The 60,948-nt window shown below is 36.9% G+C and overlaps 1 protein-coding gene across 1 annotated transcript; it reads left to right on the forward strand.

Annotated features, from left to right (window-relative positions):
• The first annotated feature begins 31,992 nt into the window (after positions 1-31,992).
• On the forward strand, positions 31,993-57,711 carry LOC140806143 (uncharacterized). Its single transcript, XM_073162639.1, has 8 exons — positions 31,993-32,005; positions 32,099-32,298; positions 33,553-33,645; positions 33,779-33,886; positions 33,968-34,231; positions 57,173-57,289; positions 57,380-57,568; positions 57,673-57,711. The coding sequence occupies exons 1-8, from the start codon at positions 31,993-31,995 to the stop codon at positions 57,709-57,711; spliced, it is 1,023 nt and encodes a 340-aa protein (XP_073018740.1).
• Positions 57,712-60,948: the final 3,237 nt, after the last annotated feature.

Genomic DNA, 60,948 nt, shown 5'->3' on the forward strand with positions numbered 1-60,948 from the left:
TGTTCATGGGTGTGCTTGTTTGTACGAGTGTTCTTGAAATACGGGTGTGTTTTCGTATCTTGAATGCATTAATTTATTCAAATTTAAAGTATTTGGGATGTTGTGGTTTGGAGATGGGCCGTTTACGATATTAGTCTTTTTTAGAAAATCAAATGTTCGCGATTTTAATAGCACTGGTGGTGAGACGAAAAGGACTGTGTAGCGTCATTGATGGTTTTAATACCTTTTGGAGCTAGAGATATCATCGGGCTTCAAGATTGGGTAATTCTTTGTGGTGGAAGTTCCAAATATGATTACTTGTTCATCGGATACTCGGCAGTCAGTGTTTTGTGAATAATTTTTTTTTCGTTCTTGGAATAATTATTTGAAAAATCTCAATATTATTATGGAATCAGATTCACAGTTGGATAGTTTTGATGTTGTTTTGTTCCAGCTGGATTTATGTGATTTACCTTTCTTGAAAATTACAATTAACGATTATCGGGTGCTACATTGTCTTGACAGTCACAATCAACCGCTCATAAATTCTTGGAGGTTTTGGTTGTTGGTTCTTGTTTTTTACTTTGCATTTCAAAGATTTTGACTTGCTCAATTGGGAATTCAAAGCTGAGCACCTTGAAATTTGAAATTTCATCTTTTAACTTCTTGGTGCGGTAATTAGTCTGTCTTTGTACATGTTTATCTTTCGTTTGCCCTGTGAAGTTTGACGACGGGATTGTTAAGAGTTATTTTCCTTGTCTGTATATTGAAACTGAAAATCATTAATTTGAAACCACGATACGAATTGTCTCTTTTTAACTCGTATTATATTGAATTAAACTGTTTTATTCCTCAAGAATGACCGTGTATAGCTGTCGCTATGAATTTTCAGGACACAACTTGTAATGCACATGGGCTGTTCCCGATTGGGCTTGAGTCCCCTCACGGTTATCCCATTACCCATTACTCATTGAACTTTTCCAGCCCAGGCACTGGAGCTTTTGCCTTCCCAGGATTAGAACCCAAGACCTCCTGGACTTATATAGATCTTGACAGCAATCCTGGTACCAGTTGAGCTCCTAGATCAACTGGTACCAAGATTGCTGCCAAGATCTATATAAGTCCAGGAGGTCTTGGGTTCTAATCCTGGGAAGGCAAAAGCTCCAGTGCCTGGGCTGGAGAAGTTCAATGAGTAATGGTGTAGAGGCCCGTATTTCGTATTCATTTTCGGAATTATTAAAAATTTTCTAAATAAATATTTATCTTGTCTTATTTAATAAAATAAACATGTAAATAATTTTAAATTTAAAATAACAGCAGAAGCAAATATTGTTTTCAACCAACAATTTAAAAATAATCCAACGTAAACATTAACTTAAAAATAATCCAACGTATTAAAACTGAGTTTGAATAATAAAAGGTGCGTAAATTAAATCATAAGGTCCTCGGGTTTACTACTGCTGTCCCAAGATCGCTCACTGGTCTCCGTCCGTGGTCTCGACCTCGTCAATACCTACAACAATCAAGTCTAGTGAGTCTAAAGACTCAACATGTATATATCGTGAATAACAAGTAATATATATATCATAAAATCGCATGCAACGTAAAAATAAAGTCTCGAAAAGCGTACGATGAAAATCATATCATGAATAATTATACCTACGTGCATATCTGAAAATCATACGTAAAAGCTTTGCTCAATAGAGCTCCATAACCTATCATAATTTTCTGGTAGAGATAATGTTTCTAAACAAGTGGCCCATAACATAATCCAACGTATTAAAACTGAGTTTGAATAATAAAAGGTGCGTAAATTAAATCATAAGGTCATCGGGTTTACTACTGATGTCCCAAGATCGCTCACTGGTCTCCGCCCGCGGTCTCGACCTCGTCAATACCTACAACAATCAAGTCTAGTGAGTCTAAAGACTCAACATGTATATATCGTGAATAACAAGTAATATATATATATATCAGAAAATCGCATGCAACTTAAAAATAAAGTCTCGAAAAGCGTACGATAAAAATCATATCATGAATAATTATACCACGTGCATATCTGAAAATCATACGTAAAAGCTTTGCTCAATAGAGCTCCATAACCTATCATAATTTTCTGGTAGAGATAATGTTTCTAAGCAAGTGGCCCATAACATAGCGTAAGCGCCTGATCAGACTAAACCACAATATACTGGGCGGTAGAGATCAATCACAGCCCTTGGACTGGATGTCCGTACCCATACATAATCATAAACCGATCGTAGGTCACCGGGCGGAGAGGTCCTCAGTTGCGCCTACCGACTTCCAAACCCATAAGCATAAGGTGGCCACAAGACATATAGCATATCTCTCAAAAATAAACATTTTATATTTTTATGCACGTAATATAATTATAATCTTATTTTTACCGGATGAGTTGGATCGTTCCCAGGCTTGCTGCGACTTACTTCTAATATGTGACACATGCAATAAATCTTATCTTTGACAAAATTTTAACAATAGAACCAAAAACGAGACGATTCGGACCAACAACTTGATTTTTAACCATGGCTTCGTACCAACTCGAACCAACATTAAACCGACGTTTAACCATGATTAAAAATACCCCAAACATACTGAAAAATATGCATTATAACTGTAAAACACGAAAATAGGTGAAAGGAGTCCAAAAACATAAAACGCTCTTTCGAGATTCATTTTGGCACCTTTCACTGTAAATTCTCGTACGACCTCTAAACTCGACCAAATCACGAATGGCCAAAAACATGACTTTCCTAACTCATTAAGGTATTGTCCAGTCCAAGCCATGGGCTAAAAGCCAACCAAGAACTCAAACAAGTACCAAAACCGAAGGTCACAGCTGCTGGAAAAACGCAGCAGTAGCAGTTTACTTGTTTGTGGTAAAAATCCTGAAATAAATGACTATGGGCTTAAACGTCCGCCCAAGGACTCTTACCAACATCCTAAGGCATGGCTTGGACCATGGCTAAGGGCTAAAAGCCAACCACAAACCGAGCCAACACCTAGGACATCACAGCTCCAAAACCGAGAGAGCCAATTTCTGTATAGTGTGATGTATTGCATTGTTTTGTTGTCTTGTATCGTTCCAATGGCCATTTGAGCGACCATGACTCGATTTAGACATGATGGAGAGTTGTATGAACCATGGCCACAGGCTATGAGCCAACCACAATTCATCCATCACACAAAAACCGAAATCACCCTCACACAGAATCTGAAAAGGAAAAAAAAACCGAATGACTCTTGCATTGTTGATGTAAAAATCTGATGGCTCCTTGAACCAAGCTTGAAAATACCGATTTGGTCACCCCCTGGACATGTTAAGGGAGGGTTCTAACCATGGCTACTGTCCTTTGAACAGCCATAATTCGAATTCACTCCTTAATCAACTAAGAATAACAAAACGTGGTTCAATTCTGCATTTTTGGAAAAGTTGCTGTCATTTCATTATTTGTGGGTGTATGGATGTAAACCAATGGACCAATAAAACCCTAACACACTCTAAATTATGCCTAGAAGCAGCCTTGAGTGCCTGGAATCGAGCAACCTCCTGTAAGCAACAAAGATCAGCAAACCGTGAAGTGGAAAACAAGGGAGCCGAAAATTCTGTACAGCTTATTGCTTGGAATGTTGCTGTCCATTTCGGTTTTTGCTTGAAGCATGCATATATAATGATTTTAAAATATCTATAGGACTTGATTGAAGAGAAAAGAAACAACATATACATGCCTGTAATTTGTTTTGAAGAAAAACAAATCAAATCGACAATACGACGTGACGGGATCGGAGTTGAGGATTCTTTTCTTTCTTAATTTTTCTTGCTGCTGTACACGAATTTTATCAGCTGGTTTCCTCTGATATTTTCGAGCATATGGGTGTAAGTGATGTTAGGGATGAAGGTGTATGATATAGGAGGTGTTAAGAGCTCATAATATGCATTTAGTTAGGAGTTACAAGTGAGAATTTGATTGGTTTTGAATTGTTTCTCCTCCATCTTGTGGCCGTTGCTTTGTCCTTCTTTTTTTTTTTTTTGCTGTATAATTTTGTATTTGCTAGCCTGATGGATTAAAGAAGAATTAAGGTGTATTTTGTATTTGAATTTATTTATAATTAGTGCATTAAAATAGGGAGATGAACACACCATAGAATACAATTAAAATTGACTTGAATGGGGAGTTACCTATCACTTTAGAAATGGGTTAAGGCTTTTACCGAATATGCTACTCATTTGCATGATTATATTCTTATTTAATCTTTGCATTTTTATTGTTTAAGATATTAACCCTTCATTGTATATTTTAATGCATTAACAATTTAATTTAGTTTAAAGATCATGCTTAGAATTTTGTATGGCATGCTTGACTTAAAATTTAAGTATTTAAATGTTATGTTTAATTTCTTGAATATATTTTATTTAGATTAATTCATCCTCCATTGTTTACACATTTTAATTTAAGCTTTAATTAAATCTTGAACCTAAAAGAATTTATTTACCAACTTAGCTCTAATTAATTAAATAAATTCTAAAACATTTTATTTCTTTAAATTAATTTATTCCTTGCCTTAAATTAAATTTAGGAATATTTTCTTATAATTAATCTTATCTCAAATCTCCAAACTCCGGTCCAACTTCGCGTAATTATCCTAAATAGATAAAACTAAACATCTACTTTTAAAATAATTAAAACACTTCATATATATGGAAAATATTCATTTCTAATTTTAAATAATAGAAATTATGCATGGCTTATACGTAATCTGATTTTCGGGTTCTACAACTCTACCCCCCTTAAAAGAAATTTCGTCCCCGAAATTAAAACTTACCGAATAACTCAGGATAACGACTCCTCATCTCCGGCTCAGATTTCCACGTAGCTTCCTCCTCCGAATGATTGATCCATTTGAATTTCACTAGCTTGACCATTTTGTTTCGAAGCTTTTTCTCCTGTCTGTCTAAAATTTGCACTGGTCTTTCCTCAAAAGACAAGTTCGGAGTGAGCTGCAACGGCTCAAAATTCAAGACATGCGATGGATTCGCCATATACTTCCTCAACATGGAGACGTGAAACACGTTGTGTACTCCGGCCAGATTCGGCGGAAGAGCAACACGATAAGCTAATGTCCCAATTCTGTCGAGGACCTCAAATGGTCCAATGAATCTCGGGCTGAGCTTTCCTTTCTTCCCGAACTGCATGAGACCTTTCAGCGGTGCAATCTTCACGAAAACATGGTCACCAACAGCAAACTCCAGATCTCTCCTCCTCTGATCCGCATAACTTTTCTGTCTACTCTGAGCGGTCCTCATCCTGTCACGGATCTTGACTACTACATCATCAGCCTGCTGCATAATTTCCGGACCCAACTCTGATCTCTCCCCTACTTCATCCCAATGAATAGGAGATCTACACTTGCGACCGTACAGTGCTTCGTATGGAGCCATACCGATAGACGGCTGAAAACTGTTGTTATAGGTAAACTCCACCAACGGTAGCTTTGATTCCCAACTCCTAGAGAAATCAAGAACACATGCACGAAGAAGATCCTCCAAAATCTGGATAACTCTCTCGGACTGACCATCTATTTGTGGGTGAAAAGCTGTGCTAAACAACAACTTCGTACCCATAGCTGAATGTAGACTCTTCCAAAATGAGGAAGTGAATCTAGGATCTCGGTCAGACACTATAGAAACGGGAATACCATGAAGTCTGACGATCTCCCGGATATATAACTCTGCATATTGGATCGTGGAGAAAGTCGTCTTAATAGGCAAGAAATGAGCTGACTTCGTAAGACGATCAACAATCACCCATAGATCATTCGATCCTCTGACTGACTTCCTCAAACCGACAACGAAGTCCATGGTGACATTCTCCCACTTCCACTCGGGAATAGGCAGAGGCTTGAGCATACCCGCTGGTCTCTGATGTTTCCCTTTCACTAGCTGACATGTCAGACACTCGGATACAAATCGTCTGATATCCCTCTTCATCCCTGGCCACCAATATAATAACTGCAAGTCTTTGTACATCTTCGTACTCCCAGGATGAATAGAGTACGACGACATATGGGCTTCAGAGAAGATATCCTCTCGAATAGAATCGCTGCTCGGAACCCACATTCTGTCTCGATATCTGAAAATACCATCTCTAACTGTGTACAAGATACTGCCCTTGGCTTCATCTCTCTGTCTCCACTTAGCCAATTGCTCATCTGCTAACTGCCCACTGCATATACGGTCTAAGAGAGAAGAATGGATCGTCAAAGTAGACAGATGAGGAACTCTACCTCGAGGATATGTCTCTAAATCAAACCTCTGCATCTCAAACTGGAGAGGTCTCGAAACCACTAAATGAGCCATCCCTGCGACTTTCCAGCTCAACGCGTCTGCAACTACATTAGCTTTGCCAGGATGATAGCTAATGTCACAGTCGTAGTCCTTTACTAGCTCCAACCAACGCCTCTGCCGCATATTCAACTCTTTCTGTGTAAAGAGGTATTTGAAACTTTTGTGGTCGGTGAAAATCTGACACTTCTCTCCATACAAATAATGCCTCCAAATCTTCAATGCAAATACTACGGCTGCCAACTCTAGATCATGGGTAGGATAATTCTTCTCACGAGTCTTCAACTGACGAGAAGCATATGCTATCACCTTCCCATGCTGCATCAATACTGCGCCTAACCCGAGTTTCGAAGCATTGGTGTATAGAACAAAATCCCAGGTCCTGAAGGCATGGCCAATATCGATGCTGAAATAAGAGCTTGCTTCAATGTATCGAAGCTCTTCTGACATTCCTCGCTCCACACATACTTAACATTCTTCTTCGTCAATGATGTGAGTGTAACTGCGATGGAGGAGAATCCGCGAATAAACTTCCGATAGTATCCTGCTAGTCCAAGGAAACTACGGATCTCGGATGCATTTTGAGGCACAACCCAATCTCTGACTGCTGCAACTTTCGCCGGGTCTACCTCGATTCCACTGCTAGAAATGACGTGGCCTAAGAACGCCACTTTCTCTAACTAGAACTCGCATTTACTGAACTTCGCGAATAGTTTGTGCTTTTGTAAGGTCTGCAGTACTGTGGTCAGATGTCTGCTGTGATCCTCTTGATTCTTTGAGTAGATGAGAATATCATCTATGAATACTATCACGAACTGATCAAAATACGGCTGGAATACGCGATTCATGACATCCATGAAGATTGCTGGCGCATTCGTCAAACCGAACGGCATCACAAGAAACTCGAAGTGGCCATAACGAGTCCTGAAAGCAGTCTTGAGAACGTCGGCGTCTTTCACTCTCAGCTGATGATAACCAGAACGCAGATCAATCTTGGAGAATACCGAAGCTCCCTCCAATTGATCAAATAAATCCTCTATCCTCGGGAGTGGGTATTTGTTCTTCACTGTAACGTTGTTCAACTCCCGGTAATCAATGCAGAGCCTCATAGAATCATCCTTTTTCTTCACAAACAATATCGGTGTGCCCCATGGAGAAAAGCTCGGGCGAACTCCTTGTCAAGAAGTTCCTGAATCTGTTTCTTGAGTTCTGCCATCTCCGTCGGTGCTAATCTGTACAACGCTTTTGAGATCGGTGCCGTACCAGGCATGAGCTCAATAGAAAATTCCACCTCTCGCACCGGTGGTAATCCAGAGACGTCATCAGGAAAAACGTCTAGAAAATCCCGGACAATTGGAACATCGGATGCTAACTGTTTGGGCGTCTCGGGAACGGATACAAGAGTAGCTAAAAATGCTCGGCACCCTCTACGAATGAGCTTCCTAGCCTGGACACAAGATATCATACGCGGTAAATTAAAATACCTGTCAGGCTCGAATAAGAATTGTTCCATCTCAGGTGGTCGTACTAGAACAGATCTCTGCTGGAAGTCAATTAAAACTCGGTTCCTCAGTAGCCAGTCCATCCCTAGAATGATATCAAATTCTGGCATCGGCAGAACGATCAGATCCGCATACACAAGATTACCATGAAGTTCCAGGTCTATATCTCGGATCACATTAGTAGCTGTCATCTCCTCTCCAGAAGGCAATGCTACTGAATACGCTATGTCTAGCCCAATTGATTTGATCTTGAGAGAATTTGCAAAGGTTTCTGAAATGAACGAATGAGTAGCCCCTGAATCTATAAAGGCTTTCGTATCTGAACCGGCTATAAATATTCTCCCTGAAAGATTGGAATATTGTGCTAAACCCAATAGTTTTACAAGAACTATGCTTATTGACATGCAAAGGTCAAAGTTCTTCTAGCCTACGTTCCCGTAAATAACACTGATTAGAGCATGCAATCCTACCATAAATTCTAAGTTTAAAATATTAACCCAAAACATTAAACTTCAAATACAACTTAAGGATTTAGGATACCTGTCATGAGCATCGTCTCCAGGTTAGTCTCCGCAGCATGGAGAGCAAAAACTCTGCCCTGGGTAGGCAGATTCTTCTGTGGGCAATTCTTCAATATGTGGTCAGTACTACCACATTTGTAACACTTTCCCGAACCATACATACATGGCCCAGCATGACAACGTGAGCACCTGACACAGACTGGATACTCCACTGCCCTTGGGACTGCTCGTCCCTGCTGTTGCGGCCCTCTGTTCCTGGGTGGACCGTGGAAATGTCTCTTATTCTGATGATGTGACTGAGGAGGACGGTGTGGTGCCTGAAATGGTCGTTTCCCAAGGTGATCGCGCTCAATATCATTCTAGTCTTGCTCTGCCGCTAGAGCTCTGGAAACAGCCACATCATAAGTAGTAGGGCCAGCCACCCTAACATCACGGCGTAAGATCGGCCGTAGACCATTCAGAAAATGCCTCAATTTGGCGTCAACATCATTAGCAATCAGGGGTACAAAATGACATCCCCTCTCGAACTTACGGATTAACTCCGTAACTGTCAAGTCCCCCTGCCTCAGGGTCATGAACTCCGTAGTCAATCTAGAACGCACCTCTTCAGTAAAGTATTTGGAGTAGAATACCTCAGTGAAGCGTGCCCAAGTCAAAGTAGTCAAATCCAAAGCCACTGATGCCCATTCCCACCATAGGCGAGCGTCTCCTCCGAACAGATATGTCGCACATCGAACCCTATCTCCATCTTCCAGCCCCATAAACTCGAAAATAACTTCAAGGGACTTAATCCATCCCTCGGCAGCCATAGGATCGGACGTCCCTAAGAACTCCTTTGGTCGCATCTTCATAAACCGCTCATAGATAGCCTCCGGTCCCGGCTGTCTGGCTCCCACTGCATTGTTCCCCGCAAACTGTGCGAAGAACTGAGTCATCCCAGCTAGCATCTGGGCATTCATGTCTGGTGGAGGGGGTGGTGGCAAATCTCTCTCCTCGTTCTCCCCTTGTCTCTGATCCCCATCGCCCTCATGACGGCGCTCATCATCACCTCTCGGGCGTCCAACACGGCGTCTAGGAGGCATGTTGTTCCATAATTATAACCCATACGTAACCAACATCCATAATTCCACTATTTCTTTAAATTTAAATAAATAATGCATAACCGTAATCTTGACATAAAATCTTTCATGCAACCATGATGTAAAAATATTCTAAGCTTTAAAATAAATGCGTAATCGTAAAACTTACAGACCGAAGACTTGACTTCATGAGCTTCTCGAGAGCAGTAGTAGTACAACCCTTTACAAGATCATAGGCTCTGATACCAACTGTAGAGGCCCGTATTTCGTATTCATAAGTTTGCGGAATTATTAAAAATTTTCTAAATAAATATTTATCTTGTAATATTTAATAAAATAAACATGTAAATAATTTTAACTTTAAAATAACAGCGGAAGTAAATATTGTTTTCAACCAACAATTTAAAAATAATCCAACGTAAACATTAACTTAAAAATAATCCATCGTATTAAAACTGAGTTTGAATAATAAAAGGTGCGTAAATTAAATCATAAGGTCCTCGGGTTTACTACTGCTGTCCCAAGAACGCTCACTGGTCTCCGCCCGCGGTCTCGACCTCGTCAATACCTACAACAATCAAGTCTAGTGAGTCTAAAGACTCAACATGTATATATCGTGAATAACAAGTAATATATATATATCATAAAATCGCATGCAACGTAAAAATAAAGTCTCGAAAAGCGTACGATGAAAATCATATAATGAATAATTATACCTATGTGCATATCTGAAAATCATACGTAAAAGCTTTGCTCAATAGAGCTCCATAACCTATCATAATTTTTCTGGTAGAGATAATATTTTAAGCAAGTGGCCCATAACATAGCGTAAGCGCCTGATCAGACTAGACCACAGTATACTGGGCGGTAGAGATCAATCACAGCCCTTGGACTGGATGTCCGTACCCATACACAATCATAAACCGGTCGTAGGTCACCGGGCGGAGAGGTCCTCGGTTACGCCTACCGACTTCCAAACCCATAAGCATAAGGTGGCCACAAGACATATAGCATATATATCAAAAATAAACATTTTATATTTTTATGCAAGTAATATAATTATAATCTTATTTTTACCGGATGAGTTGGATCATTCCCAGGCTTGCTACGACTTACTTCTAATATGTGACACATGCAATAAATCTTATCTTTGACAAAATTTTAACAATAGAACCAAAAACGAGACGATTCGGACCAACAACTTGATTTTTAACCATGGCTTCGTACCATGGCTACTGTCCTTTGAACAGCCATAATTAAGGGAGGGTTCTAACCATGGCTACTGTCCTTTGAACAGCCATAATTCGAACTCACTCCTTAATCAACTAAGAATAACAAAACGTGGTTCAATTCTGCATTTTTGGAAAAGTTGCTGTCATTTCATTATTTGTGGGTGTATGGATGTAAACCAATGGACCAATAAAACCCTAACACACTCTAAATTATGCCTAGAAGCAGCCTTGAGTGCCTGGAATCGAGCAACCTCCTGTAAGCAACAAAGATCAGCAAACCGTGAAGTGGAAAACAAGGGAGCCAAAAATTCTGTACAGCTTATTGCTTGGAATGTTGCTGTCCATTTCAGTTTATTGCTTGAAGCATGCATATATAATGATTTTAAAATATCTATAGGACTTGATTGAAGAGAAAAGAAACAACATATACATGCCTGGAATTTGTTTTGAAGAAAAACAAATCAAATCGACAATACGACGCGACGGGATCGGAGTTGAGGATTCTTTTCTTTCTTAATTTTTCTTGCTGCTGTACACGAATTTTATCAGCTGGTTTCCTCTGATATTTTCGAGCATATGGGTGTAAGTGATGTTAGGGATGAAGGTGTATGATATAGGAGGTGTTAAGAGGTCATAATATGCATTTAGTTAGGAGTTACAAGTGAGAATTTGATTGGTTTTGAATTGTTTCTCCTCCATCTTGTGGCCGTTGCCTTGTCCTTCTTTTTTTTTTTTTGCTGTATAATTTTGTATTTGCTAGCCTGATGGATTAAAGAAGAATTAAGGTGTATTTTGTATTTGAATTTACTTATAATTAGAACATTAAAATATGGAAATGAACACACCATAGAATACAATTAAAATTGACTTGAATGTGGAGTTACCTATCACTTTAAAAATGGGTTAAGGCTTTTACCGAATATGCTACTCATTTGCATGATTATATTCTTATTTAATCTTTGCATTTTTATTGTTTAAGATATTAACCGTTCATTATATATTTTAATGCATTAACAATTTAATTTAGTTTAAAGATCATGCTTAGAATTTTGTATGACATGCTTGACTTAAAATTTAAGTATTTAAATGTTATGTTTAATTTCTTGAATATATTTTACTTTGATTAATTCATCCTCCATTGTTTACACATTTTAATTTAAGCTTTAATTAAATCTTGAACCTAAAGGAATTTATTTACCAACTTAGCTCTAATTAATTAAATAAATTCTAAAACATTTTATTTCTTTAAATTAATTTATTCCTTGCCTTAAATTAAATTTAGGAATATTTTTATAATTAATCTTATCTCAAATCTCCAAACTCCGGTCCGACTCGCGTAATTATCCTAAATAGAGAAAACTAAACATCAACTTTTAAAATAATTAAAACACTTCATATATATGTAAAATATTCATTTCTAATTTTAAATATTAGAAATTATGCATGGCTTATACGTAATCTGATTTTCGGGTTCTACAAATGGGTAATGGGATAACCGTGAGGGGACTCAAGCCCAATCGAGAACAGCCCATGTGCATTACAAAAAAAAAAGGCGCCTTTTTTTTTGTAATGCACATGGGCTGTTCCTGATTGGGCTTCAGTCCCCTCACGGATATTCCATTACCCATTACTCATAGAACTTCTTCAGCCCAGGCACTGGAGCTTTTTGCCTTCCTAGGATTAGAACCCAAGACCTCCTGGACTTATATAGATCTTGGCAGCAATCCTGGTACCAGTTGAGTAGTTCAATGAATAATAGGTAATGGGATAACCGTGAGGGGACTCAAGCCCAATCGGGAACAGCCCATGTGCATTACACAACTTGTATTATTTTTGTTGCTAAACAAATTTTTGTTGTTCCTCTGTATTTGATCAGCGAATTGAGTTGCATAAGTTTTAACTAATTTCTTGCAAATTCTTGGAATTTTATGTTGTTGCGTATCTCTATCTACTGTTCTATTTGGGATCTTGAGTTTTTGTCCATCTTTCCACTGAATTAGATTGTATTTCTGAATTTTTTTAGTCAGCATATTCAGGTTGACATGATTTGTGGGTGAACAAAGTTACAAGGATCCAAAAAATCGAGGGCTCTCAAGAAATGTGTAACACCACCCCAAATATTTAAGGTACTTATAAATAAATTAAGATTAGATTTTAAACGTGAGTTATAAGTATATAAATAGTTATTTAATATACTTGAGGAGAAAAGTAATTCTATAAAATTATTTTTTAATATAAATGACTTAAAAATGAATACAAAAAGCCAAAATAAATACTCAAGTATACTAAATCTCATACATGCAAAAATATACTAAATTAATAAATTGAATAAGCATTTGTGAAAATCATTGAAGTGTCTAACTATTATATTAATTAATGAAAAATGTTTATTATTAATTAATTTTAATAGCAAATAGGTGCCACCAAATTAACGGCGATTTTAATGAAAATTATTTGAATTCATATATTAATTTGAATGTTAAGGTTTGGGTCATTTACGAAATGGATAAAGAATGGATTTATTTGCCTTCAAGACTTGTATCCGATTATGAAGATGGGGATCAAAAATTTCTTGCACAAGCCAAGGACTACGCCAAAACACGTGACGTAATATTATGTCCTTGCATACGTTGTAAAAATAAGAAGTATATGACATTTGACAAAGTGCATGAGCACTTACGTATCAAGGGATTCGATCCTTCTTACACGATTTGGTTCTTCCATGGTGAAACTGATACCCCCACAATTTGAAGGTAAAGGTAGTTTAGCAGGAGTTCAAGAAGCGGAGGATGAAAGTAGAGAGGAATTTTACTTATATAGGGATGTATTTGTCTCAGATGAAGAGGTTGGACACACTACATCTGACGCAAGAGATTTTGAGTTAGCTGATTTATTAGAAGATACAGAAACTCCTCTCTTCCCTGGATGTACGACTTATACAAATTTTTCAGCATATGTCACATTATGCAATTACAAGTCTACCAATGGTCACACTGACAGTAGTTTCAATGAGCTCCTTAAGATTTTAGGTGACATGCTTCCAGAAAAAACCACACTTCCACAAACTGTTTACTCGATGAAAAAGTTGTTGAAACCATTTGATTTCGGATTTGAGAAGATTCATGCTTGCCCAAACGATTTTTTTCTATTTAGAAAGGAGCTTAAAGAATTACACTCATGTCCAAAGTGTGGTTCCTCAAGATGGAAGATGGACAAAGTTATCTTCAAAGTTCGTAAAGGAGTTCCTGAAAAGATGCTAAGGTATTTTCCTGTGATACCAAGATTTAAAAGGATGTTTAAATCAGAAGAAATGGTTGAAGATTTGATTTCGCACTCCAATCACAAAATTTAAGATCATATGATGCGTCATCCAGTTGATTCAGTAGCTTGGGATACAATAAATCACAAGTGGCCTGCTTTTGCATCAGATCCAAGAAATCTTCGTCTTGGTCTTGCAACAGATGGATTCAACCCTTTTGGTGACCTTAGTTCCTGCTATAGTTTTTGGCCGGTTATCTTGGTCAATTACAATCTTCCTCCATTTAAGTGCATGTCGAGGGAAAATTTTATGTTAACATTACTAATACCAGGTCCAAAGCAACCGGAAAATTATATAGATGTGTACTTGGAACCTCTTGTGGAGGATTTGAAGGAGTTGTGGGACATAGGTGTCGAGGCATTTGATGCATTTAGCAAGTCAATGTTCATCTGAAGATATTTTGATGTGGACAATCAATGATTTTCCAGCTTATGGAAACCTAGATGGATGTGCCACAAAAGGGAAATTTTTTTGCCCAAATGTGGTGAAGACGTATGTTCTATGTGACTTAAGTACAGTAGAAAGTTTTCATACCTAGGCCACCGAAGATTTCTTGCTCCTGATCATCCATTTCGTGAGATAAGGAAATGGTTTAAAGGGAAAAAAGAGAGAAAAGGGAAATCGAGGCCTTTGACTGGTTTAGAAATTCTCAATACGGTAAAATTCATTGAAAATGACTGGGGCAAAAAGAAAAGGAGTCAAAATATCAATAATGCAGGAAAAAGATGCATGATAGTTCAAAAAATGTACAAAAATCAGATCAAATGTGGAAGAAGCAGTTAATTTTGTCAGTTTGCCATACTGGAGTGTGAGTTATTTTGCACTCTACTCATCAAGCTTTATAAATTTTTTTTTTAATTCATAAATTTTTATGAATCCTGAACTAATACTATGAAATGTGTTAATGGTTACTTGCAGGGACTGCTGCTACGTCATCACTTATATTTGATGCATGTTGAAAAGAATGTCTGCGAAAATATCATAGGTACATTGTTAAACGTGAAGAAAATGCTTGCAAAGATTTGATGCACTTAAACATTAGAAAAAAAATTACATCCTCAAGAGAAAGGGGAAAATATGTATCACTTGCCTGCTGCACCTTACACATTGTCTAAAAAAGAGATGAATGTATTTTGCTCTAGATTGAAGAAAATAAAGTTACCCGATGGCTATGGCTCAAATATTGGTAAATGTGTTTCTTTAGAAGATCATAAGCTTATTGGGCTGAAATCTCATGATTGACATGTTCTAATGCAACAATTGCTATCAGTAGCATTGATAAGTCTTTTACCTAAAGGTCCATGTAGTGCTCTATTTCTGTTGTGTGCATTTTACAATGAATTATGTCAAAGAGTGTTAGACACGAAGCGTTTAGAATATCTCGAGGAGAATATTGCTGAAACTCTATGTATGTTGGAAAGGTACTTTCCACTAGCTTTCTTCACTATCTCGGTTCATTTGACAATTCATTTAGCAAGAGAGGCCCGCTTGTGTGGACCTGTTCAATTCCATTGGATGTATCCATTTGAAAGGTAATAGATATTAATTTATTTTTAGACCAATATTATGTTATACAAATAATTTAAATTTGCTACAAACACTAGTCTCATGTGAAATTTGTTTTGTTATTTAGGTTTATGAAAACACTTAAAGATTATGTGAAGAACCGAGCAAGGCAAGAGGGTTGTATAGCTGAGTGTTACCTTGCAGAAGAACGAATGCGATTTTGTAGTGCTTATATAGAAAAAGCGGCTAGTATTGGAATCCATTCAAATCGGAATCCGGATTTGGAGTATGGATTAGTGGAAGGTAGCCCGATTTCTCAAGGAAAAGAAAAAAATTTAGAAGACCATGTGTTACAAGCTGCACATCGTTATGTGTTGTTCAATACTGCTGAATTTGAGCCTTACTTACAGTGAGTATACTTAATTATATATCATATTAGCCTTTGTCTATTACATAATTCATATTTTCTAGCAATCACCCTTTAGTGATTTTAAATAGGATGCACATTGAGGAGCTTAAACAAACAGATCGTCATTTCTTAATTAATGAAACATTGTCACAGAAGCAACATATGGAAACATTTGCTCAATGGTTATCAACACATGTTTGTGATAACTCATCAGACAGAATTCAATGGCTAGAACATGGTCCAAGAAAACATGTTATATCTTATATGGGTTATCTTATAAATGGATATCGATTCCACACAATTGATGTTGAAAGGTCGACACAAGATAGTGGTGTTTCTGTGAAGTCCCGAAAATTTTAAGTCCATATGAACCAAGTGCGTGCAAGTTATTAAATTTCTTATGTATTTTATTAAATGATTTTAATGCATGCTTTCATTTAATTTATGAAATTTATTATTTTAATTATTTATGTTTATTTAATGTATGTTAAAATGTTTCTTGAGTTTTTATGTTTCAGACGATTATTCGAGGCGAGATCGAGGAAAGGAGACCGGGACGATTTTTAGTAAATTTTAATGTGGTATTTTATTTTAAGTTATGTTTGAGGCATTTTAATGATTTATGAAGTTTTAACATTTTTAAAGTTTAATTTAATTATTTAAATGATTTTAAGATTTTGAACTTTTGAGATTTAAATCATGTATATTTTTAATTTAAATTTAGGGATATTATTTTAAGTGAGGAAATATTATTTCATTTGGAATACTAATTGATTATTATTATTTTTAAATATATTAATTAACACACAGACACACCTTATGCTTATCAATTATATGGATGGATGCAAACACACCACACACATATATTTAATTATATATATACACTCACACACGTACAATATATATACACAAATCACATTTGATATCCTTTCTTTGACCAAGAGAAGAGAATTGTTTTTCAAACTCCTCATTCAATCTTTTCTCCATTATTTTCTTTCTCTCCCCTCTCCCTTCAGCAAACGTACAATCTTTGCAAATTTCCAGCAAGTTTAGTTTAGTTTTATTCAAAGAAAATCGAGCAAAGTTCGTTCCGGATAGTCTGTCGCTCCGTCTCCGCTTCGGTATCGTCGTTACGGTATTTTTAAATATCAAAAGGCACGTATATTCTGTTCTTGCTGCATCGATCATGTCATAGTATGTGTTGCGTTGTTTTTATGCGTAAAATCCATGTATGATGTGTAGTAGTTTGAGCGGTTATTTTATTAGATCGATTTTGGAGAAAAATTTTTAGATCTAAATCACTTTTTTCTGTTCTTCTTAAAACTGCCAATTTTCGGTCGAGATTTTGAGAAAACTTTCAACAACAAAAACTTAGATCTTTTCGATACCTTCGATTTGATATAAAATTCGTAATTTTTGGACACGAAACGAGTGAGTTATGGTCGTTTTTGTGTGACTGCTCAAACCTACGATATAAAGAAAATGATGGTTATCATGTTTTGAAGTTTTTGAGTTGCATGCTTCGTTGGGCATCGTCGGGCTTGTGCTATTGCATTTAGATATGTTATGGGATGTATTTAGGTGTTATTTGGTGGTTCGTTTGGGTCGGGATTGGCTTGGAATGTAATAGAAGTCGTAGGAAGCGAAACGATGTCGAAAAATGAGTTATTGTTGTCTTGAAGTTGCTTGTGGATGCTTGGGGACGTTTGGGGTGTTTGTACTGGTTTGAATCAAGGTAATAGCATCCTAGGATGAGTCTTGAGGTGTTGGTTCATTGTTCTTAGGCTTGAGTTGGAAGAAGGAATCATTAAGTTAGTGAATTTCCACGTCCTGAGGCTACACGGACCTCTTTCCGGACCCCGGCACGGAGTCCGTGTCCGTTTTCCTTCAAAATTACGAAATTCCAGAGTCTACCCGGACCCGTACATGGGCCCCTACACGGGGTCCGTGTACCCCTATTAAAAAAAAAATTTAAAAAATTTTTATTTTTTTTTTAGGATTTTCTTCGGGGTTTTATACCATGGTTTAGTACGATTGTTAAAATTTATTTAAGTGAAAATATAGGATTTGTTTTGGGGTTCTATGTCATGGTTTAATACGATAATTAAACGAGGTCAAGTCCTGAGTGATTAGAATGTCATAAGCTATTTATTTACTTTGGTGGTGAGCCCGAGTACCTACGTCTAAGATATGTAAGTTAAGTATTTTAAATTCATGTTAGTGTGTGTAGCAACGGCCCCGATCGAAGTCCAACGAATCCCTCAACGCCAAGTAAGTATGATGACGTGCAAAGAAAATATTTTAAGTTTTTGGAGGTATGCTAAATGTCTTGTGACCAAATTATGTTAGGATTGGAAAGCGTTAAATTATGAACGGGGACCAATCCGCCCGTTAAATTATGAACGGGTTAGATCGTGGTTGTGAAGCGTTAAATTATGAACGTGGATCAACTGGCCTGTTAAATTATGAACAGGGATCTCATGTATGTGACAGTGGATACGTCCCTGTCAGCCCAGTACTGTGGTTTGTCTGATCACATATTTATTATGTTATGGGTCACTTGCTTTGAAACATCCTCTACGCAAAATGATGAAGTTAAGTATGTTGAAGTATGAAAGCATGTTTAAAAAAAAGTTTATGTGATGGCACGTCATATTATGTATGCATGTATGTTCAAAGTTTATGCAAAGCTCAAGTTTATGAAAGTTTCAAGTTTATTATGTAAGTTCAAGTTTCAAGTTATGTATATTCTATTTTTAAGTTGCATGCGATTTTATTATGTAGTACTCGTTATTCCAGTTTATATGTGTTGAGTCTTTAGACTCACTAGACTTGATCGATGCAGGTGAGTATGTTGAGGAGGAGACAGGAGGTGGCGATCAAGGGGCAGGCTTGGACTGAGCGGAAGGCTAAACCCAAGGACCCCTATGTTTATGTTTTATGAAAACTTTAAAATATTATGTTTTTATGTTGGATGTGGGATGATTTGAAATAAGTACTTTGTTGGAAAATATTAGTTGGGAATGTTGATTTTAATATTATTAAGTTAAATGACAAGTGACGACCGTATGAAATTTTATGTTTAAGAAAATTTTTAATTTTTCCGCAAATTTTGAAGTAGTAAAAGTACGGTACGTTACAGTTGGTATCAGAGCCGACCTCTCTTAGTACGGTGTGGTTCGGGGACGAACCAAGCGGAAGCTGGTGGGCATGTGAGGCCCGGGGCCGAAGAGGGCGGGGCGTGAAAGCCGGTGCCATCAGTTGCACGGACAATGAGCGGCTCCTGGCAGGCTTCTAGGTGAAGGGAACATGAATGAACCGACCCACACGGGAATGAGAGGGATTCCGAGATTGGGCAATGTAATGGACTGTACAGTTGAAGAGGGCTTAAAAGATTTGATTGGTACTACTCATATCACGAAGGTGCATCTTCTTTTCGGTAGCTCATCACATAAGAACTCCAAAGTTAAGCGTGCTTGACTTGGGGCATTTTTGGGATGGGTGACCTCCTGGGAAGTTTCCTAGGGTGCGTGTGAGTGAGGACATAAGCACGCTGGAAAGACTCGTCTTGGTACAGTGAGGACAGTCGTCAAATCTGGGGCGTTACAGTTGGTATCAGAGCGGTTTTATTGTAAAGGGTTATGCCTACTGCCAGTCGCAAGAAGCTCACGAAGTCACACCTCATGTCTGTAAGTTTTAAAGTTTTAAAGTCTTTTAAGTAGTAAGCATGAAGTTATGATTTCAGCATGTGCATGTTTTAAATACTATCACTTGTATGTTTACATGACATACTTTTTAGAGTGCGGATTTATCTGTTGTTGTGATTCGAGATTGAATCTTTAAAATCTTTATTCATGTTACGACATGAAATGGAAAATTATTTAATTTTCTTGCATGCTGGTGTGGTGGACTTGGACATGAGTAATAATTTTGCTTTGGGAGTCGAGAAAAGTTAGAAATGATTTGTCAATGTTAGAAATGATTTGTCAATATTAATTTTTGGATTAGTAGTACTGATGTTATACTCGTGGGTCATAAGTTAAACTTGACAATTATGAATACTTTTGGGACTTGTATATTTTCTAAGAATTACAAATGATTCGTGGTTGCTAGCTTAATTAATTTTTGAAGATTTCATGTAAGGATTAATGATTTGAAGACTACGACGATCTTTGGAAGTATAAAGACGTAGAATTTATTTAAAGTGTATGTTCTATCTAGATATATTTAAGGATTGAATTACATGAATTGAGAATTTTAAAGACCTAAGTGCAAAGCAATATTCTAAGGGATTATTTTCGAATTTACCAAATTTTGGGATTAGATTTTTAGTTCAAGAATTTTAAAGTTAATGAGGTTAAGTCGAAAAATTTATGGGTACGAAGATGCAAATTTCAAACAGTTGTAGGGCCAAAAATATAAATTTTGGGAACTTTAAGGACCAAATTGCAAATTTCGAAATTTTTGAGGATTTAGTTCGAACTTTTAAGGAACACTTGAGTAAGATCAGTAGCTTTTCGAGGTTATGGAATTGATTTTTGGTTTAATAAGCTTAAAATTATTGAACTTTATGTTACGAGAAATCTATAAGATGGAATTAGGAACGCCAACAACTTATGGGTAATTGTAAAATTTTTGTACTTTAGGACAATTGGATAAAATTTTCGAGGAAATTAAGAATTTATGCTACAATTTTAAGAAATTGAGAGAACTAGTTTAGCTGTAAGTGATAACTGAATGGTTTAAATGATAGGAATTCTCGAAGATTTAAGCTCAAAGGAATTATTAGAACCTTGAAGTATTTGGGTTATAATAATATAAGAAATGGTAATCAAGGGAGTTGTAAGATGAATTGATATTTGGCTCGAAAGTTAGGCGCTAGTGAATTAATGTTGCGGTAAATTAAGAATTTAGAATGATAACGATTTGAGGTAAAAGTTGCTTAATTAACTAAGTTATAAGAGTAGACAATGAGTTAGCAAAATTTTTGGGAACTTAAGATTTATGTGTTATAAGTTTTTATCAATGATCTTAACAGCTAGGACTATACTTTTGTTGGAATTTTATTTTCTAGAAAGTTGAGTATGATCGATGGTTAGGTTACTCGATAGACGTATGAAAAGATTTAAGTAGACATCTGGTCTTGAGAAATTTTTTTTTTTTGTAAGTTATTAAGAAAATTGGGAATAAGTAAATATGTGTATTGGAATTATGTTATCTAAAACTATTTGGATTGCGTAAGTTGAATTTAAAATGTATGAAATATTTGTTAGTACGGAAATTTTTGTGGGTGAAATAAATACAAAAGGAAATTAGTGGTGTTCAACATAAGTTATCAATTAATGAATATTAATATTTTTATTGAGTAAGAAATCTAAAAGTTTGTCATGGTGGTACGACAAATCACGATGTATTTTATTAATTAATGAATATTACAATACAAAGTAATGGATAAACAACAATTACAAGTAATCGTAAAAATAAAGAAAAAACATGAGGAGGATATTCTCCGATAAATACAAGAATCGTAAATATAATAACTAAAATAATTGAAAATAACTTTGCAAGAGCCATCTTCTTTTTCTTCGAAAAATTTGATGAAGAATAAGTTTTAGAGAAGAAGAGAAAGTTGGAGTGATTGAATGAATTTGTGAGATGGTATTTATAGAGAGAAAAAAATATATAGCCGTTTGTTACCGTTTTATGACCGTTGGTATATGTATGTATTTGTATAATTTTATGGTAAAAATATGGTGTATATAATATTAGATATGTTTAAATAATTATGTATATCATATCTCATTATTATAATGAGATGTCATAATTTATTTTGTTTAAAAATCTTATAGGCTTTTATACTTGTCGTATTCCTTACTCGAAATTAAAGGTTGGCAATAATTTTATATTTGGGACATAATTGTAAATAGCTAAGTTACATAAGCTTAGTATTGTAAGGAAAGAATCGATTCAAGAGTTGTAGGCCAATATTATTATGAAGTAAGATAATGTTTAACTATTAAGTGTATTGCCGAAGATAGGAGTTGATTAGTAATTTTTGAGTGCTAAGAATTTTTAAGATGAACTGCGTAAATGCAAATGTAGTAGGTCATTGATCATTACGGGTATAGTATAAGGTAGGTATGATACGATAAGTTTGAGCCTCCATTTCTAATATTGGGAACGGTGAGAAAAGTTAGAAGTCGAGATCATAGTAAAGTAAAAGTAAGTCTCCATAAGTCGTTTTAATTTGTGAATCGCAAAAGAGGTTTTTGGTAGGAAATTTAATTAGGATTGAAGAGACGTAAGACAACATAAGGCTTAAATATTTATCAGAGTAGCGCAGCGGTAGCGTGGATTTTGGAATACTAGAATTAAGAATCTAAACTTTTGGATTATTGAGGATTAGCGAATTTCGGGGACGAAATTCAAATTAAGGGGGATAGATTGTGAAGTCCCGAAAATTTTAAGTCCATATGAACCAAGTGCGTGCAAGTTATTAAATTCCTTATGTATTTTATTAAATGATTTTAATGCATGCTTTCATTTAATTTATGAAATTTATTATTTTAATTATTTATGTTTATTTAATGTATGTTAAAATTTTTCTTGAGTTTTTATGTTTCAGACGATTATTCGAGGCGAGATCGAGGAAAGGAGACCGGGACGATTTTTAGTAAATTTTAATGTGGTATTTTATTGTAAGTTAGGTTTGAGGCATTTTAATGATTTATGAAGTTTTAACATTTTTAAAGTTTAATTTAATTATTTAAATGATTTTAAGATTTTGAACTTTTGAGATTTAAATCATGTATATTTTTAATTTAAATTTAGGGATATTATTTTAAGTGAGGAAATATTATTTCAATTGGAATACTAATTGATTATTATTATTTTTAAATATATTAATTAACACACACATACCTTATGCTTATCAATTATATGGATGGATGCAAACACACCACACACATATATTTAATTATATATATACACTCACACACGTACAATATATATACACAAATCACATTTGATATCCTTTCTTTGACCAAGAGAAGAGAATTGTTTTTCAAACTCCTCATTCAATCTTTTCTCCATTATTTTCTTTCTCTCCCCTCTCCCTTCAGCAAACGTACAATCTTTGCAAATTTCCAGCAAGTTTAGTTTAGTTTTATTCAAAGAAAATCGAGCAAAGTTCGTTCCGGATAGTCTCTCGCTCCGTCTCCGCTTCGGTATCGTCGTTACGGTATTTTTAAATATCAAAAGGCACGTATATTCTGTTCTTGCTGCATCGATCATGTCATAGTATGTGTTGCGTTGTTTTTATGCGTAAAATCCATGTATAATGTGTAGTAGTTTGAGCGGTTATTTTATTAGATCGATTTTGGAGAAAAAATTTAGATCTAAATCACGTTTTTCTGTTCTTCTTAAAACTGCGAATTTTCGATCGAGATTTTGAGAAAACTTTCAACAACAAAAACTTAGATCTTTTCGATACCTTCGATTTGATATAAAATTCGTAATTTTTGAACAAGAAACGAGTGAGTTATGGTCCTTTTTGTGTGACTGCTCAAACCTACGATATAAAGAAAATGATGGTTATCATGTTTTGAAGTTTTTGAGTTGCAGGCTTCGTTGGGCATCGTCGGGCTTGTGCTATTGCATTTAGATATGTTATGGGATGTATTTAGGTGTTATTTGGTGGTTCGTTTGGGTCGGGATTGGCTTGGAATGTAATAAAAGTCGTAGGAAGCGAAACGATGTCGAAAAATGAGTTATTGTTGTATTGAAGTTGCTTGTGGATGCTTGGGGACGTTTGGGGTGTTTGTACGGGTTTGAATCAAGGTAATAGCATCCTAGGATGAGTCTTGAGGTGTTGGTTCATTGTTCTTAGGCTTGAGTTGGAAGAATGAATCATTAAGTTAGTGAATTTCCACGTCCAGAGGCTACACGGACCTCTTTCCGGACCCCGCCACGGAGTCCGTGTCCGTTTTCCTTCAAAATTACGAAATTTCAGAGTCTACCCGGACCCGTACACGGACCCCTACACGGGGTCCGTGTACCCCTATTAAAAAAAAATAAAAATAATTTTTTTTTTTTAGGATTTGCTTCGGGGTTTTATATCATGGTTTAGTACGATTGTTAAAATTTATTTATGTGAAAATATAGGATTTGTTTTGGGGTTCTATGTCATGGTTTAATACGATAATTAAACGAGGTCAAGTCCTGAGTGATTAGAATGTCATAAGCTATTTATTTACTTTGGTGGTGAGCCCGAGTACCTACGTCTAAGATATGTAAGTTAAGTATTTTAAATTCATGTTAGTGTGTGTAGCAACGGCCCCGATCGAAGTCCAACGAATCCCTCAACGCCAAGTAAGTATGATGACGTGCAAAGAAAATATTTTAAGTTTTTGGAGGTATGCTAAATGTCTTGTGACTAAATTATGTTAGGATTGGAAAGCGTTAAATTATGAACGGGGACCAATCCGCCCGTTAAATTATGAACGGGTTAGATCGTGGTTGTGAAGCGTTAAATTATGAACGTGGATCAACTGGCCTGTTAAATTATGAACATGGATCTCATGTATGTGACAGTGGATACGTCCCTGTCAGCCCAGTACTGTGGTTTGTCTGATCAGATATTTATTATGTTATGGGTCACTTGCTTTGAAACATCCTCTACGCAAAATGATGAAGTTAAGTATGTTGAAGTATGAAAGCATGTTTAAAGAAAAGTTTATGTGATGGCACGTCATATTATGTATGCATGTATGTTCAAAGTTTATGCAAAGCTCAAGTTTATGAAAGTTTCAAGTTTATTATGTAAGTTCAAGTTTCAAGTTATGTATATTCTATTTTTAAGTTGCATGCGATTTTATTATGTAGTACTCGTTATTACAGTTTATACGTGTTGAGTCTTTAGACTCACTAGACTTGATCGATGCAGGTGAGTATGTTGAGGAGGAGACAGGAGGTGGCGATCAAGGGGCAGGCTTGGACTGAGCGGAAGGCTAAACCCGAGGACCCCTATGTTTATGTTTTATGAAAACTTTAAAATATTATGTTTTTATGTTGGATGTGGGATGATTTGAAATAAGTACTTTGTTGGAAAATATTAGTTGGGAATGTTGATTTTAATATTATTAAGTTAAATGACAAGTGACGACCGTATGAAATTTTATGTTTAAGAAAATTTTTAATTTTTCCGCAAATTTTGAAGTAGTAAAAGTACGGTACGTTACAGTTTCGATTGAAGCAGATACTGTTTGTCAGTCTAGTGCGAATGATTATTCACATACTATTGGAAGATTATTATACTATGGAGTTATACGAGCTATTGTTTTACTAGACTACTATTCTTTCAAAGTTCCCATTTTTAGGTGTAATTGGGCAAATCATGAAATTGAAATCAAAATGGAAAATGGTTTTACACTGGTCAACTTACACCAAGGTTTAAGAACTTTTGAAGGCGATCCTTTCATTTTAGCATCACAAGCAAAACAAGTATTCTATTCTAGAGACAATGACGAATCAAAATGGTATTTGTTGCTGAAAGCGCCGCCTCGGGGTATTCATACATGAATTTGCTTGAAGAGGAAGCCTATACATCATCCACACCTCTTGATGTGTCCACACTTGAGATTAACATTACTTAGAAAGAACCGTATGCGAGAAATGAGTGTGAGGGAATTGACGTGACTGATTCGTGATCGAAATTTTCGGTTGTAGATTTTATAGTTAATTTAAAAGGTTCCATTACACTTTATTTACTGTTGCAATATATTTGTCCGTTTTCTTTTTATTTTCAACGAATTATCATGTTATATTACATGTTTGCTATATCTTCATATACAGCATTAAAAAATGAGCATATTGGGCCAAAAACGCATGAAGGTATCTATAGATGAAGTTCAGGTGATATTTTATTATTTTGTTAATTTTGGTTTATTTTAATTTTAATAAAGTCTCAATTTCACATGATAATATCTCTTTGTGCTATTTTGTAGGAAAATAAAGCTAATAAGCTATCGAGAGTGGACTCCAACACTCCACCTAATTCATCAGAATATTTGCGTGATAAAAAGCTAATTGATGACGCCAAAACTAATAAGAAAATTTAATTTGGTTAGTGGCCAACAACAGCCCAAAGATCTGGAACGTAATTAGTTTGGACAGGCAATTGGAGATAATTCGGTTAAGTACGCCACTTTTCTAGGTTGCATGGTAAAAGAATTTGTGCCATACACATTAGATTGATGGAATGACTTAGAAGAGGAAATGAAGAATAAGATGTGGTGTTGTCTTCAGGTAATGCTTATCACTGTTTTTAATTTTTGCGTGATAAAGAGCTAATTGGTGACGCCAAAACTAATAAGAAAAAAGGACGAGTTCCATCAATGTTCAATTTGGTTAGTGGCCAACAACAGCCCAAATATCTTGAACGTAAATAGTTTGGACAGGCAATTGGATATAATTCGGTTAAGTACGCCACTTTTCTAGGTTGCATAGTAAAAGAATTTGTGCCATACACTTAGATCGATGGAATGACTTAGACGAGGAAATGAATAATAAGATGTGGTGTTGTGAAACGTCCTGACCTTTTTATTGTTTTAAAAAGTACTAGAAATTTTTTTTTTCTTCACTCAAATTCCGACCATGTTCATTTACCACATGAAAATATTTTTATATAATATTTTTCCCTTTTAAAATAAAACCTCAACCATTCATTATTTAAAATCCAAGTGCAATAGTCATAAAATAAAATCGTCTACTGGTTTACCAAACCTAAAAAGCAATAAGTTTTGAAAAGAGTAGCCCACATTAAACCTCTCAAAATCTCTCAAAAGGCATAAAATAAAATGTCGTAAAATCTTTAACTTAAAATCATAAACTTAAATGCGGAAATAGAAGCGCTGGTCCTCGGGTTGTGTGCACCGACAGTCCAGCAAGTCACTCGTCAAGGTCTCCAACATCATAATTATTAATATCACCTGCATCAACACACCTAGTGAGTCTAAAGACTTAACACGTCCTATCTTTGATAACAAGTAATACGTAATACAGTTAACATATAACAGTGAAAAATACTTGTACTTAAAATATCATTTTCATGAAGATGCATAAACTTAAATATTTTCGTAAACATTTTCATGATGCATAAAAACATTTTCATAAAAACGTTTTCATATAAACATATCACATAAACATATTCATATTCATATCCATATCCGTGTCCATATTCATATTCATATTCATGTTCATGTTCGTGTTTGTTGAATTCAGATCGTGATTGTGACTCGTATTCTTAATCTTAATGGATCCATCTACATGTAACCACAGTACTGGGCGGCGGGGACACCAGCAACACTCTCACCGGTCAACTGGGCCTTGGCCTACGTATTAACATATTCGTATTCGTATTCGTATCCGTATCCAAGGAAACACGATCGTCGGGCTCCCACTGGGACCATAACCCTCACGATATTTCCAACATATTCAGTAGTCACAATCTCTTCACATCCTTCAACATGTTATCATCACTTACTAAAAATCATGTATATACATATCGTTTTATTTTTGAAACCAAGCATGCAACATGTGGGGACCCGGACGCTAATGAAGTTCTTAATCATGTTTGGGACTAATTAATCAATTATAAAACAGGGTCTAAATTTTTTTTCAAATACAAAGCGGAAACGTAATGTAATTTACTCAAATTACATATTAAACATGAACATACAAATCTTGCGTTATCTACAAGAATCCAACTAGGTTCAACTACATATCAGTGCTGAATCCTATGTTGTTCCGAAGCCCGGATCTCCACGCTATCTAATCTTCTCTCATCCTCTTCTTGACCCTGATCCAGCCCCACCTGTTGTCATGCACACATACAAAACAAGACAACAGCCGGATAACTCCGGTGAGATATAAATATCCCAGTATAAACAATGTAAACATGCAGTCATATAAAAGCATATAAGAAGTATTCATAACATGTCTCAAATCAGAAACATAAATTCATATCAAACATTCAATAATCATGAATGGCATAAACAATGTAAATCAACATGTCATATCAGACTCAACTCAACCGACGCGTCGTCTCAGACTCGACTCCACTGACGCGTCGTCTCAGACTCGACTCAACTCTATCCTAGGGATCCCGATGTCTGAATATAGGTATTATATCGAATCTCAGTCGATAGGAATGAATCAATCCCTAAACGGCATCGATATAATTCATATATCAGTGTCTGGGCGAATCAGCCGCAGAATTGACGACTCAGTCAATAACCCGACGAATCAGCCGGTAATTAGGCGAATCAGCCCATAATCAGACAACTCAGCCTGTAATTAAGCGAATCAGCTTATGTTTAGACGAATCAGTCAATCACCAGACGAATCAGCCGGTGACTAGGCGAATCAGCCGATAATAAGACGAATCAGTCAATAACCCGACGAATCAGCCGGTGACTAGGCGAATCAGCCTATGACTCAACGACTCAGTAATCAATACATACAGTCAGTATCTAAGCAAATCAGTCAATGACTAGCGAATCAGCAGTCATTACATACAGTAGCTATAAATCAATAGGCTACAAATATCAATCTTATCACACAGTAGCTATAAATCAGTAGACTACAATCATAAGTCTGATCAATTGCAAATATCAATGCAATAAGTAAAAGTATGTGATTTAGGGGAACTCGAGTCAAACCTCACTCGAGTTGTGCAATCCCAACTCAACATTAATTTATACCTTTCTTTCTGATACCCTGGCTCTGTCGAAGTCTCGAACCCCAAGCCTGTCAATACTCAATCTGACAAGAACAATATCGAGGAGTATAATATCAATACACCTCTCAAATCAAATCTGTTCTGCTCAATACTTAACTTACTTCAATATCGATGGCATAACGGTATAATATCAATATACCCAACCATACCATATCAGTCAGATATCAATTCTAATATCTCCTACTCGATAACAATTCAATTCTGATATCAACTCGACTCCAAAACTACTCCGAAAATCATAACAATTCCATAATCAGTCCGTTTCTTAATCTGACTTCGATTCTATGATGTCTACTATGTCAAGCACAACATATATGAGTTCCATTCAATTCTGACAATATCATAATTTCAAAGCATGTCAAAACGTAGTAAAAATTACGTCCAGTTGTAGCTTACGTTGCTAGGAACTCGATACCGAAGTCGGATTCAAATTCAGACGGACGAATTGAAAGATAAAGGCGTAAGGATTTCCGGAACCTCTCTTGCCCCTTTTTCTCGATTCTTCATTTCTAAGGACAGCTTTGCATGCATCTATATATATCTATACACTTCGCGCATGCAACAAGACAAGTGGTTCATTTTCCGCAAGACACGCAACACCGCGGGTGCGGTCGCGTAAGCACCGCGGGTGCGGTCTTGCACCGCGGGTGCGGTCGCGTTAGCACCGCGGGTGCGGTCACCCTACTGTATCGATTCTTTCAAATTCCCGTAGCACCACCGCGGGTGCGGTCCTCCCCTTACCGCGGGTGCGGTCTGGCATGCTCATATCTTTCATAATTGTATTTCTGAATACATTTCTCGGTGTCCCGATTAATCCCGTCATAATCACATGAAATGATAAATCAATCATCGTTAATTGCAGTGATTAATTCTTGGGCATTACACAACATATCTTTTAAACGTCAAAGATTAATACATAAAAATCCATGAACATTGAAAATAAACGTTTTTAACATATAAAAATCATAAAATGCCGTAAACGTTTTAAAATCAACATCATAAAAATTCATTAACATATGAAATAATAATATTAGCATATAAAACAGCATATAAGGCACTGCCATGACGTTTACTAATTTCTAGGTGTAAAAAGACCGTTTTACCCCTGGACTCGACATTTTACGTTTTCGACTTTTTTCTTGATTTCTTGATCCTAATATCTCCCAAATAATTATTTAAGCTACATGAATTTTCTCATATTTTTAATTAGCTTAATCCGATGACTTTTAAATTAATCCTTAAATGCGACGTTTTAATGCGTTTTAATCCCGAATTAAACCAAACCTTAATATAAAATTCCCAATTTAAAATCTTAGACTTATAATAATTATTTAAGCTTAAACCTAATTTTTCATAATTTTATAAAGCTTAAAACTAGGCGCTTCAATTAACTCGTAAATTAGCGTTTCGAGCGGCGATTAAATCCCGGAAAAAAATACCAAAACTCGTTATTTTGATCCCAAATTTTAAACATAACATTTTTAGTATTTATTCTACCCTTCCAAGTCATGGGCTACCCCCGTGGACCCTTGGATCTATTTTTAGCCTTATAATTTTCGTTTTTTGACACACCGACGAACACACCGAGCCATCTCCTAATTTACCCGAGCCACGCCAGAGCCACCTTGAACCAAAACCTAGCCAACCCACCTAGGGACCCTACTGAACAAGCCCAGCCCGAAAACCAGCCCTGGCCCGCTCCCAAAACCTGCTGAAACTTGACCCCAATATCTGCATGTGTTGTGTGCGTGAGTTCATGTACTTCTAGGACTCCCAGCCAACTTAGACCTCTTCCTGCCCTTAAACACTGACCACCCATGACCTTTACTGACCCTAGACCGGCCTCAGCCCCGAGCCACGCACAAGCCGCCTGAAAAGTCCAGCAGTCTGCACGTTAATTTCCTAGGTTGCTTCCTCACGTTTTCTGTTTTCCCTCGGCCCTCTCTGAACCAAACCTTACCAGCCCCTGACCCAACCATGGACCACCTTCTCTAGACCCTAAAGCACCTAGCTTAGCCCAGCCAAAGCCCCTGACCGAGCCCCCCCTGAACCCTGCGCACCAGCTGCACAAAACGTGACAACATGTTATTCTCTCGGGTGGGAGTCCTGCTTGGCAAGGACTCCTTCCTGCCTACCTGACTCGAGTCCTAGCTTGGCTAGGACTCTTCCCCTGACCCCTCATGTGACTCTAGCCCAGCCCTGGTTCAACCGAACACGAGCCAAGCAACCAAGACATGAAAGCCGAGCCCCAAGATCACCCCTATACCAGATTTTTGGTTCCAGCTTTGTGTTTAATTCTGTTTTTCTGCAGAATTTTATTGCTTTCCATCACCCTAAAATTTGTGTAAATCATCCTTGATCATATCCTAGTCATGACAGCCCCTTTAACAATCATATAAACATGAATTTGGAACAACAACCAAGCTCTAAAATTTCATATTCATGTAAAAACGAAAATAAATAAATACATCACTTGTTTTCCATAAAATTCATGCATAAAAAAAAATACTATGATGTGTTGATGGTTTTAGAAAGAAAGAATAGGCGTGCCTTTGCGTTATACACGCACGATAACCTTTGACGTCGAAGAACGGATCGAAACACGGCTTACTTCCTTGAACCTTCTTTCGAAATTGCAATTCCAAAACTGTGCTGTGTGTGTATGTCGTGAGTTTTGGAGAGTTTGGGAGGAGTTTTTTTTTTTTATTTTCAAAAGAGGGTGGCGTGAGATCCTTCTTGAATGGTGTAGGGTTTTTGGGTGATTTGCACAATTTATACTAATTAAATCACTAATTAAGGCTTAGGCTTATTAAGCCACTTATTTAAGCCCATTAGTAACAATTAGAATTTCATTAAATCATAAAAATGGTTTTGGTAAAATAAGTTCATGAATCAACTGGCCGGGTTTCTTAGAAGTTCGTATTTTAGTTAAAAATTGACACCGATAAAATTTAAGCCCCGGCGTACAAAATCACCCCCAAAACTCCTTATTTTTCAAAAATAAGAAAAAGCATCACCCATATTTAAAATAATTAGAAACAATTATTTAATAAAAAATTTTACAATTTTTTCAGCCATCAGTCTCCGTTCCTCGATCGCAACTTGGATAACCTTTTAAAAATATATTTTAATGCAATCATGTAGAAAAATATATTTTAAACATGTAAATATGCATCACATAATTAATTAATGCAATTAAATCATTTAATTGAAATACACAAAGAATTTAAATAATTTATATGCACGTGGTTCGCGTGGACCTTTAAATTTTCGGGGCGTTACATGTTGTCTTCAGGTAATGCTTATCACTGTTTTTTTATTCCAATTTTATAACAAAATGTAGAAATATTTTTATGCTTCTTAATGTGTAGTTGAACTATAATTAAAGTTGAGGAGTGGGAGAAACATTCAATTTTTCAAAAGTTAGGTAAATTGTGGTGTGATAGAAAGTCCAAACACCAAATACTTGTACGAGAAGTTGACGATGGTCGAGTGGCTTCACGAGATCTTTCTCTTTTGAAGCTCGAATTTATGGATCAAAACCAATGGGGCTTGTTTGTAAAGAAGACACTATCACCAGCATTTCAAGTAAGCATCAATTCATTGTTATGGATTTTTTGATTGCTTGATATATGCATATAATTGTTATTATTTTTGGGCTTAAATTAAGTAATATATACAATTGGTTGATCAAGTAATTCATTTAATATGGTTTGTTGTATTAAGTTATATATTGATGATCATATTTGCATTTACATATTGATTTATATGCTTTGAGAACCTGCAACTTGGTGAGTTATATATATTGGGGTTAAATTTAGTAATATCTACAGCTGCTATGAGAACTTGAAATTTGGTGATTTATATGTAGTTATATATTTATGATCGTATAAACACTCTGGATGCTGCATGCATTTGAGTTTTGTGAGCAAAGTGAGTTTTGTGGTTACTGTGTGGTTACTATATGGTTGGTGTATGAACAGTTTACTAGAGGAAAGGATAGAAGAATGAAAACTAAGAAATTGGAATCTGTTTATATAAAATTAGGCTAAGGACCACTGTATACAGTAAACAAGGAACATACCCAGCTTCGGCCAAACTTGTATCTCTCTTTTGCTTTGCAGCATGCAATTTTCGCTTTCTTGAAACAAAATTCTAATCAAGAATTCGCATGACTTCATTGTTAAAATTCAGCTGAATAACTTGCATATGAATTAATAATGGATTATAAACAAAAAGAGATTAATAAGTAACGCACATTTCTATTACAGACTAAAAGCATTCAACCAAAACAATCAATATTTTAAATAAAAATTTCTTCAATTGGAAAGCAAAAGCCAAGAAGCAACGAATCACACAACATATAATGTTCTTCTTAATTATTGCATCACTTTGGAAAAAACATAACAAAACCATAAATATAGAACCTTTTGCAGTTCCAAGAACTACCCCACACGTGTTTGATACTTCAGTTCAGCCACGACTCCATTATCAACACCAAGAGATTGCTCAAAACCAGCAAAGGCAGAATCCCTCGTCTTCATCTCCCTCAGCACATCAAAATCATCCAAAAATTCAAATGATTCAACAGATAGAAGGGGGAAAACCAATCTTATTCGAAGGGAACCCTTGTATACTTATCTATCCTTGAATCTTTGAATTTGATAAACCAACATAAAAACTCCCAAAACAACTTTCCAAGCGAGATTATATATGAATACGGTATAATATTGAATCCAATATAAGCATCAATACAGTTTTGAAAGCAACACAACTGTATTTTTTAGCAATCCTGTGACTAATCAATTATATATGATTATGTTATATGTTTTTTATTTTTAGGAAAAGAGTGAAAAATTTAAGGCAATGAGGGGGAAACAAAGACACGGCCACACAATGAACAGGAGAGGTTATGCTCGTTTGGCTCACATTATGGTAATTATTATTATTTGAAAAACCTTATGAAAAGTTCTTCTCAAAGTTTTCTTATTTTTAATTGTAATGTTACATTTTTTGAATTATGTCCCTAATTAATTTTTCATATAATTCTATATGTATCATAATCAAGGAGAAAACAAGTTCTGCTGATATACCAATTACAAGAACAAAAGTATGGGTGGAAGGCCATAAGAAGAGAAATAGACAACCTAGTGGTGAAGCTGTTGGAGAAAAAATGGTAATAAAATTATTTCTGTAAAAAAAAAAGGTCAACTTAAATTCATTATTTTCTCAAAAATTATTTGTTTTTTATTTGCAGAAAAAAATAGAAGAATGTGCATCTGAATCTCAAAACACTACTAACATTGCTGAGGATGCAAATAGCCTTGTATTTGGGAAGGAAATTCGAGGTAGAGTGCGTGGAATGGGCTTTGGAGTTACACCTTCAAAAGTTGGAGCATCTTTGCAACAAAATGGAACTATTAAACAACTTCAAAGTATGATGCACAACCTTCAACAAGAAGTGCAACGAATGAGGTCCATTGTTTTCCAAAATATGAGGCAACAAAATGAGCAAGAACATGTTAGTAATTAAATGACATTAGATAAAATAATTTGTATTGATGCTATTGAGAATTTTTGTTTAGCGACCTATGATTTTCTCTTAATCACTTTTTGGTTTTATTGTTGAGTAGAAAAATGGTATAAGCTTAACTAGTCTTATTTAGGTTACTTTCTAGCTTTAATGCATTTTTATTTTGCACTTGAATTTTTATGTTTAATTTGGTTAATGTGGTCATAATAATTTGTATATTGGATTCCTTACTAAATAATGAAATTATATTTTAGATTGAAATTGATGACATGAAATGTGCTTCTTCCGCACAGTATATTTTCTAGTGACCTCACAGTAGAAGTAATCTAATGAAGCTTCTTACATTGGAGATTTGTTGTTTGAGATATTTTTGCTTTATCTCAATATGTATGCTAGTAGTGATGGTAGTATTGGGATTGAGAATGATATTGGTAGTGGCTGTTATATCAATCGTCCAAAAAAAGTGGTAATACTGATAATGTAAACCAACATCAAGTTGCATCTTGGTAACTATCCTAAAAGTTTGTGTTATCTAAACCACATTTTTTATAAAATAGATATGGCATAATTAATACTTTGTATTGTTTATATGCAGTCAAATTTAAAGAATGTTAGTCATGGAGATATCCATGAAAATACTAAATGTAAGTTGCTTCATTGGTGTGGTGATGCAGTTGTTGTTGAAGGTTGAATTGCATCCACAGATCAAACGGTAAAAGTGAATCACGTTCCTCTTGGTGGATCTTGTTGGAAAGTTTGGGTTGATAGAGTTCTTGTGGAGCAGGTAGACTTAATTCGACCGAATTCTGAAATGATTTTTCTAGATGATGCAGTTGGAAGCATAGTGTTGGAACATTTCATGTTCGCAATCTTAATTTTGATGTGAACATAACTTGCTTGTTTGTTTTTAATAAATCTACCTTAGTGCATAGATAGCTGAAACTGAAATAATCAGTTACGAGCCAAAACTGAAGCTGTCGAAGACGCCAACTGAAAGCATCAACTGATAAACCAAAATGGACCAGTTCAACTGGTGTATCTTAATTGAGTTCAACTGATTGTTCAGTTGATAGGTGGTTCAGCAGGAGAACCTCAGAAGCCTGGACAGCTGAAGGAGTGTTCAACTGATGAATAACCCAACTGAGAATCATTTCAACTAAACAAGAGTGAAATCAGTTCAATGACAAGTCAACTGATTTCACCAGCCAAACTGAAGACCAGTTCAACTGACCAGTTCAGAACATCAGTTAGGAGCAATTAGTTGCAGATCAAGACAAGCTGATTTAAGTGGAATCCAGCTATGCGCAAAGGTACAAAACATTTGTCCAGTCAAAGAACATTAACGTTTCATCATAACTTAAGACAAAAGTGTTTCAGAAAGAACAAGACAAATTTCGAGGAACAGATTCAAAATGCAACAGATACAATAATTGAGTTTCAATGTACAATCAAACTCTGCGCCTATAAATAGTAGGTGAAGATCAGTGAAGAATAATATACAACACAAGAGAGAAAAGAAAAAGGCACGCTTCAAAGTAATATCAGCTTAAGAGAGAAGCATTCAACCCAGTCGAGGGAACACTTAAACGTGCTATTAGCTTTAAATTAGAAGCATATTTCCCTCAGTGTGTGAGAACATCTTTCGGGTAGTTTTCAGAGATCAGATCTCACACACACACACACAATACCACTCAAATACAGTCTTGCACAAAGACGATAAACTTGTGTATGTAGTATTTCTCACATAGACGTTAAATAAGTGTTGACTGGAAGGTGCTGCTTTCAGTCTAGCCTAGGAATTCAGTTAGGGAGTTGGTAAGTCCTAAGCTGGGTGGGTTTATACAAGTATTTGTATCGATCAAAGTTTTCTAGTAAAACCTACCCGAGGTGGTAGAAGGGGTGATATAGGAGCAGTTGAAGTCTCCGAACATCCATAAACTTATCTTGTGTTCTTAACTGTTTAGCTATTATTTTCAAACTGATTTAACTAGTTTGAGCGTCTGTTGGTTCAGTTTTCACCATAACTGAAATAATAAATGCAAAAACAAGTCTACTATTTTTGTTATTCAGTTACACAAGATATACGAATATATCAGTGTTTCTTAACAAAATATTATTTAGAGTGTTTTCCGCTTGGTTCTATACCAAACTCGATCTAATTCATTGGTGTATATATTCTTAGTACACGAGCTATTGCAGCTCTTGGAGAATATTTTGTTTGAAACACCTCTAGGTTCTTTGCAATAGATCCTTCACATAGTAGCATGGTTTTCTAAGTTTACTGTTTTTTGTGACTGATACAGATCCTATTGGTTCTAGGGCTAGAGACACTATTACATCATACCAACATATTACTGAGTATTTTGTTTACTTTATCTAGTTTTTTGTCTTATTGGATAAAGGAGAATTGACATTACTTAGTTTAATGTTATCTTATTATTTTGCTTTAATTTTGGTGATTGGTTGGATGTGGTGTGATAAATTTTTTGAATTTCGATATTATTGTTTCAATATTGGTTCATAATAATATAAATAACGTTAATGTGATGCACGTTGCTGATAAACCAAATCGACAGCACACTTTTTACAATGTTGAACATGTCAACTAGAGCTTGCATTGCACCATGCAAATAGATCACTACTTTTAATCGCAGCGTTCAGTTCTGTCAATAGCTCACCTTATCAATAGCATATTGCGCATGCCATGGATACTTTTAACCGCAGCGTGCATTGTTCATCAACAGCATATTGCGTACGCCATGGATACTTTTAACCGCAGCGTGCATTGGTCAACATATCAACAACATGTTTTGCACGACGTTGATACTTTTAACCATAGCTCGTGGTTCATGCTGCCGAAAGATAACTATCAATAGCACATTCTGCACGCCGGTATTAGAGTAAAACCGCAACGTAAACCGCACGCTGCCAATAGTTTCAAACTTAAGACGGATTTTAACATTACAGCGTGGGTCGCAGCGTGCAATAATTTCCGCGGTGTATATTGCACGCTGCAGAAACCCACTTTTCTTGTAGTGTGAACTCAAGCTGCTTCTGTTAAAGTATGCATTTATAGTATCTTACCAACTCTGAATGAAAGAATATTTCCCAAATATGTCCAAAGTCAATAATCTTTTTTTGGGCTACAAGGGCTAAATCCGGAAAAAAAGCAAACACATATTTGATGGCATTTGACACAGATAATGACAAGGAAATTTTGTCAAGACCAAGTACAAATAAGCATTGAAAAGGAATATCCTACCATTAAAGATTTTCAACTATAAATATGCAGATTCAAGACTGATGAAACGGAAGATCAACGATTACAAGCCTGCACACAGCTTTCAATGTTAATTATTTCAAGATATTTGAGCACACTTAAGTGATCATAATTCAAGTTGTTCAACTTAGCACACATATATAAAAATCAATCAGATCTTCAAGGATCACTTTGTGCTACATAAACAACTAAACCATTCTAGCTAACCGTTGGTTATTCTGTTGTTGTCTGGTGAACCGTGATTTTTAAATTACCATAAATTGTAAAGTGATCACTAAAGTTTTAATTTAGGTAATGATAAGTCCCAATTGAAGTGAGTTGTTACAAAAAGTTGTAAAACCAAAGTATTTTAATGAATTCCTTCCGAAGTGGAAGAAGAGGTGACATATGTGTATTTATATACGAACATCTATAAATATATGTCCTTCACTTTAAATTCTTGCTTGTTTCTATATCTAGTAGTTCATTATTAACTATTGTTTTCATTAAAGTATATAACTTATCACTAGTCAAAGCAGACTGTTTCCTCACTTGTTTATCTTTCAGTGGTCGTGTGAGGCCCGGGGCCGAAGAGGGCGGGGGGTGATCGCCGGTGCCATCAGTTGCACGGACAATGAGCGGCTCCTGGCAGGCTTCTAGGTGGAGGGAACATGAATGAACCGACCCACACGAGAATGAGAGGGATTCTGAGACTGTTCAATGTAATGGACTGTACAGTTGAAGATGGCTTAAAAGATTTGATTGGTACTACTCATATCACGAAGGTGCATCTTCTTTTCGGTAGCTCATCGCATAAGAACTCCATAGTTAAGCGTGCTTGACTTGGGGCAATTTTGGGATGGGTGACCTCCTGGGAAGTTTCCTAGGGTGCGTGTGAGTGAGGACATAAGCACGCTGGAAAGACTCGTCTTGATACAGTGAGGACAGTCGTCGAATCTGGGGCGTTACAGGTCGAGTGAAGTTAGTCATTCAAGAATTTATCTCAACAACTTAAAATTTGTCAAGAACAACTCGATTTCAGGAAAAATTTTAAAATAGTTTATTCACCCTATCTAGATTCTATTCGGTCCCAACATACATTTTCCTTAGCATCCACTTCCTCCAATATAATTCATGGAATCAAACATTTATTGTGTTATCAAAAAGTGCATATGATGTTGATTTTCCTATCAAATTTCGTAAATCATATAGAAACACATACACTACGTCTCAATTTGGCTGTAGCAATTGTTGCTTCCCAACATCTCTCGGAATAAGTTATAGTGATAATCGAATCTTTGACTGACTTTGACATTTAGGTAGTGTTTTCAAATGCTTAAAAAAATAATTATGGACATTTTATTTACAAATTTGCAAAACTTTGTAAAAGAAAAGTAAATATTCAATTTTGCAAGTGATTACAAGCACTACTTAATTGTAATATCAATGTAGAGCCCAACTTAATACACGTAAAACCCATGCATTTATTTAATTAGTAAATCCTTTAATTAATTTTAAATGAGTTTTAGCCATGCATGATTTATGAAAATGCATTGTTTTAAATTATTCATGTTTATGTGATGCACGTTAAAATATTTTTCGAGTTTCATGTTTCAGGCGATCATTCGAGGCGGGATTGAGAAAAAGACCCGGTGACGATTTTGGTAATTTTAAATGTGGTTTTTTAAATTTTAAGGATAGGACGGGCATTTTAACTAATTTCTTAAGTTTTAGTATTTTAAAGCTTAGATTATGAATTTAGTGATTTTGGAGTTTTAAAACTCCTAAAGCTAGCATTTTGTGTAGTATCTTACTTATTAGATAATTTTATTAAAATTGGGTGTATTTATTTTAATTAAGGGAGTTTAGAATTTTAACCTTTAAAAATTTGCTCCTTGAGTATTTTATTAAGGGCTTTTGTAAAGTTAGGGGTTTAGTAACTTTTAATTAAGTTGTTAATCAATTATTTAACAACTTTCCCTCTAAGTAAAACACACACATACACGTTTTACCCCTTAACTCACACACACACACACATTCTACACACACTAGAAAACGTGTAACACACACAACACACACTACACCACTCATCTTTAGGTTTTATTTGAAAGAATACTATGGTTCTTCAATAGAACAGCAGCCGCCACACTCCCCTATTATTATTCCAGCGATCTGGTGTGAATTCTTCAAAGAATTTAGCGCCACGTTCGTCCCGGATCAACCTCGCTTCCTTCTCCGCTTCGGTAACGCCGTTTCGGTAAAGTTATCATCAAAAGGCACGTATATTCTGTTCTTGATGCATATATTATGCGTGCATTGTTATTTATGCTTAAAACGATGTGTACGATGTGTAGAAGTTTGAGCAATTGTGTTGGGATCGCTTTCGAAACCACTTTAGGGATCAAAAATCACGTTTTGCTGTTCTGGTTGAAACTGCAAATTTTCAGTCGAGATATTGAGAAAGCTTTCAGCTAGAAAATTGTGTTGGGATCGCTTTTGAAACCACTTTAGGGATCAAAAATCACGTTTTGTTGTTCTGGTTGAAACTGCGAATTTTCAGTCGAGATATTGAGAAAGCTTTCAGCTAGAAAATTGTAGAACTTTTTGATGCCTTCGATTTGATATAAAATTAGAGATTTTTGGACGAAAATTGAGTGAGTTATGATGTTTTTCGTGAAACTGCTCAAACTGCGACTTTTACGAAAATTGTGTTCTTGAAGTTTTTGTGTTGCAGGCTTCGTTGGAAATCGACGAGTGATCGCTGCTGTGTATAGGTACTTTGTTTATGATGTTGGGATGGTTATTAACGTGTGGTTTTTCGTCGTTAGGCAGCAAGTTGAATTAAGCGTCGTAGGAAGAAAGTTGGTGTCGAAATCCGAATTGTGTTGTTGGTTGTGGATTGTTACTCTTGGGGTTATTTTAATGTTCACTTGGGTTTGACATAACGCCTTAGTGTTCTAAGAAGTGTCTCGTGGTGTCTATTCGAAGTCCGTACGATTGAGTTTAGGTGTTAAGCATATCAGGTTCAGAATTTTCATGTGTTGGCGCGTCCCGCAGGTACACGGACCCTGGCACGGGGTCCGTGCCTTTGCTTCTTTTCGGTGTCTTTTTACAGAGTCTAGATTGACCCTCAGACGGACCCTGACACGGGGTCCGTGTCCACCTTTCCTTTCGAGTCTTCTCACCCGAGTCTACACGGACCCCTACACGGAGGTAGGCACGGGGTCCGTGTCCTTCACAATTTTGGGAAAAATCTTATACTATGCTTGGAGGTTCGATGTCTTGGTTTAGTACAATGGTTTACAAGGTCGAGTCATGGGAATTGTAGAACGTCCTAAGGGATTAAATGAGCTCGTAAGTAAGTTTGATTAATACGTCTAAGTTATTCAAGTTAAGTTTGTAAAGTTAGTATGTGCAGCAGCGACGGCCCCGATCGAAATCCAATGAATCCTTCAACGCCAAGTAAGTATGTCGACGTGCAAGAAAGTATTTTAAGTTTTTGAGGTATGCTAATTGTCTCGTGACCAAATTATGAATGGGTTTGGAAGTCGGTGAACGTGGCCGAGGACCTCTCCCCCAGTTAAATTATGAACGGGTTAGATCGTGGTTGGAAAGCGTTAAATTATGAACGGAGACCAACCGGCCCGTTAAATTATGAACGGGGATCTCATGTATGTGGCAGTTGATACGTCCCTGTCAGCCCAGTACTGTGATTTGTCTGATCAGGCGTTTATTATGTATGGGTCACTTGCCTTGAAACATCCTCTACGCAAAATGATGAAGTTATGTATGTTCTAGTATGCAGTATGTTTATGAGAAGTTTTCACGTTATGGCACGTCTCTGTTATGTATGTATGTTCAAGTTTTAGTACGCAAATTCATGTTCAAGTATGTATGTTCTATTTTAAAGTTGCATGCGGTTTTATTATGTAGTACTCGCTACTTCCCAGTTTATACGTGTTGAGTCTTTAGACTCACTAGACTTGATTGATGCAGGTGAGTATGTTGATGAGGAGATAGGAGGTGGCGACCAAGGGGCAGGCTTGGACTGAGCGAGAGGCTAACCCGAGGACCGCAATGTTTATGTTTTTATGCAAATGTTAAATTACTCTGATTTCATGTTTTGAGGGAAAAACTTTGAGCAAACCTTTTGTGAGCAATTTTATTGTAGTTAATTTGAACAACCATGTCTTATGGGGGACTTGGTTGAGATATTTTATGGCAAACTTTGAATGTTATTTTTTGTTTAAGAAAATTTTTAAATTTTTCCGCAAATTTTGAGTATGAAAAGTAAGGTACGTTACAGTTGGTATCAGAGCAGTGTTCTTGTAAATGGTTACGCCTACCGCCAGCCGCAAGAAGTTCACAAAGTCACACCTCAAGTCTGTAAGTTTTTAAAGTTTCAAAACTTTATGCTATGTAATATGATTTAAGCCATGATTTCAGCATACTCATGTCTAAGTTCAAATTTCGTGCATCGTATGTCATTTATATTATATTTGTGCATAGTGGGTTTACGTGTTGGGTAATTTATTGGAACAGTATGTTTCCTAGACGTGTAGTTGACCGGGAAGCTAGGATTGAGGACAGGGAGCATCGAAATGAGGAGAGGGCTAATCCTCCACCTCCACCCCCACCTCCGGACATGCAGGCTCAGAGGCTTGCTGGTATGATGCAGTTCTTCGCGCAGTTTGTGGGAGCCAGGCTGCACCGAATGCAAGGGCAAGGCCTAGACCAGAGGCAGTGTATGAGAGGTTTCAGAGGATGAATCCTAAGGAGTTTTCGGGATCTACTGACCCGATGGTGACAGAGGGATGGATTAAATCCATCGAAGTGATTTTTGACTTCATGGAGCTACAGGATGCAGACCGAGTTCGTTGTGCCATATTCCTTTTAGCAGGAGATGCCAGACGTTGGTGGGACAGTGCGTCGGTGGCAATTAATCTGCCAACTTTGTCTTGGACTGGATTCAAGGAAGCGTTCTTCACCAAGTACTACACTGAAGAAGTACGATCCCGTCTTATCAGAGAGTTCATGTCGCTACGACAGGGAGACAGCAGCGTAGCAGACTTCGTCAGGAAGTTCGAGAGGAGTTGTTACTTTGTGCCCATCATAGCTAATGATGCCCAGAGTAAGCTGAGGCACTTTATGGATGGGGTGCGGCCGATCTTGCGCCGTGACGTTCGAGTTGCTGGTCCTACAACTTACGCAGTTGCTGTGTTAAGGGCATTGGCAGCAGAGCAAGATCTGAGGGATATAGAGGCTGACGGGAAGGGCAAGAGGCCCTATCAGGTACCACCACAACACCCGCAGCAGCAGCATCAGAAGTCCCAGTTTAAGAAGCCGTTTCAGGGGCCGCCAGGGAAGAAACCCTATCAGGGACCGCCGAAAGACAAGGGTCCTATCCAGCAGCAAGAAGCGCCTCAGAAGCCCGGTAACTTCCCAGTGTGCCAGAAGTGCAATCGCCAGCATCTCGAACAGTGCCTATGGGGATCCGGGAAATGTTTTAAATGTGGAGCTACGGACCACATGTTGAAAGAGTGCCCACACTGGAAGCAGCCCACCCAAGGGAGAGTATTCGCCATGCATACACATGAGACGAATCCAGACAGGACTTTGCTGATCGGTAAACTTTCCTACCAAAGTTCAGTATTATTTTGCCTTGCATGTGGATTTTTATTTGGGATTATTAGTGTTCTAGTATTATTTTTTTGAATAACTCGAGATATTGGGTTCTTCTATGCTTAAGGTTTATGTTAGTAAGTTTGGGGTATTAGTTAGTTTGTTGTGCTAACGTCTCTCAGGAAATATTTTCATAAAGAGAATAGCTACTCAGGCCCTGATAGATTCAGGAGCCACCCATTCTTTTATCTCGGAAACGTTCGCCAGTCACTTAGATATCAAGACCATTGGACTCGACGTGAATTATTCAGTAACCGTCCCATCAGGGGAAGAGCTGTCAGCTACTAGCGTGGTTAGAGATATTGATCTAGAATTGCACGGCCACCTGGTGTATGCTGATTTGATCGTCTTGCCGATGCTAGAGTTCGACATTATTTTGGGAATGGACTGGCTGACAAAGAACAGAGTTCTGATTGATTTTCATAAGAGGTCAGTATTGATTAGACCGCTGGGCATGGAGCAGTTTCTTTTTGAGCCAGCAGATGGAGAAGCTTCCCCCGCATGGTTTCGTTCATGCAGGCGAGGAGGCTGATTTCCAAGGGGTGTCAGGCCTTCTTGGCCAGTATTATTTCAGCGCCTGATGTGCCCACTCCATCTTTATCTGAAGTGCCAGTAGTCCGAGATTTCCCAGACGTCTTTCCAGACGACGTCACAGGCCTTCCACCAGATAGAGAGGTAGAGTTTACGATCGATCTCATGCCAGGCACAGTGCCAATCTCTAAGGCACCGTACAGATTAGCTCCAGCAGAGATGTTAGAACTTAAGCAACAGATCCAGGAGCTCCTAGACAAGGAGTTTATCCGCCCGAGTTTCTCACCGTGGGGCGCGCCAATACTCTTTGTGGAAAGAAGGATAGGAGCATGAGACTTTGCATCGATTACCGTGAGTTGAACAAGGTAACAATCAAGAACAAATACCCACTTCCTAGAATCGAAGACTTGTTTGATCAATTGCAGGGAGCCGCAGTGTTCTCTAAGATAGATCTTCGATCAGGGTATCATCAGCTGAAAGTGAAGGATGCAGATGTCCACAAAACAGCCTTCAGAACCAGATATGGGCATTACGAGTTCTTAGTAATGCCATTTGGATTGACAAATGCTCCAGCAATATTCATGGACCTCATGAACCGAGTATTTCAGCCCTACCTGGATCAGTTCGTCATCGTGTTTATCGACGGCATTTTCATATACTCGAAGAGCCATGAGGAGCATAACCAACACTTGAGGACAGTCTTACAGGTTCTGCAGAGTCGCAAGTTGTTTGCGAAGTTCAGTAAGTGTGAGTTTTGGTTGCAGAAAGTAGCGTTTTTGGGGCATATAGTATCTAGCAGTGGAATCGAGGTGGATCCAGCGAAAGTAGCAGCTGTCAAGGAATGGGTTGAGCCGAAGAATGCATCCAAAATCCGCAGCATTTTGGGTTTAGCTGGTTACTACCGTAAGTTTATTAAGGGATTTTCATCCATAGCAGTGCCACTCACTTCACTAACCAAGAAAAATGCCAAATTTGTGTGGAGTGATGAATGTTAGAAGAGCTTTGATACGTTGAAGCAAGCTCTCATTTCGGCGCCAGTGCTAGCCATGCCGACGGGACAAGGTGATTTTGTGCTATACACCGATGCATCTAAGCTCGGGTTAGGCGCAATATTGATGCAGCAGGGTCGGGTTATAGCTTATGCTTCCAGGCAGTTGAAAGTGCACGGGAAGAACTACCCAACGCACGATCTTGAGTTAGCCGTCGTTGTCTTCGCACTGAAAATTTGGAGACACTACCTATACGGCGAGAAATGCCAGATTTTCACCGTTCATAAGAGTCTCGAATATTTCTTCTTGCAGAAAGAGTTGAATATGAGACAGAGACGGTGGTTGGAACTTGTGAAAGATTACGACTGCGAAATTAGCTACCATCCGGGAAAGGCTAATGTTGTCGCAGACGCTTTGAGCAGAAAAGTTGTCGTCATAGCTCAGTTATCAGCACAGAGACCTCTTCAGTCTGAGATTCAGAAGTTTGTTCTAGAGATTTATCGTGAGGGGCAGAGCCCCTAGGCTGTCTAATCTGACAGCCAAATCTGATTTGCTAGACCGTATCCGAGCAGGGCAGTCTTCAGATGAGCAGTTACAGAAATGGAGACTGAAAGATGAGGCCAAGGGCAGTGCTTTGTACACAGTTTCAGACGGCATTGTGAGATACAGAGGTAGAATGTGGGTGCCTAGTGTTGGTTCGATCAGACATGATATTTTGACAGAGGCACACACATCTCCGTATTCTATCCATCCAGGAGGTATCAAGATGTATAAGGACTTACAGATTCTGTATTGGTGGCCAGGGATGAAGAGAGACATCCGCAGGTTTGTGTCTGAGTGCCTCACTTGTCAGCAGGTGAAGGCAGAACATCAGAGGTCAGCGGGATTGGTTGAGCCACTCCCCATCCCAGAGTGTGTAACGCCCCGAAAGTTTAAAGTCCACGCAAACCACGTGCATGCATTATTAAATTCTTTTGTATTTTAATTAAATGTTTTAATCGCATTAATTTATTATGTTGTGCATATTTGCATGTTTAAAAATATATTTTCTATATGGTTGCATAAAAATGTATTTTTAAAGGTTATTCGAGTTGCGATCGAGGAACGGAGACCGATGGCTGAAAAATTGTAAAATGTTTTTACTAAATAATTGTTTTTAATTATTTAAATTAAGGGTCATGCTTTTCATTATTTTTGAAAATATGGGGTTTTAAGGTGATTTTATACGCCGGGACGTAAATTTTATCGGTGTTGGTTTTTCAACAAAAACTCGAGCGATTTGGCAACCCGGCTAATAAATTCACAAACTTATTCCAACAAAATTATTTTTAAATCTTTTAAATATTTTAATTAAGCATTAATGGGCCTAATTAATATCTTAATGGGCCTAAACTTTTGATTAATGTTTTTAATTCTTATTTAAGCCTAAACCTACCCCATAACCCATAAAATTCCCACGCCCCACTCCCCTCTTCAAATCAAACTCTCCCTTGCAAAGTTTCACACGGCACACACAAAATAATTTGGAGAAAAATTTTAAAGCTTCAAGGGAATTCAAGCCAGGATTTTTCGTCGCCGTTCTTCGATTCGTCAACGTATATTCATGCGTAAATTACGCAAAGGCACGTCTTAAATCTCCTTTTCTCATCTATCACATTGTATTATTGTTTAAATTATTTTTGAATGAAAAGCATGAGGTTTTTATGAATATTTTCGAAATATTGCATGTATATGAGATAAACTTGTGAATTGTTGTTCCAAAATCATGTATATTGTGGTGTTAAGGGGTTGCCATGGCTAGGGGTTGTTAAGGGATGATTTTACACAAGTTTAGGGTCCTATTATCACACACAAAACATTGCATCATGATAGAAAACAAGCTGGGAAAAAATCGAGAAAAGAAGAGCCGTGAGTTCTATGGCTTGTACAAAAAATTCAAGGAACTTGGCTAGGGTGCATGGGGCTTAGGGGCTCGACCAGGTCAGGGTATTGGGTCCTAAGGGACGTGTGTCAGGGTCAGGCATGCTAGGACCCCTTGGTTGAAGCCTAGGAGGAGTCCTTTGAAGTAAGGACTCCTCGCGCGCAGATTTTGGAAGTTGGGCAGGGAGGAGCGGCTCGGTGTGTGCTGGGCTAGGTGATCTAGAGGGTGCCTTAGGAAGGTCCAGGGAGGGTAGGAAGGGCTGGGATCAGAAGGTGGCTCGGTTGGGTCCTGGCCCATGAAAAGCGTGAGTTGTGGCAGCAAGCTAAGAAGCGCGCAGGTTGGTGCTTCTAGTGCAGGAGCTTCGCTGCGGTGTCTTAGGGAGTGGGCTAGCCTGGGTATGGTTTGGGAGTGGTCCAGGATTAGTGAGGGTCATGGGTGGTCGGTGGTTAGAGGGCTGGTGGAGTCCTAGACAACTAAGGAACCCAACACGTAAAGAGCACCCTACACGCACACACACATGCAGATGGGCCTGCTGTTCAGCAAGTTTTGGTCGGGTTAGGTTCACGATTTTTGGCTGGGCTTGCACAGTAGGGTCCCTAGGTGAGTTGGCTAGGTTTTGGTTCAAGGTGGCTCGGGCGTGGCTCGGGTAAATTAGGGGATGGCTCGGTGCGTTTGATAAAGGGTCAAAAACGAAAATTTAAGAAGGAAAAATTGATCCAAGGGTCCACGGGGGTTGCTCACGACTTGGAAGGATATAATAAATCATAAAAAGGTTATGGTAAAAATTTGGGATCACTATAAAGAGTTTTGGATTTATTCGGAATTTAATCGCCGCACGAAACGTCAATTAACGAGTTAATTGAAACGCCTAGCTTTAAGCTTTATAAAATTGTGAAAAATTAGGTTTAAGCTTAAATAATTATTATAAGTTTAAGTTTTTAATTTTGTAGTTTTATATTAATGTTTGGTATTTTTCGGGATTAAAACACCGTTAAAACAATTAAGAAACGATAATTGAAAAAGTCTAACATTTAAGCCAAATAAAATTATGAAAAATTAAATAATTATTTGGGACATGTTAGAGTCATGAAATCAAGAAAAAAGTCGAAAACGTAAAATATCGAGTCCAGGGGTAAAACGGTCTTTTTACACCGAGAAATTAGTAAAAGTCATGGCAGTGCCCTAAATGCTATTTTTATGAAAATATGATTATTTTTAAATGTTTATGAATTGTTCATGATTAATTGATGATTTTTAAATGTCTAAGGGATTTTCATGATTTAAGAAGACATTTAAAATACCTGTTGCATGCTTGGTTTCAAAAATGAAAAATGTAATGATATTCATGATTTTTCTAAAGTGATGTGGATGAAAAATGTTGAAGGATGTGAAGTGATTGTGACTAGTTTGTTAATGGTGGCGACGTCGTGAGGGTTATGGTCACAGTGGGAGCCCGACGATCGTGTTTCCATCATTGCGAATATGTGGTAACGGAAGAATGATAATATCGTGAGGGGAGAAAACCCCAGAGGGAGCCCCGACGATCGTATTTCTGTTCGAATCATGATAGGCCAGGGCCCGGTTGACCGGTGAGAGTGTTGCCGGTGTCCCCCGCCGCCCAGTACTGTGGTTTTATGTAGATGGATCCATCGACCCTCATTAGCATGATCAGGAAAGTCACAATTAACGATCTGAATTCAACAAAAGGAAAAGGAAAAGGAAAAGGAAAAATTTTTATGATCATGAAAATGTTTATGTCATGTCATGTTGAGGAAAAAGGAAAAAGGTTAAGGTTTATGATTGCATGTCATGAAATAGTATTTTACGAAAATGGTTATGTTTAAAGTTTTATGCATCATGAAAATATTTATGAAAATGTTTATGTTCAAGTTTATGCATCTTCATGAAAACGATATTTTAAGTACAAATATTTTTCACTGTTATATGTTGACTGTATTACGTATTACTCGTTCTAAAAATTATGGTGTGTTGAGTCTTTAGACTCACTAGGTGTGATGGATGCAGGTGGTATTGAGGGAGGACTTGATGAGTGATTTGACTGGACTGAAGGCGCACACAACCCGAGGACCAACGCTTATACTTTTTCCGCATTTACGATTTATGAATCATGATTTATGATTAAAGATTTTTAAGACTATTTATTTATGCTTTTGAGAGATTTTTGAGAGTTTAGAATGGGCTATACTTTTCAAATTATTACTTTTAGTTTGGTAAAATGTTTGACGATTTTATGCTTTAAAATATTTTCCTTTGGATTTTTAAATAGTAGTTGGATGTTTATTTTTAAAATGATGTCAAAAATATTTTATGGTTCGGCCGAAGCTAAGTGAGGTTTTAAAAAAAAATTTCTAGCACTTTTAAAGAAATAAAAAGGTCAGGACCTTTCAGTTGGTATCAGAGCAATTGTTCTGTAAAGGGTTGTGCCACCATCAGCGCCAGAAATATCAGTCGTCAAGCCTCAACTTGTAAGTTTTACATGCTTTATGTGATTCAATATGATTTATGATGTTACCTGCATAAGTACATGAATTATATGTTCACGTCACATGTTTAATAGCATTATGAGGATATATGTTTTATATGCATTAGAATTTTCATACGTGATACGATATGAATTAAGAAATTATTTGATATCAACGCATGTTAGCTTTGTGATGGAATTGGACGATGTTGATTTTTGGGTTTTAGTATTGACGTTTTACTTTTGGTCTATAAGTTAATCATGAATATTATGAATGTTTTATGGGACACGTAGATTTTCTAAGAAAATATTTATGATTTATGGTTACTAGTCGAATTAATTTTTGGGAATTAGACGTAAGGAATAATGATTTGAGGATTTGTAACGACTTTGGGATATAGAAATGTATAAATCGGGATTTAAGTTTGATGAAAGTTGAGATTTGATTATGAGAATTGATTTTAGGTTAATAAGTTTAAAATTTTTGAAATTTCGTTATGGGAAACTTGTAGAAAGAAAATTAAGAATACCGAGAATTTATGGGTTAATCGTAGGATTTTTGAAATTAAGGATCAATTAAGATAATTTTGAGGAAATTAAGAATTGATTTTGCAATTGTTAAGGAATTTGGGGACTAGTTTAGCAATAAGTGAGAATTTAATGGTTTTCAGGATAAGAATTTTTGAGGATTTAGACTTTTAAGAATGATTGGAACCTTGGGATATCTTGATTTTAGTATTATAAGGAATTTGAATCAAGGGTTTTTAAGGATGAATCGATGTTAGGCTTGAAAATCTAAGCGTTAGCGGTTGCATTTGGGATTTTAAGATTGAAATACGATAAGTTGACGAATATTTTGGGTATTAATTAAGGAAAATAATATACGATAAGTTTGGTTATCCATCTTTTAATATTGGGGATCGTAAGAAAATTTGAAATTCGAGGTTATAATAGTAATAGCACTAAGTCATTATGGGTTTTATTAAGTTGCAAATCGTAAGTGAGGATTTAAAAGGAGATTTTAATTGGGATCAAGAAGACGTAAGGACATTTTTAGAACTTAAGATTTATCAGAATAGCGCAACGGAAGCGTGGATTTTTGGGATACTAGAACTAAGACATAACTTTGGGTTATTAAGGATAGGTGAATTTCGAGGACAAAATTCAATTTAAGGGGGGAAGATTGTAACGCCCCGAAAATTTAAAGTTCACGCAAACCACGTACATGCATTATTAAATTCTTTTGTATTTTAATTAAATGTTTTAATCGCATTAATTTATTATGTTGTGCATATTTGCATGTTTAAAAATATATTTTCTATATGGTTGCATAAAAATGTATTTTTAAAGGTTATTCGAGTTGCGATCGAGGAACGGAGACCGATGGCTGAAAAATTGTAGAATGTTTTTACTAAATAATTGTTTTTAATTATTTAAATTAAGGGTCATGCTTTTCATTATTTTTGAAAATATGGGGTTTTAAGGTGATTTTATACGCCGGGACGTAAATTTTATCGGTGTTGGTTTTTCAACAAAAACTCGAGCGATTTGGCAACTCGGCTAATAAATTCACAAACTTATTCTAGCAAAATTATTTTTAAATCTTTTAAATATTTTAATTAAGCATTAATGGGCCTAATGAATATCTTAATGGGCCTAAACTTTTGATTAATGTTTTTAATTCTTATTTAAGCCTAAACCTACCCCATAACCCATAAAATTCCCACGTCCCACTCCCCTCTTCAAATCAAACTCTCCCTTGCAAAGTTTCACACGGCACACACAAAATAATTTGGAGAAAAATTTTAAAGCTTCAAGGGAATTCAAGCCATGATCATTCGTCGCCGTTCTTCGATTCGTCAACGTATATTCATGCGTAAATTACGCAAAGGCACGCCTTAAATCTCCTTTTCTCATCTATCACATTGTATTATTGTTTAAATTATTTTTGAATGAAAAGCATGAGGTTTTTATGAATATTTTCGAAATATTGCATGTATATGAGATAAACTTGTGAATTGTTGTTCCAAAATCATGTATATTATGGTGTTAAGGGGCTGCCATGGCTAGGGGTTGTTAAGGGATGATTTTACACAAGTTTAGGGTCCTATTATCACACACAAAACGTTGCATCATGATAGAAAACAAGCTGGGGAAAAACCGAGAAAAGAAGAGCCGTGAGTTCTATGGCTGGTACAAAAAATTCAAGGAACTTGGCTAGGGTGCATGGGGCTTAGGGGCTCGACTAGGTCAGGGTATTGGGTCCTAAGGGACGTGGGTCAGGGTCAGGAAGGGTCCTAGCATGGCTAGGACCCCTTGGTTGAAGCCTAGGAGGAGTCCTTTGAAGTAAGGACTCCTCGCGCGTAGATTTCGGAAGTTGGGCAGGGAGGAGCGGCTCGGTGTGTGCTGGGCTAGGTGATCTAGAGGGTGCCTTAGGAAGGTCCAGGGAGGGTAGGAAGGGCTGGGATCAGAAGGTGGCTCGGTTGGGTCCTGGCCCATGAAAAGCGTGAGTTGTGGCAGCAAGCTAGGAAGCACGCAGGTTGGTGCTTCTGGTTCAGGAGCTTCGCTGCTGTGTCTTAGGGAGTGGGCTAGCCTGGGTATGGTTTGGGAGTGGTCCAGGCTTAGTTAGGGTCATGGGTGGTCGGTGGTTAGAGGGCTGGTGGAGTCCTAGACAACTAAGGAACCCAACACGTAAATAGCACCCTACACGCACACACACATGCAGATGGGCCTGCTGTTCAGCAAGTTTGTTCGGGTTAGGGTCAAGATTTTGGGCTGGGCTTGCACAGTAGGGTCCCTAGGTGAGTTGGCTAGGTTTTGGTTCAAGGTGGCTCGGGCGTGGCTCGGGTAAATTAGGAGATGGCTCGATGCGTTCGATAAAGGGTCAAAAACGAAAATTTAAGAAGGAAAAATTGATCCAAGGGTCCACGGGGGTGGCTCACGACTTGGAAGGATAGAATAACGCATAAAAAGGTTTTGGTAAAAATTTGGGATCAAAATAAAGAGTTTTGGATTTATTCAGAATTTAATCTCCGCACGAAACGTCAATTAACGAGTTAATTGAAACGCCTAGTTTTAAGCCTATAAAATTGTGAAAAATTAGGTTTAAGCTTAAATAATTATTATAAGTTTAATTTTTTATTTTTGGAATTTTATATTAAATTTTGGTATTTTTCGGGATTAAAACACCGTTAAAACAATTAAGAAAAGATAATTGAAAAAGTCTAACATTTAAGCCAAATAAAATTATGAAAATTAAATAATTATTTGGGACATGTTAGAGTCATGAAATCAAGAAAAAAGTCGAGAACATAAAATGTCGAGTCCAGGGGTAAAACGGTCTTTTTACACCGGAAAATTAGTAAAAGTCATGGCAGTGCCTTAAATGCTATTTTTATGAAAATATGATTATTTTTAAATGTTTATGAATTTTTCATGATTAATTGATGATTTTTAAATGTCTAAGGGATTTTCATGATTTAAGAAGACATTTAAAATACCTGTTGCATGCTTGGTTTCAAAAATGAAAAATGTAATGATATTCATGATTTTTCTAAAGTGATGTGGATGAAAAATGTTGAAGGATGTGAAGTGATTGTGACTAGTTCGTTAATGGTGGCGACGTCGTGAGGGTTATGGTCCCAGTGGGAGCCCGACGATCGTGTTTCCATCATTGCGAATATGTGGTAACGGATATGTGGTAACGCTTTTGTGATAACAGAAGAATGGGAATATCGTGAGGGGAGAAGGCCCCAGAGGGAGCCCATTTATGGGAAAAAGCCCCAGAGGGAGCCCCGACGATCATATTTCTGTTCGAATCATGATAGGCCAGGGCCCGGTTGACCGGTGAGAGTGTTGCCGGTGTCCCCCGCCGCCCAGTACTGTGGTTTTATGTAGATGGATCCATCGACCCTCATGAGCATGATCAGGAAAGTCACAATTAACGATCTGAATTCAACAAAAGGAAATGGAAAAGGAAAAATGTTTATGATCATGAAAATGTTTATGTCATGTCATGTTGAGGAAAAAGGAAAAAGGTTAATGTTTATGATTGCATGTCATCAAATAGTATTTTACGAAAGTAGTTATGTTTAAAGTTTTATGCATCATGAAAATATTTATGAAAATGTTTATGTTCAAGTTTATGCATCTTCATGAAAACGATATTTTAAGTACAAATATTTTAGAGGATTTGCTGAGAGCCTGCATGATTGATTTTCAAGAAACTTGGGAGTCTAGACTACCTCTAGTGGAGTTCACATACAACAACAGCTTCCAAGCATCCATTGGTATGGCTCCCTATGAGGCGTTGTATGGAAGGAAGTGCAGGTCACCAGTTCATTGGGATGAAGTTGGTGAGAGAGCAGAACTTGGTCCAGAAATAGTTCAGCAGACCGCAGCCGTAGTAGCCAAGATTCGAGGCGGAATGAAGACCGCCCAAAGCCGTCAGAAGAGCTATGCTGATAAGAGAATGAGAGATCTCGAGTTTGCCGTCGGTGATCACGTATTCGTCAAGATAGCACCCATGAAGGGTGTGATGAGATTTGGGAAAAAGGGCAAGCTGAGTCCGAGGTTCATTGGGCCGTTTGAGATTTTGGACAAAGTTGGGACACTAGCCTATCGTGTTGCCCTTCCGCCGAATCTGGCCGGGGTTCACAATGTGTTCCATGTCTCGATGCTGAGGAAATATTTGGCTAATCCTTCGCATGTTCTGAGTTACGAACCGTTACAGTTGGCTCCAGACCTGTCCTATGAGCAGAGACCAGTCCAAATCCTAGACAGGCAAGAGCGCAGACTCCGGAACAAAGTGACTAAGCTAGTCAAAGTTCGGTGGCTAAACCAATCAGTGAAAGAAGCCACGTGGGAGTCAGAGGCAGATATGAGACTACGTTACTCGTAGTTGTTCGGTAAGACTTAATTTCGAGGACGAAATTTTTATAAGTGGGGGAGCAACTGTAGAGCCCAACTTAATACACGTAAAACCCATGCATTTATTTAATTAGTAAATCCTTTAATTAATTTTAAATGAGTTTTAGCCATGCATGATTTTTGAAAATGCATTATTTTAAATTATTCATGTTTATGTGATGCACGTTAAAATATTTTTCGAGTTTCATGTTTTAGGCGATCATTCGAGGCGGGATTGAGAAAAAGACCCGGTGACGATTTTGGTAATTTTAAATGTGGTTTTTTATTTTAAGGATAGGACGGGCATTTTAACTAATTTATTAAGTTTTAGTATTTTAAAGCTTAGATTATGAATTTAATGATTTTGGAGTTTTAAAACTCCTAAAGCTAGCATTTTGTGTAGTATCTTACTTATTAGAGAATTTTATTAAAATTGGGTGTATTTATTTTAATTAAGGGAGTTTAGAATTTTAACCTTTAAAGATTTTCTCCTTGAGTATTTTATTAAGGGCTTTTGTAAAGTTAGGGGTTTAGTAACTTTTAATTAAGTTGTTAATCATTTATTTAACAACTTTCCCCCTAAGTAAAACACACACATACACATTTTACCCCTTAACTCACACACACACACACATTCTACACACACTAGAAAATGTGTAACACACACTACACCACTCATCTTTAGGTTTTATTTGAAAGAATACTAGGGTTCTTCAATAGAACAGCAGCCGCCCACTCCCCTATTATATTTCCAGCGATCTGGTGTGAATTCTTCAAAGATTTTAGCGCCACGTTCGTCCCGGATAAACCTCGCTTCCTTCTCTGCTTCGGTATCGCCGTTTCGGTTAGTGATCATCAAAAAGCACGTATATTCTGTTCTTGATGCATCGATCACGTCATATTATGCGTGTGTTGTTATTTATGCTTAAAACCATGTGTACGATGTGTATTAGTTTGAGCAATTGTGTTGGGATCGCTTTCGAAACCACTTTAGGGATCAAAAATCACGTTTTTACTGTTCTGGTGAAACTGCGAATTTTTTAGTCGAGATTTTGAGAAAACTTTCAGCTAGAAAAATGTAGAAATTTTCGATGCCTTCGATTTGATATAAATTAGAGATTTTTGGACGAAAATTGAGTGAGTTATGATGTTTTTCGTGAAACTGCTCAAACTGCGACTTTTACGAAAATTGTGTTCTTGAAGTTTTTGTGTTGCAGGCTTCGTTGGAAATCGACGGGTGATCGCTGCTGCATATAGGTACTTTGTTTATGATGTTGGGATGGTTATTAACGTGTGGTTTCGCATCGTTAGGCAGCAAGTTGAATTAAGCGTCGTAGGAAGAAAGTTGGTGTCGAAATCCGAATTGTGTTGTTGGTTGTGGATTGTTACTCTTGGGGTTATTTTTAATGTTCACTTGGGTTTGACATAATGCCTTAGTGTTCTAAGAAGTGTCTCGTGGTGTCTATTCGTAGTCCGTACGATTGAGTTTAGGTGTTAAGCATATCAGGTTCAGAATTTTCACGTGTTGGCACGTCCCGCAGGTACACGGACCCGGGGACGGACCCTGGCACGGGGTCTGTGCCTTTGCTTCTTTTCGGTGTCTTTTCACAGAGTCTAGATTGACCCTCAGACGGACCCTGACACGGGGTCCGTGTCCACCTTTCCTTTCGAGTCTTCTCACCCGAGTCTACACGGACCCCTACACGGAGGTAGGCACGGGGTCCGTGTCCTTCACAATTTTGGGAAAAATCTTATACTATGCTTGGAGGTTCGATGTCTTGGTTTAGTACAATGGTTTACAAGGTCGAGTCATGGGAATTGTAGAACGTCCTAAGGGATTAAATGAGCTCGTAAGTAAGTTTGATTAATACGTCTAAGTTATTCAAGTTAAGTTTGTAAATTTAAGTTAGTATGTGCAGCAGCGACGGCCCCGATCGAAGTCCAACGAATCCCTCAACGCCAAGTAAGTATGTCGACGTGCAAGAAATTATTTTAAGTTTTTGAGGTATGCTAATTGTCTCGTGACCAAATTATGAATGGGTTTGGAAGTCGGTGAACGTGGCCGAGGACCTCTCCCCCCAGTTAAATTATGAACGGGGACCAACCGGCCCGTTAAATTATGAACGGGGATCTCATGTATTTGGCAGTGGATACGTCCTTGTCAGCCCAGTACTGTGGTTTGTCTGATCAGGCGTTTATTATGTATGGGTCACTTGCCTTGAAACATCCTCTACGCAAAATGATGAAGTTATGTATGTTCTAGTATGCAGTATGTTTATGACAAGTTTTCACGTTATGGCACGTCTATGTTATGTATGTATGTTCAAGTTTTAGTACTCAAATTCATGTTCAAGTATGTATGTTCTATTTTAAAGTTGCATGCGGTTTTATTATGTAGTAATCGTTACTTCCCAGTTTATACGTGATGAGTCTTTAGACTCACTAGACTTGATCGATGCAGGTGAGTATGTTGATGAGGATATAGGAGGTGGCGACCAAGGGGCAGGCTTGGACTGAGCGAGAGGCTAACCCGAGGACCGCAATGTTTATGTTTTTATGCAAATGTTAAATTACTCTGATTTCATGTTTTGAGGGAAAAACTTTGAGCAAACTTTTTGTGAGCAATTTTATTGTAGTTAATTTGAACAACCATGTCTTATGGGTGACTTGGTTGAGATATTTTATGGCAAACTTTGAATGTTATTTTATGTTTAAGAAAAATTTTCCGCAAATTTGAGTATGAAAAGTACGGTACGTTACAATCAAACACTTTTTTTTATTTTATCAAAAGCTAAATTTGATGATAAGAGTGTAATTTTCAATTTCGTTTTTTACAAACGAATTAATTATCTAAAAACAATTATAAAAATGTAAATTGACTAATTGATAGATTAACAAGTTTAGTTGAGAGGATGTTTTATCACATTTTGAAGATGACTTTTTTGCATTTGAATAATACTAAACTTTATTACTCCACCAAAAAGTTATATTATCCTTTTATAATCTTATTATATTTTAGATTGAAATTGATGACATGCAATGTTCTTCTTCCTCACAATGTATTTTCTGGTGACCTCACAGTAGAAGTAATCTAATGAAGTTTCTTACATTGGAGATTTGTTAATTGAGATATTTTTTGCTTTATCTCAATATGTAGGTTGGTAGTGGTGGCAGTATTGGGATTGAGAATGATATTGGTAACGGCTGTGATATCAATCGTCCCAAAAGAAGTGGTAATGCTGATAATGTGAACCAATATCAAGTTGCATCTCATGTAACTATCTTAAAAAGTTTGTGTTATCTAAACCACATTTGTTATAAAATAGATATGGAATATTTAATACTTTGTATTGTTTATATGCAGACAAATTTAAAGAATATGAGTCATGGAGATATCCCTAAAAATACTAAATGTAAGTTGCTTCATTGGTGTGGTGATGGAGTTGTTGCTGAAAGTCGAATTGCATCCACATATCCAACGGTAAAAGTGAATCACGTTCCTCTTGGTGGATCTTGTTGGAAATTTTGGGTTGGTAGAGTTCTCGTGGAGCAGGTAGACTTAATTCGACCAATATCTGAAATGATTTTTATATATGATGTAGTTGGAAGCACAGTAACATGGTTTTCTAAATTTATTGTTTTGTGTAACTGATACAGATCCTATTGGTTATAGCGTTAGAGACACTATTGCATTAAACTATCATATTACTGAGTATTTTGTTTACTTTATCAAGTTTTTTGTCTTATTGGATAAAGGAGAATTGACATTAATTACTTAGTTTTTATGTTATCTTATTATTTTGCTTTAATTCTGGTGCTTGGTTGGATGTGGTGTGATAAATCTTTTGAGTTTCGATATTATTGTTTCAATTTTTGTTCATAATAATATAAATAACGTTAATATGCTGCACGTTGCTGATAAACCAAATCGACAGCACACTTTGTACAATGTTGAACATGTCAACTACAGCTTGCATTGCACCTTACAAATAGATCACTACTTTTAATCGCAGCGTGCAGTCTGTCAATAGCTCACTTATCAACAGCATATTGCGCATGCCATGGATACTTTTAACCGCAACGTGCATTGGTCAACATATCAATAGCATGTTTTGTACGATGTTGATATTTTTAACCATAGCGCGTAGTGCACGCTGCCAAAAGATAACTATCAATAGCACACTCTGCACGTCGATATTAGAGTAATTCGCAGCGTAAACCGTACGCTGCCATAGTTTCAAACTTAAGACAGATTTTAACATTACAGCGTGCGTTGCAGCGTGGAATACTTTCCGCGACACATATTGCACGCTGCGGAAACCCACTTTTCTTGTAGTGTGAACTCAAGCTGTAACGACCCGAAAATCAGATTACGTATAAACCATGCATAATTGCTACTATTTAAATTAAAAAAAATGAATTTTTAATTAAATATATGAAGTGTTTAAGTCATTTTAAATAATTTTAGATCATGATTATTTATTTTAAAAGTAGATGTTTAGTTTTGTCTTTTAATATTAAATACGCGAGGCCGGACCGGAGTTGGAGATTAGAGATAAGATTAATAACAAGAAAAATATTCCTAAATTTAATTTAAGTCATGTAATAATTTAATTTAAAGAAAAAGAATGTTTTAGGACTTATTAAATTAATTAGAACTAAGTTGTTAAATAAATTATTTTAGGTTCCATATTTGATTAAAGCTTAAATAAAAAGGTGAAAACAATGGAGGATGAATTAATCTAGATATAATATATTCAAGAAATTAAACATAGCATTTAAACATTTAAATTTGAGGTTATGTATGCCATACAAGATTCTAAGCAAGATTCTAAACTAAATTAATTTGCTAATGCATTAAATATATATAATGAAGGTTTAAAATCTTAAACAATTAAAATGCAAGGTTTAAATAAAAATATACAATGCAAATTAGTAATAATGACCAACATTTAAAATATTTCAAAAGGTTAGTAACTCCCCATTCAAGCCACCTCTAAATAGACTTCATGGTGTAGGCATCCCTCATTTTAGTTCTCTAATTATTAATAATTCACATAATACAATTCCACTTCATTCCCCTCAACCTATGAGCCTAGAATATGAACTGATCGGACAACAAAAAAATTGAGAACAAGAATCGGCTAATAAAGAAGGAGAAACAATTCAAAAAATCATTCAAAGCCTTTACTTGTAACCTCCCACCTTAATGCATATTATGGCACCTTAACACCTCTTATAACCAGCACCTCCATTACATAACATTCTTCTATCTCAATGACCGAAATAATCATAAAAGAACAGCAGCTTAGAATCGGCTAAGAGCAGCAGAAACGAGAAGATAGAACCAACTCCGTTCCGCCGCGCCGTATTGTCGTATTGGTTTGTTCTTCTTCAAAACGATTTCCAGGCATGTATATATTGTTTCTTTGCTCTTCAATCAAGTTCTATAGATATGTTTAAACCATTATGTAAGTATGATTCAAGCAAGAACATGAAAATGACAGCAAGAAATTTTTAGAAAATTCTGTACAGCATCTCGGCCCTTGGTATTTATCTTCACGGTTGAGTTGTTTTTGCTTAGTCCAGGTGATTGTTTCGGTTCCAGGCTGTCAAGGATTCCTATAGGCATGCTTCAGAGGGTGTTAGAGTGTTGTTAGTCCATTTTTTTCAGTCCATACACTCAGTACAAAGAATGGACAGCAACAATTCCATTAAGTGCAGATTTTGTCAAAAATTCTATCAATTGGTTGTTTTGGATGGGAGTTCAAATCATGGCTGTCCTAGGGACTGTAGCCATGGTTAGAACCCTTCCTTATCCTTTCTAGGACGTGACCAAGGTGTTCTTTCAAAGCTTGGTTCATGGCCCCATCGAATTTTTAAAACAAAACACACACATGTCCCATGGTTCATTTTTCTGGTATGGGTGATGAGTTTCGGGTTCTCTGTGTTTGGATGGATTATGGCAGGCTTCTAACCTATAGCCATGGTTCATACAACACTCCCTCATGTCTAGATCGTGCCATGGTTGATCATATAGCCACTGGAACGAAATAAGACAACAAATTCATTCGAATACTACAGCACAGAATTTTCTGGGTAATCTCGGTTTGAGTTGTGCATTGTCCTAGGTGTTGGCCCGGTTTGTGTTTGGCTTCTAGCCCTTAGCCATGGTCCAAGCCATGCCTTAGGGTGTTGGTAAGGGTCTCTGGTCAGTGGTTCAAGCCCCAATGGCCAGGAGATTCATAAATTGAGCAAAACAAGCAAGCTGCTACTGCTGCATGTTTGACAGCAACTTTGGGTCACGTTTTTGGTGCTTGTTTGAGTTCTTGATTGGCTTTTAGCCCATGATCTTGGACTGGACAGTACCTTAATGGGTTAGGAAAGTCATGTTTTTGGCCGTTCGTGATTTGGTCGAGTTTAGAATTCGTACGAGAATTTACGGTGAAATGTGCCAAAATGACTCTCGAAAGAGTGTTTTATGTTTTTGGATTCCTTTCACCTATTTTCGTGTTTTATAGTTATTATGCATATTTTTCAGTATGTTTGGGGTATTTTTAATCATGGTTAAACGTCGGTTTAATGTTGGTTCGAGTTAGTACGAAGTCATGGTTAAAAATCAAGTTGTTGGTCCGAATCGTCTCTTTTTGGTTCTATTGTTAAATTTTTGTCAAGTTAAGATTTATTGCATTTGTCACATATTAGAAGTAAGTCGCAGCAAGCCTGGGAACGATTCAACTCATCCGGTAAAAATAAAGTTATAATTATATTACGTGCATAAAAATATAAATGTTTATTTTTGAGATATATGCTATATGTCTTGTGGCCACCTTACGTTTATGGGTTTGGAAGTCGGTAGGCGCAACCGAGGACCTCTCCGCCCGGTGACTTACGACTGGTTTATGATTATGTACGGGTACGGACATCCAGTCC

This window comes from Primulina eburnea, chromosome 1 (genome assembly GCF_022965805.1).
Source record: "Primulina eburnea isolate SZY01 chromosome 1, ASM2296580v1, whole genome shotgun sequence".
NCBI lineage: Eukaryota > Viridiplantae > Streptophyta > Magnoliopsida > Lamiales > Gesneriaceae > Primulina > Primulina eburnea.

What these genes read in the sequence shown, in the direction of transcription:
- LOC140806143 (XM_073162639.1), top strand. An exon ending in CTCGTTTGGCTCACATTATG is followed by an intron (nt 33,646 to 33,778) that starts GTAATTATTATT and finishes ATCATAATCAAG; the next exon opens with GAGAAAACAAGTTCTGCTGA. An exon ending in AAGCTGTTGGAGAAAAAATG is followed by an intron (nt 33,887 to 33,967) that starts GTAATAAAATTA and finishes TTTTATTTGCAG; the next exon opens with AAAAAAATAGAAGAATGTGC.